The sequence below is a fragment of the Ceratotherium simum genome, chromosome 21 (assembly GCF_057802395.1).
Source record: "Ceratotherium simum simum isolate JZ-2026a chromosome 21, ASM5780239v1, whole genome shotgun sequence".
Lineage (NCBI taxonomy): Eukaryota > Metazoa > Chordata > Mammalia > Perissodactyla > Rhinocerotidae > Ceratotherium > Ceratotherium simum.
In genome coordinates this window covers 992,190-1,063,011 of record NC_141920.1, presented here as the reverse complement: position 1 = coordinate 1,063,011, position 70,822 = coordinate 992,190, and the positions used below count along the sequence as shown (strand labels likewise).

The 70,822-nt window shown below is 58.6% G+C and overlaps 1 pseudogene; it reads left to right on the top strand.

Annotated features, from left to right (window-relative positions):
* Nucleotides 1-63,169: 63,169 nt before the first annotated feature.
* Nucleotides 63,170-64,052, top strand: LOC147914169 (uncharacterized; annotated as a pseudogene).
* Nucleotides 64,053-70,822: the final 6,770 nt, after the last annotated feature.

The following is a 70,822-nucleotide window of genomic DNA, read 5'->3' as shown; positions in this document are numbered from 1 at the left end:
AGTCAGGGAGGGCTTCCTGGAGGAGGGCCCACCTAAGCTGAGACCTGAACAGCCCATGGATGATGGGGAGCCATGGAAAGTTCTGGTGATTCTTGTTTGGGAGCTCAGGCTGGTTGCTCGGGGGAGAAGGGCTCAGAGGGAGCAGAAGGGAAGCAGAGCATTGTGAGGGGTTGGGCACAGCCATTTCTGTGGGAGATGATGGGACTGGGAGACAGTAGGGTGGGGAGGCGGTTCAGAGCAGTTGGAGGGTCAGATGAATAGCAGGAGGGGGCTCCACTGACCGGTGGTTTGGCCTGGTCAGGTCCACACCTTCTCAGGGTCTCTACCTTATAGCCGAGAAGTTGCAGTCTGTGTCCACCTGATCCCTGGGACCTTGTTCTGCCAACCCCAGCACCATAATTGTGGCAGGCGATACACCTCTGTCACCTCCACCTCGGGGACATCTCACCTCACACTTGTTACACTGGGTGGGATGGACACCTGGGCACTCGGGGCGCTGGGCTAAGAAGGGGCCTCTAGGGGCCAAGCTGCGTCTGCCCTGCCCACACACGTGTACACACACGCACATACACTCAAACATGCACTCGCCTGCAAATTCGTACACGTACGCACATGCACACATGCATGCACACACACACATGCACATGCACAGCACACATGCATGCACACACATGCATGCCCTCCATGCCAGGCAGCCACCCGGTCTGAGGGCCCCGTCCTGCTGCCTTCGAGAGCAGTTGTGTGTGGTGGATGCCGGGACAGCAGGGACCCCAGAGAATGCCACGTCGAGGTGCCTGCCCACCTCCACCCACACACGCGCAGGCCTTGCCTCACCCGGCCCAGTGACAGGAGCTGCGGGGCGTCCCGGGACAGCCTAGCGGGCAGCACTAGTGTCTGCTCTCACCCCCACCTCGGCCCCGGCATTTGGAAACACTGAGGAGGCCCCGGACGACAGGGAGCCAGGTGCCCTCACAGACTCCTCCGCAGGCCGCTCCCACCTCTGCCTGGCTCCCACTTCAACATCTTCTCCATAAATCTCCCTCAGAAAAACACAATCGATAAGCCGCAGAGCCCAACATGTGACCGCAAAGCCACTCCGCTATTAAGTCTGTAATTGCCAAGAATTAATGTGCTAATTGCATGCAACTAATCTGCGTCCTTTATGTTTTATAACAATTAACAGAGTAATTAAAAAAAGCGATCTCTTTGATCGCTCCTCCCTGGCAGCCTCGGCTGCCAGAGCTCGTGAGGTCAGGCTGCCCTTTCGCCAGGCTCATTAGTGGCTCTGTTCTTTGGCGGCGCCTCCTGCAAACGCAGTCAATTTTGCGGAGGAGTCCTGGATGCAAGGAGGCCCCGATGCGGCCACACTGGGGGATGCAGCGCGCGGGCGCCGGGCGGGGGCTCGGGATCTCTTCGGAGGCTCCAGTGGGCGCCGCCCCACGACAGACTCCGCACGGGGATTTGACGGGTCAGGGGTGTCAGAGGCCCATGTCGGGGAGTTTTCACAGACCAGGTGGGACTCTCCAGCCCCCTGCCCGGTGGAGCCGAGGGGGCCTCACTTTCCCGCCGCTCATGGATGCAGGGAAGGGACAGATTCCTGAGGTCGATGCAGAGCTCGAGACACCTGCAGAGTCCAGCCTGCTGCCCAGAGGCCTGGCTACCCACCAACCCCAATGAGAGCGAGAAACGGACACTCACAGGACACTGAGCCTGGCTCTCTGCACCAGCATCTCCCTGCTGCCAGCCTGCAAAGCACCTTGTCCACAGCCAGCTGGGGGCTACAAGCACTGGGCAGCTGCTGGAGGATGGAGAGCCACGTGGGGAAGGTGTCAGCACAGCCCCTCTGTGCCTCCCCAGCCTCTGTGAGGGCTGGAGGTGGCTGCGATGAGCAGAGGCGGGCACCTCAGGCCAGCCTGGCTCTGTGGCTACGTGCCCACCTCGCGTTTCTCCTCCACCAGGTGGGTCTAGCACCAGCTCCAGCTTCCTCGACAGGATCAAAGCCAGACCTAGGCAAAATGCATTTTCATCCCAGCGGACACCTGTGCACTGGCTCGGTGCCCACCCACAAGGGGACGGTGGGCTGGCCAGAGAGATCCCCATGCAGGCCACCTCGTCTGGTGGGGGTGAGGTGCTGGTGCGACCATCGGGATGTCCCCAGAGCAAAGCTGCTGGGTGGCCGAGGTTGCATGCAGGAGGCCCTGAGTGACTCACTTGATCGCCCTGCCCGTCCACTAGCTGCCAAGCGACGCTGAGCGCCTGCACTTCACTGGGACTCTGCTCAGCGTTGTCTTGCCCATCTTTGCAATGAGATCAGAATGGTGGCTGGCCTGGTCCTGCTGAGAACCAGCTCAGAGAGGGTGAGTGACTGTCCCAAGGCTGCACAGGTGTGGTGGAGCTGGACTTTGGACCCAGCCATCCTCTGGTCTGTGTTCCTGACCACTTGGCCACTCTGCCCACTGCTCAGCTCTGCCCCGCCATCCACACGTTCCAGCCAACTCTGCACCGAATGACTCTGCAGCCCTGAGTGGGCGTGGGCTGCCCCCACCTCTCATACAAGGCCCGAACTGCCCTCCCTGACCCTCACTTCACTCCCTGCTTTGCCCCCCGTCACCCTGCCTTGTTCAACTGCCAGCCTCGTGGTCCCTCCCTCACCCCTCATCCCAGTGCCGTCTGATTCTTGGTTCTAAATATCCACCAGACAACCTTCCCACACTCTGACCCCTCTGGCCACATCCCAGACCTGTCCTCACCGAGCCCCACCCCTCCCTTGTTCTAATCCTGGCGTCCTCCTCCAGTTCCTCTCCCATCCCTCAGGCCCCGTGACCCATGCACCGGGGCCTCACTGGCCACTTGCCCTCACCAGCTCAGGGTCTGGGGTGCATCAACAGGTTGCTCCACACACACAGCCTCCTGTCCCTCTGACTTCTCTGTGTTCACCTGCAACCCCCCCTGGAGAAATTACACTTCCTGCCTCCTCGGTGCTTACAGCAGGGTGCAGCGGGGGTGCTGGAGGACCATGCTGCAAGGACGCTGCACTCTGTGCCGAGATCAGCAGCCCAGGGCAACCTGAGGACGCCTGGCACTGTGTCCGCCCTGAGTCCCACTCTGCCCCAGACAAAGCTGGGAGGTCAGGGGGAATGTCCCCGCCCAAACGAACCGTCGTCCTGGATGCTGGGAGTGGCTGTTCTCTTCCCTGAACCCCCAGGGCGCACCCCTCCTCACCTCCCGAGGATGCCCGTCCTAGGTCAATGCCCCTGTTCCAGCACCCCCCAGCAGAGCTGGGCAAGACCACTCTCAGGACACCATTGCAGCCGGCCCCTCCTGAAGCTTGTCTGTTGGAGTGTTGGGGGCTCGTGAGCCATTTTGTTTAGGGATCTCAGCTGTACATCTGCTGTATGAACTCCTTTAAGAGACCCCACAAACCTGCCCTCCGCCCTATCCTCGTGTCTCCACCTCTGGTGCCTGAAATGCACCCGTCTGGGGAAGAGGCATGAGTCCCAGCCCGTCTCTGCTGACACCGTGAGTGGGCGGACGGGCAGGGGGCCGTGGAAGGGGAGGTGGCACCATCATGGGCCTCCCGTGGCTCGGGCAGGTCCAGGCAGGGAAGGTGCAGCCACTTGGAGAAGAGATCCCTCCTTGCCTCCTGGCCGGGGCCCTGTGGGGTCCTCAGAGGGCAAGGGCGAGGGCCGCATCCAACCCTCACAGCTTCCCTTTGGGGCAGGTCGCCAGGGGCTACCCCTCGTCCCTGAGAAGAGTCCACGTGGTCGACCCCTGACCACAGCCCACCCGGACCTCCCTGGTGACTGGACCTTTGTGTCCAAGACAAAGGCTGAGCCTGCAGGTCAGCCGTGCCGCCGGGACATCAGGAGACCCCTGGGAGGCCACAGAGACTGGTGCCACAGCTCTTGTCCTTCCACGGGGTCCAGCGTGGCAGCTCCTCCAGATGGTCCAGGGGCAGATGGGAGAGCGTCCTTCTGCTTCTGCACCAACAAGACCTGGGAGCAGGACGGTCTGGGGCACCCGGGTGCTCGGGGGTGGCGGGCTGTGGTCGTGTGTGGCCTTCTCTCCTCAGGGACGCTGCAGTGCCGACTCCTGCTCTCGTTGAGTGGCTGTGTTTGCCTGCGTCGCGGGCTGTGGCACCTTTTTATCCCTTTCAGGAAGCCTTCTGATAGCAAAAAAGGTGAACTCACACGCACACACACGCACACATGTTCACACGTATGAGCATGCACGCACCAGGCATGTATGCACGTTTGCGCGTGTGTGGGTGTGCACCACGCACTATGTGCCCACACGCACGTACACAGGCATATATGCACACAGCGTGCACACGCACACACAAGTACACACAACACCTGAGAGAGAGGGCCTATGCCCCTCGGGCTCCGTGTGGCTGAGGGACTGCCGGGCCTGATGCTATGTGGGGGCAGCTGTGTCATACCTGCCGTTCCTAAAGACACGTGTGAAGGCTGGCAAGCCTGAAGCTGGACGTGTTGGGGCTTTTTTGCATAAGGGACGGGGTGGTCAGTGTGCCTCCATTATGTGAGATGGGATTTGGGGGCGGCTGGAGGAGGGACGTCCCTGGGCCCCCCTCTTTAGTGCTGATGAGAGCCGCACTCCTCAACATCTGTGCGCTGCACGAGACGACACGCATCAACACAGCTCCTGTGCCAACAGCAGACGACAAAGCAGCGACCTGAACAGCCTCAGCGCCCAGAACCCGGTGAAGGAACCCAGTCACATGGCTCACTTCAGCGCAGCCACCGCCTCTCAGCTCCTCCTGGCAGAGGCCGCGTGCACCCTCCGTGGAGCGGCCTCACACGCGGCATCAGCCCCGGGGAGTCGGATCTGTCGGGAGCAATTCAGGCTCAGTGTTTCCCGCTAACGGCTTTCCCCTCATGTCGCTCACGGGAAGCGGAGCTGCGGTCATCCTCCGCCTTTATCCAGGAACATCGCCCAGGGCCGGGCGTCACAGCATGATGTTTGTTTGACTTCATTTTGACCACAGCCCTCAGTCAGATACTAATTACACTTGGGATGGGGCTGCCCAGCTTTGCTCACCTCCGGGACACTCGAGGGCGTATACAGGGCACAGGTGTGCATGTGTACACGCGTGTATGTGTGCACACACTGCAGCATTGCTGTGTGCATCTCTGCTCACATGCACTGTGTGTGTGCTGTGCGTGTGAAGGTGCGTGCACGCAGGCAGGCACGTGCACCCGTGTTCACATGCCTGTATACGTGAGCACACATGTGTGCAGCCCCCTGTACCATGTGTGTTCACAGGCATGTTTAAAGGCACGTGGACAGGGAGGCCTCATTTCCATAACAGGGGAACCAGGGCTGTCTTGATGTTTATGCAACGAACGGGACATGAAACTGGCTGATTTGAAAGCAAATAAAAATCCGCCCAGATTTATGGTCCAACCATTTCCCTCCATAATCAGCTTGTGCCGTGGAGTTAAATTAACTGACAGAGACACATGCAGGTGGACGTTCCTGCCAGCCGAAACCTTTAATCATCCATCAGCCTGAACAGCCCGCCAAGCACCCTTGGGGAGCAGGGCCCACAGGCGGGGGCCCAGGGAGGTGGGGGTTCCGGAGAGGCAAGAGCCCAGAGAGGCAGGGGCCCAGGAGAGGCAGGGGGCCCAGGGAGGCGGGGCTCAGTGAGGCGGGGGCTCCAGGGAAGTGGGAGTGCCCAGCGAGATGGGGCCCAGGGAGGCGGGGGCCCAGGGTCTGTCTTGGTCTGGAAGAGGCAGGAGTGTCTGGCTGGGATGCAGCCCCCACCCCGGCCATCAGCCCTCCCCGCTGCGGGGCCGCCGCCGGGAGCCACTGAGTGGACTCACCCACTGCCAGACCCCATGTGTAGCTCGGGAACGCTTGCTGTCTGTGGAGATGCCTCCTCCAGGTGTCCAGTCAAGACACCTGGACCTTCACCCTGGGACAAAGGAGGGGCAGCCACAACCACAGCGGGTTCAGGGGGTATGGTCAGCCTGAAGGTGGGGAGGCTGTGCCCACTGGGACCCTGCGCCAGGCCTCAGAGGAGAGCTCACTGGTCCTGGGCAGGGGTATGGCTGGCCCCAAGGCAAGGGGGCCACGCCTGGGGCTGGGAAGCACCAGACTCAGGTGCCCTCACCCAGGAGGGTCAGAATGGGGAGGTCACACTGGCCAGGCCTTTGGATCGTCCTGGTTCTGCTGTTACCACCAGCGTCCACTGCCTCCCTCATTGTGCACACACACACGTGCACATGTGTACACACGCACAGCCTCCGCCCAGGTTGGGGGTGGGGACCCACTGACAGCTGGGGCCTTCCCTCTGTGTCCTGTGAGCTCTGGGGCCCTGGGCTGAGCTGAAAACCCTCCTCCAACATAAAGGTCCCAACCACAGCCCTCCATCCACACTGGGGTCCTTTCTGGCACTTCTGCAGCTGGAACGGTCACCGTCTTTTCAAAAAGTAATCAGGATACGTTTTCTGCTTTTGGAATCTGAGTTTCAGGGTGTAAGAGGAAGCCAAAGGTGGAACACTTCTGGAGCCTTCCAGGGTCCATGGGGACAGTGTCATCGCTCTGTTCTGAGTGGTCCCTGGCGTCTGTGCCGGGCGTAGCCACCCCACCCAGAAGCCCTTCAAGCCCGACCTTGAACTCCACTCTTGTCGCTGGCTTCTTGTTCCGGGGCCTCAGAGGAAGCTGAGGATGGAGGGACCCCTCCTGGGTCCTGGAGGCCCCCTAGCCTCGGTGACTCAAGGGGGCACCAGGAACCACAGGAGGGGCAGGCACGTAATGGTGGCCCCTCAGCCACATCTTGTTGTCCACGGGGCCACAGCTCCCAAGAATGCTTCCAATATGAGGCAAACCGGCCACAGAGCGTGCACATCCTGGGTATCCATTTCCTGTGGCTGCCAGGACAAGTCACCACAAACTCACAGGGTTAAAACCACGCAAGTGCATCATCTCATGGTCCTGGGGTCAGAAGTCCAGCCCAGTCCCCCTGGGCCAAAGTCCAGGTGAGGGCAGGGCTGGTTCCCTTCGGCTCCTGGGGGGGGAACCTGTGCCTGACCTTTTCCAGCTCCTGGAGGCCGCGTTCCTCGGCCCATCCCTCACTTCACTCTGACCTCTGCTCCGTCCTCCCATCTCTGACCTCTGCCTCCCTCTTATAAGGACCCTTGTGATCACACTGGGCCACCGGATAATCGAGGATCATCTCCCATCTCAAGGTCCTTAACCACACCTGCAGAGTCCCTTTAGCCCCGTGAGGTCACGGGTCATAGGTTCTGGGGGTTAGGGCGAGGACACCTCTGGGACCCATTATTCTGCCTTCCACGTTGTGTGACATCACATCTGTCCCTTTGCTATTAGGGCCGTCAGATAACACCCAGTTAAACTTAAATTTCAGAAAAACAACAAATACTTTTTAGCAGAGATACCCAATACTGCGTGGGACATCCTTACACTGCAAACCCGCCTTGTTCCTCTGAAATTCAGTTTAACCCGTGTCCCACATTCTATCCGCCGCCCTCGACTTGCTGGCGTCCTTCAGCAGAAGCAGCGTCTTGGCCCCGAAACATGGAGATGAAATCAGAACACTCTGTTCCGACGGCGCCCGCTGCCGCCTCCTTCAGCCCCGCCTCGTCCAGACTACTGGCTCCATGCCGAGTGATTCCACGCTCACATACAGCGGCGGCCGTCCCAGCCCCAGGGCACCTCAGGAACCCAGTGATTCGGGTGTGTGGAGCCCGGCACGGAGCCCTGGGTGGAGCTGAATCATGGACCCTCCCGGGGGGAATCAGGGCAGGCTGACCAACCTCTCCGGAGAGATTTAAATCCCTTGAGGCCAAAAGAGGACGAGGGAGCCCTCACTGCCTCACTGGACACTCTGCGAAGCCTCCGGGCCGCGGCGATGACAGCTCGTGTCCACAAACCAGCCACTAACGTGTCTCAGGGCAGGGCGGTGAGCACACAGTGGGGTGGATGCGGCCAGGACGTCCATGCTGTGGACAGACGGATGGACAGAACTCAGCCGCTGCCAGTCCCCTGCCAGTCAAACGCCCCCCTGCCTGGGCAGGCCAGGGGCTCTGCCTGCAGCCCCAGCTGGCCCCTAACCCAAGGGAAGCCCACCCCCAGCACAGGGGGTCCCCTCCAGCACCCCTTTCAGTCCTCTCTCCCCTGGGTGCTGTCCTCACCCACACGTGTCTCCTTGGATTTTGGGGTGCTCTCAGCAGGCATGCCTATCGGTCTTCGTCCTCTCCTGACACGCGGCAGGAGTCCTGGGGGCAGATGGCCTGGATCGGATGCTCCCTGGACGCCCCCCGACACCCCACATCCAAGGTAGCCATTTACTAAGGAAGGGAGTTGTGGGCCTCCACTTGGTCAGTCACCAGGTCTGCTGTGTCCAGGCAAACCTCCCCTCCCCCAGCTCAGGACTCTGCCTGGTGACACCTGTTGCTGGCCGCATGCTCCCTCCCCACCCGAGCACCATCCACTCCTGGTGGGCACCACCTGGCGTTGGAGGCAGGCAGCAGCAGAGAGGAGGACAGACATGATACACGTTGGGGAGCTAAGGGGCGGAGCCACATGGCCCCCTGTTGGCCCTGCCTTGAGGACCGTCCCCAGCAAGACAGGACAAGGCGAATCTGAGCTCCCAGGAGGAGGCAAGGCCATCAGGGGCTGACCTTACCCTGCACAGTCCTGGGGGCCAGGAGCCCCGAAGTAAGCCCCTCGAAGAGAGGGCATCTTGCTCCTTATGCAGCAGGTGGTCAGGAAGATGCCCCCTCTCAGGGGTCGGCCTGGACCTGAAGCCACAATCAGTGTGTGCCAATTGTTGAGAGAGGAAGTGGACATGTGGGGGACACTGCCTGGAAGGATTGTGGTGCACAGGCGGTGCCCCCCCACCTCTACCACTCCTGGACCCTGGGCAGGGCCAGCCCTCTTGTTTCTAAGAGGCAGAAAATGCAGTTTCCTCCCCGACAGAGAGGACGAGGGATGAATGCCCACATGCTCCAGCGACCTGGGGGAGGTGCTTAGCCACATGTCCTTATCTCCGTATTCACACGTCCGCATCTCCTACTCATGGTCTTCATATTCACGAGTCCCTGTCTCCACGTTCATGATCCTCATCTCCACATTCTCACTTCCTCATTTCCATATTCATTATCTTAATATTCATGAGTTCCTATCACCATATTCACGAATGCTCATCTCCACATTCACAATCCTAGTCTCCATGTTCACGATCCTTATCTTCATATTCGCACATCCTCATCTCCACATTCACACGTCCTCATCTCCATGTTCACGATCCTCATCTCCATGTTCACGAGTCCCCACCTCCATGTTCACGGACCCCCATCACCATACACACGCATCCTCATCTCCCAGCCCAGAGCCAGCCCAGCCCCACTCCCCTGCCCCCACCTGCCTGCCCCCAGTGGGTCCAGGGGGTTTGGCAGCACAGTCCAGACCTGCCTTCCCTCGGCTCCACTATCAGATCCTGACAGGATGAGTCTCCCCCAGGGGCTGGGCTGGCTCTGCGAGGGCTGGAGCTTCAGGGCTTTCTGCAGCAAACCTACCAGCAGGACTGTGACAGAGCCGTTTATGAGCATGAAACTCCCCTTTCGATTTACTCAACACCTGGGGACCCGCGGTGCCCAGAGACCCCCTCGCCTGCACGAAGCATCACAAGGGTGACCACATCCCCAGACACCTCGCGAAGGCAGGGCATGACTGTGGTGACAAGGGACAGTGGTGGCATCTGGGCTTTCAGGCAGAACAGAGCCTTGATGTGGTGGCCTGGGGTGGGGGGCGGCGTCGGGGGTCCAAGCATCTTGTTTTTCTGTGGGACCCTTCCCGGCATCCTGGGCTCTCTGAGAACCGCAAGTCACATGGCCCCACTCCCATCCCAGGGCCTTTGCACCTGCTGCTCCCTCCAGCTTTCTTTCCCCCTCTCCTGAGGGTGCCCCCTAGCCACCACGCATCCTTCAGCTCATGTGCCACTGCTTTTGGAGAGCCTTCCCTGATAACTGTCCTGTTGCACCTTCCTCTGTATCCACCTAAGTCAGGACCCCAAGATGGAAAAGAGGGGCATTTAATCAGGGACTGTTCCCAAAACAGCTCAGGGAAAACAAGGAGGGGTGAGCAGAACCCTGGGGCAACCGTGGGTGCCCTGACCACTCAGGGGAGGTACAGGGCAGCGAACAGAGCTGGCGCCTGGACAGGGCAGCCATAGACAGGGAGGCCGGGGGCAGGGGAGGACGTGGAGAGGGAGGCCTGGGATGGAGTATATGGAGAAGGAGGCCACGGAGAGGGAGGCCATGGAGAGGGAGGCCATAGAGAGGGAGGCCATGGAGAGGGAGGCCATGGAGAGGGAGGCCATAGAGAGGGAGGCCATGGAGAGGGAGGCCATGGAGAGGGAGGCCCTGGAGAAGGAGGCCATGGAGAGGGAGGCCCTGGAGAAGGAGGCCATGGAGAGGGAGGCCATAGAGAGGGAGGTCATGGAGAGGGAGACCCTGGAGAAGGAGGCCATGGAGAGGGAGGCCATAGAGAGGGAGGCCCTGGAGAAGGAGGTCATGGAGAGGGAGGCCATGGAGAGGGAGGCCATAGAGAGGGAGGCCATGGAGAGGGAGGCCATAGAGAGGGAGGCCATGGAGACGAAGGCTATGAAGAAGGAGGCCATGAACAGGGTGGCCTGAAGGACAGGGGCAGGGGATGCCCAGACCTCACTCCTCTCTGACCCTCAGACCTCCCACCAGAATTGGCCACACAACCAGATGCAGAGGCAGAGCAGGGTGGGAAGGGACGGAGTAGCTGCGATGGGGAGAGGCACGCTCTGGGTGTTTCCTCACCACGTGATATTATCAGCGAAAAGCCCTGGGAGATCAGGGAGGCCCTCCTGGAAGGGGTCACCCACAGAGCCCCATAGAATGGGGTTGGGGCTCAGACAGGCCAGAGGGATGCCAGATGATGTCGGTCTCACTGTTATTGAAATTACATGACTCAGTAAACAGCACAGGGACCGAGGAGAAATGTGAACCAGAGGAGAGTTGCTGTCAGCATGGAATCCACGTGGAAGGCTGTGGAATTCTGGAGGAGAGGCAACGCGGAGCATGCCGACGTCTCTAGGTTTGGGTGAGACGACCGGACCGTGAGCCTTTCCTGAACTGCAGCCCCCGCAGATGGGCTTGCACTCAGCTGCTCTGCCAGCTCCAGCTCCTCCCTGCACGGTCCACAAATGGGACCAGAGCTTCAGCGGACAGCTTCTGGGTGGTCCACGCAGGAGCAAGCAGGCAGTGAGCCTTGGGCACAGTGGCTTTGCCCAGCTGAGCGATAGGGCGTGGGATGCACGTGGCCCACAGGGCCCTGACCTTACGCAGTGGATCGGTCGCCATCACCTGTCTGATGGGTGTGAGCCTGGGCTTCCTGTTCAAAAGCTCAGCTGAGCTGGGAGAGGGAGGGGGTCCCTGAGGCCATGCGCCTAGTGGAGTTCCAGCCTGTTCCCATGGGTACCTCCAGCTGTCTCTTTACCCGAGCCCAGCCCCGGTCCCGCAGACAGGATGGCCCTGCACCCGGGTCGCTGTCCCCCAGCCTGGCCCTCTGACCCCACCCAGGCCTTGTCCCTGCTGGCCCCCTGGACAGTGGCTCCCTGCACCCAACAAATGAGTCACATGAATGGAGTCTCAAACTCCAGGGGTACTTTGTCTGCGTTCATAGATGCGTTGCCCCAGGATAAGAGATGCAATTCTCGGAAATGAAGAAAATTCAATCATTACCCTCTTCACTCAGGCCTCTTTGCTGGTAGAAAGTGAGTTTTGAATTTAATGAATATGGCTGTGCCTCTAATGAGAATGAGATGGGGTGCAATTGAAAATATTGCGGAGAAGAACCCACCACAAGTCTTGGGGGAGGAATTAACGTGTTTGCCTTTTTTAGTGTACATTAACAAAAGAGGTGGGGCAGGAAGACCACCAACTCTGCTAAGCCCTGGACCCAAATCCCCTCACCTGCCCTTCTTGCGGAAGAGGGATGGCTCTCTGGCTTGTGGGTAGTCCCTGGGAAATTAGTTAAGCATCCACAGCGCTTCAGAGTGGATTCTCGCTGCCTCCTCAGAGCCTGAGCATCGCAAGATAATTCCCGACACACCAAGGCCCCTGCCCCTCACAGACAGGCCGGGTAGACCCCTCATTTACATACAGGCCAGGTAGACCCCCCATCACAGATAGGTGAGGTTGACCCCCACCACAGACAGGTCAGGTAGACCCCCCATCACAGACAGGTCAGGTAGACCCCCTATCACAGACAGGTCAGGTAGACCCACCATCATAGGCAGGTCAGGTAGACCCCCTCATCACAGACAGGTCAGGTAGACCCCCCATCACAAACAGGTGATGTTGACCTGCGTCACAGACAGGTCAGGTAGACCCCTCACCCATCCGAGGACCCTTGGCCAGCGGTCATGGGGCTGGAGGACCCTCAGCCAGCAGAGACACAGAGACAAAACATTTCTGCCCAAATATCCCAAACGAAATGGGGGCTCACCAAGACAGAGCCTGCACTAGAGCTTCAAACCAAAGGAGCTGCAAGTCCTCGGGGTGGAGAGCGCTGTGAGCATGAGGTGAGGCCAACCCTGGGCATGGCTGGCCTGATGTGTGCTGACCAACTGTTTACCCAGCCTCGTTTTGCTGGGGAAAAGGTACAGGAACAATGGAATATTATTCAGCACTAAAAAGAAATGAGCTGTCAGGTCATGAAAAGTCACAGGAAACTTAAATGCATAAAACCCGAGTACACATTACGTTCACCAAGTGAAGGACTGATCTGAAAGCCCACACACTATGAGTCCAACTCCGTGACATTCTGGAAAAGGTAGAGCTATGGAGATCGCAGAAGGACCAGTGGTTGCCAGGGGTTTCGGGGAGACGAATAGATGGGGCACAGAGGATTGTTAGGGCAGTGAAACTACTCAGTGTGATACTGTAGCGGTAGATACACGACATTATAATTTGTCCAGCCCCACAGAATGTACAGCACCCAGAGGGACCTCTAAGGTAAACTTCAGACTTTAGTTAATAACAACATATCAATATTGGCTCATCGATTGTAGCAACGTCCCACACCGGGCCACCGGTGCTAATAACTGGGGAACTGGCGCAGGGGAGAGAGTGGCTGTGTGGGAAATCCCTGTACTCTCTGCTCAATTCTTCTGTAAACCTAAAACTGGTCTCAAGAATAAAGTCTACTGATTAAAAAAATAAAAAATCCTAGGAGACAACGCATAAATGAAGAAGGGCTGGCGGGCAGAATTACCGTGTCAGGCCAGCTCCCTCCAAGACAGAGCCGGTTGCCCAAGACAGAGCCCGAAGAACCGGCATGTTTACTGAACACCCTCCTCGTCTGCCTCTGAATTGCACTCATTTCTGAACACACCCAGAAAAATTGTATTCCCAGCAAACAGTGATGCTTGGGCCTCAGACACTGCCATTTCCTCGGAGAAATATTTTGTCAAGTGAAAAATTTGAGAAATTAGCACATTTTCCACTTCCAAGATTCCAAGCTCGCAGCAAAGTGCTGCTATTCCTGCCCGAAGAGCTCAGCTCGAGGCGGCTGCCTCCCGAGAGCACCCCTGCCAGGACCCCCGGCCCCTACCAGTGGCCGAGAGGGCGTTACCGCGCGGAGCCTGGACTCCAATAGGGAGGGAGCGCTGGGCTTTCGCTTGTTCTCCCCGAAGAATTCGTGGCAAACTAACGTCACCAAAGAGCAGCAGGTGGAGGACGACACCCTTGGCTGGCTTCAGATTCCCCTATGTTGTCCCGAGACGTCATATCACAGATGAGTGTGTGAAAGTACGTGCTTTTAAGTGATTACGAATCTAGCATCCAGACCAGAAACAGAACGTTGCCAGCCCTTGAGAGGCCCCAAGTGTCCCTCTCTCCGACAGAGCCTCGAGCCGTTCTTTAATCGTTGTTCCTCACTTCCTTTTTTTCCTCAATTTTTACAATTGTGGCAAAATACATGTAACATAAAATTTATCATTTTAGCCATTTTTCAGTGTACAGTTCAGTGCCATTAAATACATTCACACTGTTGTGCACCCATCACCACCATCCATCTCCAGAACTTTCTCATCTTCCCAAACTGAAACTCAGTCCCCATTAAACACCAGCTCCATCCCCTCCTCCAGCCCCAGTACCCACCGTCCTACTTTCTGTCTCTGAGAGTTTGACTCCTCTGGGTGCCTCCCATGGGTGCATTCACACAGTGTTTCTCCTTTTGTGTTTGGATGATTTCACTCATCCAGTGTCCTCAGGGTTCGTCCATGTTGTAGCAGGTGTCAGGATTTCCCTCCTTTTTATGGCCGCATGATATCCCTTTGTAAGTACGTATAGACCACATTTTCTTTATCCATTCATTTGTCAGTGGACACTTGGGTTGCTTCCATGATTCAGCTATTGTGAATAATGCTGCTGTGAACGTGGGTGTGCAAATATCTGTTCAAGTCCCTGCTTTCAATTCTTTTGGGGATATACTCAGAAGTGGAATGGCTGGATCCTCACTTTTTTTATAGTTTTACCACATTCATATGCCTCCTAAATAAAATATTTGAAAATTCTCCCTGTTTTTGAACTCTCTGAAAATGGAATCACTCTTGCAAATTATTCTGGGACTTGCTTCTTTCGCTGAGCATTGTCTGTCCACAGCTCATGCTCATATGGGCACACCTGCTGGTCACCCGTTTTGTGGCTGTGCCATATTCCAGGGTGTGGCTGTGCTGGTGTCCATGTGTCAGCGTCGGTGGGTGTCTGGATGGCCTCCAGGCCTGCGGGCATGAGCACAGCTGCCACGTCCACTCCGTTGCTCTCAACATGGATGTGCAGGGCTTCCCCATGCACGAGTCACGCTCTCACTGAGGCCGGATGCTCGTGTTGTCACCTGACAGGCAGTGATGGCATCCAGTGGTGGGTTCCATCTGGGTGCCCGGTGCCTGCAGTGCAGCATCGAGTCATGTCGGCCGGCTGCCTGGTTCTCCTCTTGGTAGGCGGCCTGTTCACAAGTTTTGCCCATTTTTTCTGTGGAGCTGTCTTTTTCTTACTGCTCTGCAGTTCTTATTCTGGTTTGGATCTTTGTTAGTTCTTTGTCAGTTTTACGAGTTTCAATATCTTCACTCTATGATGTCTTCTGATGAACAAAGTTGTTTGTTTTAATGTAGACGATTTTGTCAACATTTCCACTTACTGTTAATGCTTTGGGGATCTTGTTTAAGAACTCTTTCCCTGCCCCGAGGTCATTAAGATGGTTTTCTGCATCGTCCCTAAATGTTTTATAATTTTACTCTTACACAGGTTTATCATGCACCTAGAATTGATTTGTATAGGGGGTAGGGATGAATTGAACTTTTTTTCCATGCAGCAGCAGTTTTGAAGAACCCAACCTTCCCTGGACAACCTGCAGTGCCACCTCCCTGGTGACAATCGCAGTGTGGGGGCACGTGTGTGGGCCAACCCCCCACCCTGTGCTCTGTGTCCTCTCCACTGGTCACATGCCCGTCCCGGCACGCCTGTCCCACTCAGTCCCCAGGTCCTCCTAACGAGTCCTGTCATCTGCAGGACAAGACTTCCTGCCTGTTTCTCAGGAAGGTCCAGGCTGGTCTTGGCTTTTTTGTACCTCTATACACATTTTAGAATCAGCTTGTAAAATCAGTCTCTCTCCCCCTTACACACACACACGCACACACACACACACATGTAACCGTTCCACCACTGGGATCCTTATGGGCATTGATTTGAATCTACAGATAAATCCAGGGAAACCTGTCACATTTACTGATCCTTCCAGCCCACGTCTGTGGTTTCTCTGTGCACACATTTAGGTCTCCTTAATTCCGCAGTTAAGGTGGTGCAGTGTTTTTCATAGTGAATGACATTCCTTTGTTATATTTATTCTGGTGTGGTTTGTGTTTTGATGTTATTGTAAGTAATATTTCTTACATTTTTCTTCCTTTTTGCTGTCAGCATATAAAAATCCGATCAGTTTTGGTATATTGTCCTGAATTCAGAAATCTTGTAAATTCCTCCGTTAGTAACAAAGTCTATAGGCTACTTTGGATCTCCACACATGGTCACCATCTGCCAGGCAGTTTTACTTCCTCCTCCCACTGTGGCTGTCCGGACCACACCTCGGGCACTGGGAGACGGACATGGAGCGCAGGAGCCTGGTCCCCAGCAGGAGCTGCCACACCCAAGCTCCCAACTCTGGGTCTCGAATCCCAGAAGGGTGCCCGGCGACTCCTCTGCAGTCTTCTGGCTCATCTTTCAAATCAAAGCCTCAGTCAAGCCCAGACACTACCACCAGCCCCGCAAGGTCACGCCAACTCCCGTGTAACCCACCATGGTCAGCAGGGGCCTGGGATGCCACCCAGGAGAAGGTGTGTGCCCCCAACGCCGGCGCCCAGTCCAGAACGAGATACACTCTCACCCCGCCTTGGGAGTCCTGCTTCTTCTCTGTCCTTGGACCCCTCCTGACCGCCTGGCACACAAGACGCGCTTCTTTCATTGTCTGGTGAAGACTTCGGGTGGGGGTCGGTTATTACTGTCGCACTGTGTGACATCATAATAGGCTGCTGTCCCAGAAAACAAAAGGCTTTGGAGAGGGTGAGGAGACACGTCCTATTTATGTCGTCACTGACGAGACGGTGGAAATGGAGGAGGGGCAGAGGAGCACAAACATCTGTATACTGAGAATAACAATAACGTTTGTTCTCGCTTTTATTTCTGAAGCTGCTTAAATTATGCCCTGTGCAGCACAGAAAGGGATTTTTGTGTGTGTGCAGGTGGATTAATAAAAACCCCATTGAAATGCAAAATGAAGACTCCCCCCTCCCATCCCCACCCGGAGAGAGGGACCCTCATCCAACAACCCGAGCCTCAGGGCTGGCTCTTCTCCTGGATCCTCTCAGGCGGCTGCAGGTCGGGGGCCGAGGACCCACACAGATGAGACACAGGATCTGCAGAGAGAAGGTGTGAGCCCTGACCCTCAAGGACCAGAGAGGGGGCACACTGCGAGTCACAAGAACTTAGACGTGCAGAACCACACAGCCCAGCTGAAGCTCCCTCAGCGTCTTTACCGTCTCCACCCCTACTGTGGAAAAATAAATCCAGGGCCGTTTACTCCCTGTGTCACAGCCAGACATTCCGCTCGTCCCTCGAACTGCATTTCCCTCAACATCATGAGACCAACGATCGTGGAATAAACCAGGGCACTCACCCCCACACCCCTACACCTGGGACAGCCTTGGGGTGCACGGTGGGCCTCCTGAGCCTCCTGGGCCCATCCTGCCAACTCGGGGCCTCCTGCCCACATGGCGAGGGGCTGTGGCCACGTGTATCTTCAGATGGCTGTAGTGTCATTACGTGCGTTCTTCAAGCCACAGTCGGCCTTGGTGTGGCCCTGCCGTGGGGACAGCACCAGGAGGAGGGGTGTAACTCCTTCCCTTCCCGATGGTGGGGGCATCGCACGCAGGGATGGCGACCTCACCGGAGCCGCTGCTTCTGGCCCCCAGACGCAGCCGCCCAGGCAGGTGCAGTGCTGGGTGCTGGAGACACGGCCCAGCCTCAGGGAGTGGACGGGGCCCCTGACCGCTCGATGGGTGCTGGAGACACACCCTGGCATCACGGGAGTTCACTGGCTAATTCGTGTTATTTGGTGAGCGGTAACTAGCATTTAAAGATTCTCCTGGTAGTTGTCCAATTTATTCTCTTTATTAAAATGATATCAGACAATATTTCATTCTGCCCTTTGGTGAAGATTAACTGTTTATAACCCTGCCGTACGACCGTGGATGATAAATATTCACTCCCAGCTCAGGGCCAGGGCTTCTCTAGGCCATATATTAAAGCCCTGTCTGTTCTTCCCTGGAGGGGCCTGGCGTGCTCACTGACGTGTGAGCCTCGCACACATCGGTCCCCTGGGAAGACCTGGGGCCCAGCACCAGCACCCATGGGGCCTGTTATCCACAGGCACCGGCCCAACCCCTAAACAGAGGCTACTCTGAGGGCAGAGGCACCCAACAGAGCATGTGCACACACATGATTGTGCACACACACGCATGCATGCACAAATACACATGCACATACACGCACACATCCGAACACCCACCCATACACACACACGCACACAAGCCTTCAAGCACACACACGTACGTGCATTGCACACATATGCACATACACGTGCGTGCACATGCACAGATGTGCACACCAGCACATGTACATGCACCCACGCACACAGCCCAGGAGCATGACCCAGAGCCATCAGTGCCAGATGACCCCACTCCCCGAGGCAGGACACCGCCAAGTGTGTACGCCACAGTTGGTTTAGCACATGGCCTTCCTGGTTTATTCTGGCCTCAAGAGGACCCCAACCCCAGGACATAAGTCAGAAAGGGGGTCTTCATCCACTTTCCAGATTCGGAGACCACGGCTCAGAGAGGATTGAGTGACCACTTGAGGTCACACAGCAAGCAAGGCACAGAAGAAGGATTCACCCCCCCCCATTTCCTATGCTGAAGCAAAGGCGTATGGGGGGCCTGTCAGCAACAGGGCACCCCCGAAGGGCTCGTCTCCGAGTGACACAACCTCTGCGGTGCCCCCCTTATAGCCTGGCTTGTCCTCACCCCTGAGGGGCGAAGGGCATCCACTGTGACTCCCCATATCAGGGCCAGCCCCACCCTGGACTAGGCGTCCAAGTCTAGCCCAGTCACAAGGACAGGATGACCAAGGGCCTCAGAAATGCCCAGATCCGAGGAGAGGGCCAGCGCCAGCCCCACGGCACCAGCCATGACAACGCCTCCTCTACGGGACAGGATGTCTCGCTCTGCAGGGCTGCAGGTAACAGCAATGTTCCAGTATATTCCTCTTAGTGGGCAGGGCCTGGGTAACGGGTTGGCGCCTAGCGTCTGTTACTCTGGAAAGGTAGCCAGGCGCAGAGTGTCTGCCTCATCTGGAGACAGATGCCCGAGTGCTGACAAAACAGATGCAGAACTGCCCCACGCACAGGACTGTCGCCAGGTGGAACATGGTGTGCAGCAGAATTTGGCACGTGGGGCCGGCACTCCATGGGCCTTACCACCCCAGGCAATGTCCCCAGGAGGGACTGACTCCAGGGAGTGACCAGGGTCATGGGATTGACCAGACGCCCCTGGTGGTTCCCTGCCTCAATCCAATGAGAGGACTATCTCATCCAGGCCGGTGCAGCAGACCAGCGGGCACCTTTCCTGCCAGCCACGAGAGCGGCCCCTAAACACACGTCATCCTTTCAGCTTCCAGCCCCTCATTCCCAGGTCTGCGACCCCTCGCTCTGGGCTCCCAGCCAGGTCCACACCTGGCACCCGGCTCTCCAGCCGCTCCGAGCCGCCTCCCCTGCTGAGGATGCATGCGCCCCCGCTTCTCGCCCCTGATCGGGGTGCTGCCCACCTGCAGCAGAAGAGGCCAGAGGGTCACCAAGCTCCCAGAGCCCCGTGCTCAACCACACGCTGAGTGCCTTAGGATCGATCCAGAGCTGAGTGCAAACACCCTGAGGACCTGGCTCCTCTCATCCCCCATGGCCACCTCCCTGGGGACATCGTGGCTCCTGGGCTGGAGCCCCCTCATCCCAAGCCCACCAGGGCCATTGCCAAAAGCTGACGAGGACCCGGCCACCGAGGGGGCTGCACAGACACAAGGACGGTGACCCGGAGGGACAACTCAGGGTATGAGTTTTCCGCTCCAGGAAGGCGGTGGGCGAGGGGCCTTCTCCAGAGTGATCTGCACAGCTGGGCTGGGCCCCAGGGCACCCTCGGGACAGGGCCTCTGCTGCCGTCAGAACATGGCACATGCTCTGGCGTGTTTGTTTTGCTCCCCTGCCAAATGGGAGGCCCATGGCAGCCGCTTACCACACTGTGCCTCCCACGCCCCCGCCCTTTGTCTCCGGCACATGCCATCCGTGCCACATGGCAACGCTGCAGGGGACCCCACCGCCCGGCCCTGCCTGCAGGCCCTGGTCCCAGGCCAAGGGAACAGGGAGGGCGGGGGACTCCAGGGATGTGGCCCCATTCTCGGGGCTTTCAGAGGCCGCACCGTCATAGCTGACCCTGGTGTCACCAGGCCCCTCGTGCCCCCCTGCAGGACATTCCACAGACACTGGACGGCACGAGGCTGGAGTCTAAGCTTTGAGGTGGGCAGGCCTGGGTCAGGATCCTTGGTGTATTCTCACCAGCCGAGTGCCCAGACAGCTGGTGACCCCCTCTGAGCTTCACTCCCCTCCTCCGAGGAAGGACAGGCAACCCTGGTCGGCTGGGGGACGTTAAACGAGGTGACGAGCAGAAAGCTCACAGCCCTGGGAAAGGCCAGGCGGTCAGCCACCAGATTCTGACTCCACAGCCAGGAGGACCGGGGCCAGGCGAGGCTGCAGCACGGCCGCTGTCCAGCAGGCAGCTCGGATTCAGAGCCTGGGTGAGCACCCCGCCCCCCAGCCTGCAGCCCCGCTGTGCACCAATCCCCTGGGCTGTCCAGTCCCAGGCTCTCCACAGTCCAGTGAGGTTGGGGCAGGGGCACCATCTCCATCCCGGACACAAGGAGGCCAGGCTGACAGCCAGAGTCCGTGGGGCTAACCTTGGAGTCTCAGATCCTTGAAAAACTCGTCAAAAGCAACAGATCTTCCCGGAAAGGTCAGCCACGATCCTGCCTCCAGTTTCGAGGATTCACGGACCCCTGGGAGGTGACGACAGACACCCAGGACCCTGTGTGTGGATTAAATTCCCCTGGGCTGAGTGGGATGGGGGCTCTTGGGGCAGGAGCTGAGGTCTCCCTGGAGAGACCCCCCAGACAGCAGCCTTGCTGGGTCACGGGTGGGCCTGGACTCAGAGTGTGCGCTCTGGCCATCCGGCCACATGCTCCCTCTGCTGGACCAGTGAGAGGATGAGAACCAGGGCAGGGGGCTTTTTTGGTAAGAAACTCATGAAAATGCAGCCCCTCCGCTCACATCAGGGCTCTCCTTCGGATAGGCAGGCAATGGGCGAGCCAGACGCAGGGCCTCAGGTGGGGGACGGAATGTCCAGGATCCCCAGCCCACCCTTCTTCCCCACAGGCGGAGGTCACCACCACCCTCATGTGCCAGATGCTTGGCTGATGAAAAAGCCTGATCAAGACTTTCAAACATGAACCAAAAAGGCACACTTAAGTTAGGCTAATAGACAGTGAACTAAAATTCTGTGGAATCAATCTTCTGGAAAAATCATTTTGTCGGATCAAAGTAGGTGGTACTGGATCAGTCTAACTGATTGTGAACTTGCTGATTTGGGATTTGAGGGGAAGATTTGTTCCTTCTTAACTGATGGGTCACGCCCAGAGCAAGTGCCCTGAGGTGGGGGCCAGGAATCGCCCAACCGCCGACGGGTCCCGCGGCCTCTCCTGGGAGACAGGTGTCAGCCCTGGTTGCCAGCTCCACCAGAACTTATCGAAGGGCTGGATGCGTGGTCAGACCAGCACCCAGCCACGGAGCGGGGGTAAGGGGTCCTGGGGGGCCGGCACCCAGCGATGGAACGGGGGTAAGGGGACCCAGTGGGCCGGCACCCGGCCACGGAGCAGGGGTAAGGGGTCCTGGTGGGCTGGCACCCGGCCACGGAGCAGGGGTAAGGGGTCCTGGTGGGCCGGCACCCGGCCACAGAGCGGGGGTAAGGGGTCCTGGGGGGCCGGCACCCAGCGATGGAACGGGGGTAAGGGGACCCAGTGGGCCGGCACCCGGCCACGGAGCGGGGATAAGGGGACCTGGTGGGCCGGCACCCAGCGATGGAACGGGGGTAAGGGGTCCTGGTGGGCCGGCACCCAGCGATGGAATGGGGGTAAGGGGACCCAGTGGGCCGGCACCCGGCCACGGAGCGGGGGTAAGGGGTCCTGGTGGGCCGGCACCCAGCGACGGAACGGGGGTAAGGGGACCCAGTGGGCCAGCACCCGGCCACGGAGCGGGGATAAGGGGTCCTGGTGGGCCGGCACCCAGCGATGGAACGGGGGTAAGGGGACCCAGTGGGCCGGCACCCGGCCACGGAGCGGGGATAAGGGGACCTGGTGGGCCAGGCTGGAGACAGCACGAATAAAGAAGCCTCGGATGCTCAGCTGATGCTCACTTGACACCAGCCCCAGGGACACAAACACACCTTCTCAGGAGGCAGGCACGTGTCCCCCAAATTAACCATTTTTTGAGTCATTAAAAAGAACTCAAGACTCGAAAGAGATAAAGAATAGAAGTCTCAGTCTGATCAAAATTAATAAAACTGGAAAATAAAAATAGAAATAAAAATTTCCCAATTTAATTAATTTTTTTAAAGTCACGAGACTAAGTGCGCCTGCGAAGGAGAGTGGGTGGGTGTGGCCAGTCTGAGCTGGGGGATGCTCTGTGGCCTGAACTTCATGTTTCTGGACAGATAATACAAGGACTGGAAGGTGCAGTCCACAGAGTTCAGAAAAAGAGCCAGTGCTTGCCTGGCAGCCGCCTGGGAGAGTGCTCGGCAAATGTCCCCAGGGCCCAGTGGGACCGAGCACAGACAGAGCCAGCCCGGGGCAGAGACGGGCAGTGTGGAGGGCAGGCAGCGGGCAGCCTTGGAGACACCACTCCCAGAGGTCTCTCCCGGCCGTGGGGTCCGTCGACCTCAGCGACTGACCCACCTAGTCAGGCTCGGTGCTTCGAGGGACTCCCAGGCGATTCTAACCACAGTCTGGAAACCCCCGTCCTACAGTCGCAGGGAGGACCCTGGACGTCGGACAGTAACCACAGACCCCTTTTCCTTACACACAAGCTGGGAGAGAGGAGAGCCTCGCAGCACACCACACCCCACTCCTGGGCTCCCAGAAGCAGCATCTGCCCACCTGGGGTCAGAGAAAGGTTCTCCCCTGCGGCCAGTGGACTCACCCGGGCTGTAGAAACACAGACACTGATTCTCCACTGAGGCCTGGGCCAGCTTCTTTAAACCAGTTGCAGCACACGGGCTCCAGGTCACTGGATAAACCCTGGAGGAAGGTCCACCAGGTAGGAAGACAGTATTTACAACCCAAAGTGTCCACCGCTTCATCAGCTCCAGCGGAAGTAGCTAAAATCAAAGAAATTAGTCAAAATGAAAGAAAACTTAAGGGCATGAAAAGACAAGCTAGAGACTGGGAGAAAATATTTGCAAACCACTATATAGCCAACAAAGGACTTGTATCTAGAATATACAAAGAATGCCGAAAATTCGACAGTAAAAAAACACCCAGTTAGAAAATGGACAAAAGACCCGAGGAGACTTCTCACCAAAGAGGAGATGTGGATGGAAACGACCCACCCAAAGACGTCCGCATCCTTCGCCATTGGGGAAATGCAAATTAACCCTTGGTGAGGTGTCACCTTGCACCCATCAGAACCGCAGAAACAGAAAACAGCCACCTCACCAGATGCTGGCGAGGATGTGGAGAAACTGGATCCCTCGTCCATGGCTGGAAAACAGAGCAGCCCCTCTGGGAAACGGCCTGGCAGTCTTGTGAAAGTAAGCGTGCACTTGCCACACAACCCAGCAACTGCACTGCTGGGCATTTACCCCAGAGAAGTGAAGACACGTCCACACGAAATCCCGTGCACCATTATTCCTGGCAACCGTTCTTGTAACGGCTAAGCTAGAAACAACCAAGATGCCCTGCGATCGTGAACAGCTGCAGCCTTGCCGTGGAACACACTGAGCAATAAAAAGAACCGATTATCGATCCACGCAAGACCCCCGGTGGCTCTCTGGGGCGTTAAGCTGAGTGAAAGAAGCCAATCGCAAAAAGTCACATGCAGCAGGCTTCCAGTTACACGACATTCTTTAAACGGCAAAATCACAGAGCTGGGGAACAGATCAGCGGTGGCAGAGGTTGGGCCACTGTGGGAGGAGGCGGCTTGGAAGGTGTGACGGTAAAAGGCCGGTGGGAGGAAGGTCTCTGCGGCGACGGAACAGATCTGCTCTGGGTGGCGGCTGTGGTCTCGGGAATCGGCACGTGCGATACACTGAGGAGAACGAGGCACACGCCGGCTGTGGCGCTGGACTGTGGGAGACGCTATCACGCACGTTATAGACAAGGGATCTGCACGGCACGTCTCTGTGCCATCTGTCTTTGTGACATCCTGTGAATCTACAGTTATATCAAAATAAAAAGCGCTTTTTAAAAATGACGGCAGGAGCTGCTTTGTTCCCTGCAAGCAAGACCCCGAGCCCGTTTAAGTGTGTGTCATGAAACGGGCTTAGGCTGCCCCTCAGGCTTAGGCTGCCTGATCCGGGCACACTGTTGTTCTGGTAACTGCTATTCCAGCATCATTTTATCTCACCTTCTAAGTTATGAAAAAGCCCCATTGTCATAACAGCAATTTTTAAATCTGTTTGCACAGCAAGACAAAACCAACTGGAATAGCCTTGCAGAGAAAGGGAGGCTGGGAGACAATATGGTCTCTGCGCCAAGGTTTCTAGAAGTCCTCCTTACAACACAACACAATTAGTCCAAAATAGACCCCAAATATGGGCGGGACGCTCCGTTTGCAAAGACGGAATCTGACGCGTGGAGCCACACACCCGTCGGGGGATGCACTGGCGAGAGTCCCCTCAGTCTTCTTTCAAGCGAGTTAAATGAACACACGGACGCGCGCTCACTTTCATCTCCGTCTGTCAGGGAGTGTCCACTCCGTCAGGGCTTCACTGTGTGTGTGGAGGATAAACACTCTGGGAACTGTGTCGTTACCAATTTTTAAAATCTCTCTGCTCAGTGGTTTCTGCTGGAGCCATCATTATCTTGCTGGAGCAGCTGCTGGAATATTAACGAGACGCGGTGGTAACAAGTGGAATATAATTAGCACTCCTTGTTCCAGTGAATTTGCAGTTTTAACTGGGAACAATTTGCAGTGCATCTCCGCGTGGCTGTAATTACTTTAGCTAGCCCGCACACAGGAGAGGGTCAGCCAGGATGGCAGCCTTGACCCGGGGCTGAAGGTGGGGTCCCTCTGAGGTCCTGCTGGCTACTGCCCGGCCTGGGTGCCCCTGCTCTTGGCCCAGCTGTGCCCATCTCCTGGTCCTGGTCACTCTGATCCCCCCAGCAGCTCCTTCATTTACTCCATCATTCATTCCAATATTTTCTGAGCACCCACGATGTGCCAGGCTGGGACTCAGTGGGGAGCAATCACCTCACCTTCCAGGCCCCTATTAAGCCCTCGTGCCCCCCAGCCCTGCGCCAGGAAGCCTGCACACAGCAGAGCGGTACAAGACAGCTGGACTCACCTGGGGAAGGTGCCTGAGCCTGGGGCAGGTGAGGATGGAGGCGGGGCTGGGTGGCACTCAGCAGGCTCCCTGGGAGAGGCAGGTTTTGAACGGCTGCCTTCAGGCACCGGAACCTGCTAGAACCCACGTGGAATTCTGCTTTTGCAGAATTCCCACCCTGCTTTTGCCAAGGGTGTCGTGAAAGGAAAATGAGCCTGTTCTGGGGCTCAGAGGAGGGGCAAGCCCCTCACTCCCACCCTCCAACAGTCCTGCAGCCTCCCCGGCGCGGCAGCCCAGCTGTAGGTGTCTTCTGGGAGCGGAGGGTGCGGCGGCTTCACACCCCAACTGAAGTCACCATCCTTCTCTGTCCCTTGAAGCTCTGATGGCGCAGAATGACAATCAACGGTCCATGCACAAGCTTTTTTATGAAAAGTTGTTCATATGTGTGAAGCCCGGAGGCAGGCAGGGCCCTCGCTGTCCCTGTTTCCTTGATGAGAAACTGAGGCACAAGTATATTCCATGACTTGGTGTAAGTCACACAGCAAGTGGGTGACTGCCTGCCGTAGCCAGGGCATCAGCAGGACATGATCCACTTGGAGGGCTCCATACCCAGTCAGGCTAGGTTCTCTCCTGAGAGATTGACTGGGATCCATCTGTCTGTCTGTCTATCTATCTATCTATCTATCTATCTATCTATCTCTCTATCATCTATCCATCTAGAGATTATGACGGATCAGCTCATATGATTATGGAGGCTGACAATCCCACCATGTGCTATCTGAGAGCTAGAGGCCCAGGAGAGCTGGTGGTATAGTTCAGTCTGAGTCCAAAGGCCTGAGAACCAGAGGAGCTGATGGTGGAGTCCCTGTCCGAGGACAGGAGAGGCTGGCTATCCCAGCTCCTGGGCAGGAAGCAGGAAGAAAAAGGGTGAATTCCTCCTTCCTCCACTTTTGCTCTGTTGGGGCCTCAGCAGACTAGACAAGGCCGATCACACCGGGCAGCACCTACCCTACAGAGCCCACTGACCCAGGTGCCAGTCTCATCTGGAAGCACCTCCCAGCACACCCAGCACACGGTCAAGCTGGGCCCCCACAGTGCAGTCAGGCCAACACGTGTGCAGAGCCATCCCAGCCTCAGCCGCAGGTGCTCTGTAGGCGCCTTCTCTCAGATGGAGGAAGCTGCCTTCCTTTCCTCGTTTGTGGAGACATTTGATCATGAGTGGGTGTTGACTTTTGTGAATTTTTTGTCTGCATCTGTTGAGATGATCATATGGGTTTCTCCTCCATTCTGTTAAGGTGATAAAACAAATCGACTGATTTTGGAACACTGACCCAACCCTGCATTCCAGGGGTAAACATCCCTTGGTCGTAACACACTGTCCTTTTATTATATTGCTGGATGTAACGTGCTAATATTTTCAGGAATTTTGTGTCTCTGTTCACAACAAATATTTGGTCTGTAGTTTTGTTTACTTATAATGTCTTTGCCCGGCTTTGGTGTCAGGGCCACTCTGGCCTCGGTGGTGTGCTGGGGCCGACTCAACTGTGCACCTCTTCCCAGCTCCGCATACACCTGTCACCATGGTAACCGGAAACCAGCCCAGCGCAAGTATGGACATCACAGAAACCGGCAAACGTTACAAATCAGAGGGCTAGCTGTTAAATATTTACCAGCAAACCACTGGCTGGCCTCACAAAACAAATTGTTTTTCCTCATCGTCTATTTTCTGAAAGAGTTTATATAAGATTTACAATATCTCTTCCTTAAGTGTTTGGCGGAATTCACCAGAGAAACCAGCCGGGCCTGGAGTCTTCTTGGTGGGAAGGTGTTTTTATTATGAATTCATTAGTTTTCATAAGGGTTGCACTCTTCATATTTTTCTATTTCTTCATTCGTCAGTTTTGGGTTAGTTGTGTTTTTCAAGGGATTTTCCCATTTTATCTACATTATCTAATTTTTTGGTATAAAGTTGCTCCTAATAGCCCTTATTATGTTTTTAATGCCTATAATATTATTCCTGGTGTTGGAATGTAGGGGTTTTTCTTCAATCACCCTTGCTGGGGCTGTCAGATTTATTACTCTTTTTAAGAGCTGACTTCCGGCTGCTGATTCTCTCTGCTGTTTGTCTGTTTTCTGGTTCATCGATTCTACTCCTGTCACTACTATTCTCTTCCTTCAACTTGTTTGGATTTAATTTGTTCTTATTTTCCTATAGTCTTAGGTGGAGACTTAAAACAATTGATTTTAGACATTTAGATCTCTCTGCTTTTCCACAATCAGCATTTAAACTTCCCTCTGAGCACAACTACAGCTGTATCCCACAAATTCTGATATGCTGCGTTTTTATTTCCTTTCCCAGAAATACTTTCTGGTTTCCCTGATGATTTTTTTCTTGGCCCTGTGGGGGATTTAGAAATCTACTGCTTAATTCCCAAATATTGGGGGCCTTATATAGATCTCTAATTTAATTCCATTGTACTAATAGAACATTCTCTTAAAGCTGTCCGTCTTTTGGGATGTGCTGTGGCTCACTGTAAGGTCCAGCATATGGTCTCTCTCAGTAGATGTTCCTTGGAAAAAAGTACTTGGAAAAATTGTGAATTCAGCATTGTTTGGTGCATTGGTCTATTACTGCCAATTAGGTCAAGTTGGTTGGTGGTATTGTTCAGCTCTTACCAATCATTACTAACTTTTGTTCTCCTTATCCCGTCCAAGCTGAGAGAGGGGGACTGAAATCTCCCACTCTGACTGTGGATTTGTCTGTTTCTCCCTTTAGTTATGCTGACTTTGCTTCATGTATCTGAAGCTCCAGTATAGGTGCTTCGTGCCTGCAATTCATGACTTCCTGATGGAATGAGCCATTCTCGTTGTGAAATAGACCTCCTCCTCTCTGCGGCTGCTCCCTGCCTGACGCTCTGCGGCCACATCCACGCTCGCTGTTTGCACCGCACACCCTGCCCTTCCTTTCACTGCCGACCTCTCGGGGCTCCGTCTTCAAAGTGCGTCTCTCGCAGCCAGCACATAGTGGGGTCTTGCTTTTTGGGTCCAGTTTGACCATTTCTGCCTCTGAACTGGAGTGTTTGGTCCATTTCCACTGAATGTGGTACGGTGGGGTTAAGTCTGCCATCTTGCTGGGTGTGTTCCTTTTGTTCTGCTTATTGTTGATCCTACGTTCTACTTTTCCTGTCTGCTTTTGGGCAAATCAAATGTTTTTTAGTATTTCATTTTATCTCCTCTGTTGACTTATTATAAACAAAATAAAACTTTTTTCAGTGGTTGCTGTAGGAGCTACAACGTGAATTCCTAACTTGTATTAGGGCACTTACAGTTAATACTGTGTTGCTCTGCATAAAACACAGACGGGTCTGTGACTGTGCTGTTCCACACGTCCGCCTCTTGTCTTCTGTGCTGCTGTTGACATGGACTGTTAGCCCACATGTTACAAGTTTCACGATACTTATGGACTCAGATATTTACCTTTCCCAGCTTTTCTTTCCTTCCTGTAGGTATGCATTATATCTGGTTTCCTCTCCCTGCAGCCTGGAGAACTGCAACATTTCTTGTAGTTCTTGTCTCCTGGCAACAGACTTTCTCAGCTGAAAAAAAAAATCTCAAATGTCTTTGTTTCACCCTCGTGTTTGAAGGATAATTTTCACTGGATATAGAATTCTTGATTGACAGGCTTTTTTTCAACTGAGCACTTGAAGACATTGTTCCATTGTCTTCAGGATCCGTTGTTTAAAGTGAGAAGCAGTGATTGTTCCCCTGTGTCTCTGGGTCCTTTTTCTCTGACTGCTTTTAAGATTGTCTCTTGTTCTCCCATTTGTAGCAGTTTAACTATGCTGTGCCTAAGTCTGGTTTTCTTTGTATTTGTCCTATTTCTTGTATCAATGGGTTGATATTTTTCACCAAATTTGGGAAATATTTCACTGAAACTTTTTCAAATATTTTTCATCCCTCATTCTGTCTCCTCTTTCTGGGATTACGATTATGTATTTATTGGACCACTTGTATATTCATCTCGCTGTTAGCACATAACAGACACGAGTGCCACAGTCTCGATGTTCTTCCAACTGGATAACGTCAGTTGACCTGTCCTCAAGCTTATTGACCTTTTCTTCTGCAGTTTCCAGTCTACTGTTCAGCCCTTCCAGTGACGATCTGGCAGCTTCCATTTCTCTGCTGAGATCCCCATCAGTTTTCTCCGTATGTCCATGTTGTCAGTTACATCCTTGAAAATATTTATAACAACCATTTTAAAGTCCTTGTCGGCTAAGTCCAACATCTGGGTGATCTCAAGTTCTGTTTCTAGTGACTATGTTTTTTTTCTTTTTTTTGTACTTCAACATATTTATGTTTAATTTTTTAACAGCTTTATTGAGAAATGTCACAAACCATACAATTTGCTCATTTAAAGAGGATAATTAATGGTTTGTAGTATATTCATAGAGTTGTGCAACCATCATCACAATCAATTTAAGACTGTGTTTATCACCCCAAAAAGAAACCCCATACCCTATGGCAGTCCCCTGAATCCTCTCCCCGCCCTAGGCAACCACTGGTCTACTTTCTGTCTCTATGGATTTGCCTATTCTGGACATTTCATTTAAATGGAGTCACACAATATGTGATCACTTGTGTGTGGCTTTGCTCACTTAGCACGATGTGTTCAAGGTTCATCCACGTTGTGGCGCGTGCCAGTGCTCCATCTGTTTCTGTGGCTGGCTGATGTTCCTGCATGGATGGAGCACACATGTCTATCCATCACCAGGTGATGTGAGGGCTGGTCCTCTTCAGTTTTGACCTTCACCCTATGCCGGTGCCCTCAGTGTGAGGTGTGGCCGTCACTCCTGAGGCATGGCCTCTCCAGGGTTTCAGCTGAGCACTTCAGGTGTTCGGTGCTGTCACCGCACTCTGAGTGGCAGGAGCTCAGGGCATCCCCACCCCGTGTGTCTCTGGCACCTCCGTGCAGCCAGCAGCCCACAGCAGCCCCACTCTGCCAGACCTCGTGGTCTTGCCCCAGGCATGGGCAGCCCAGCCCTCAGCTTAGGACCATGGGGACCCCACACAGATGTGTCTGCCCCCTCCCTCACTGGTCCTTCCTGTCTGGTACCCCGTCCTGAGAGTGCTAAATGCCCCAGCAGCTCCAAACCCTGACCACTGCCTCCTCAGCTCCACATGACCTCTGAACTCTATTTGAGCTCCACTCTCCACGTCTCAACACAGGCAGGAGCCGGGGCGAACTCAGCACTAGCCTCCCGTGTCCCTCTCCCGTGGATTTCAGTCCTGTGCTGAGAGCATTGGTCTCCCGCGTGTTGCCCAGCTTTAGTGGGAGTGGTCGGACGGAAGCCCAGACCAGCGACTTCCTCGTGGCTGAATGCAGAAGGCCGCCCCAGGGATTGTGATGTTCCGTTTTTAGCCAGCTCCCCTGCACTGTGATTCTGATGTAAGTGGTCTTGAGACCGCTGCGAGAAATTCTGTCTGTTTGATGCAAGAGCAGACGACATTAGCTGGACCTGCTGTATTGCCAGCCCTGAACGAAACGCCACATATGCATGACCTCGTCCACCCGTCTCACAGCTCACAGACAGGCTGGGCCATCGCTGGCCCCACTGGTGAGATGAGAAGACCGAGGGTGACAAGATTGAACTATTGCTTCAAGGTCACATAGCTAGTAAGGTGTAAGAGGCAAGAGGCCCCCAAGTAGCCCCTCCTGGAGGGACCCCAGAGCCTCTCCTGAGCCACAGTGACAGCGCCACGACCCTCTAGCCTTCGGCCACATCTTTGATTTTCAGGTCCCAACCTGCTGCCACCCCTCAGGACGAGATTGCCCATTTCCGGGTGTTTCCAGGAACTCACAGCTCGGCCCCACAGCTCCCAGTTCCAGCCTCTCCTTTCCCAGCATCCCTGTGCTGGTATTTGCTGTAATTGCACTAATACTCTGCTTGGCGTGTGAGAAACCAGGTCTGCATGATCCCAAGCGACCAATGAGAATATTTAATTTGTATGTTTTCCTGGCAGCTCTCCAGAGACTTGGAAATTGCCAGAATGACTCACTTTTTATCTCAGCACATCAACATCATGTAGAGCCAGTACGGAATGGATGTGGGGCACCGTAATCGAGCCGCCCTCGGATTTCTGGTCCCACGATCAGGACCACGGCTAGGTCAAGCACTGTGGTCACCTCTGCTTTTATCCAATCTGATCTGTCTGTCCAGTCGGCTCAGCATTCACGAGGAAGCAACTGAGCCTGGTGCCTTGACTGAGAGAAAAGCTGCCTCAAGTCCGGCCATGGCCAGAACGTCCCCTCCAGACAGGCACGGAGCAAACTGAAAATGGGCAGAAGCGTGGGAGACACAGATGGCGGCTGTTCTTGGTGTGCTATGTTGTTGTAACAAAAAGACAAACAAGAAGAGGCTCCCTCGATGTTGGAGAAGGGAGAGCGAGAGAGGAGCGTGGACGAGAGAGGGAGAAGCAGTGGGATCCCTTTGTCGTGGGCTGAATCACGTCCCCCAAAAAGAGACATTAAAGTCCTAACCCCGCCGTGCCTGTGGTGTGACTGTGTTTGGAAATAGGGACTCTGCAGGTGTAATTAGGAAAGGTGAGGTCACACTGGAGCAGGGTGGCCCTAAATCCAGTGACAGGTGTCCCTAAAAGGAGGGGGAGATCTGGAGATACACACACACGGAGAAGTCCACGTGACTGTGGAGGCAGAGACGGGAGCAATGCGGCCACAGGCAAGGACACCTGGGGCCCCAGAAGCTGGGAGAGGCAGGACGGACCCTCCCCGGGAGCTTCTGCAGGGAGCACGGCCCTGCCCACACCTGACCTCAGACTTGTGGCCCCACCGAGAGAGGATGCACTTCTGCTATTCTCAGCCACCCAGCTTATGGCGCTTTCTTACTACAGCCTCGGGACACTCCTACCAGCCACTCCTAAAGCAAGCTTCTGTGCGTCTCTCTGCCTGTCCCTCTGCCTGTCCCTCTGTTCCCCTGTCTGTCCCTCTACCTGTCCCTCTGTCCCTCTGCCTGTCCCTGTCTGTCCCTCTGCCTGTCCCTATCCCTCTGTCCCTCTGTCTGTCCCTCTGTTCCCCTGTCTGTCCTTCTGTCCCTCTGCCTGTCCCTCTGTCCCTCTGCCTGTCCTTCTGTCTGTCCCTCTGTTCCCCTGCCTGTCCCTCTGTCTGTCCCTGTGCCTGTACCTCTGTCTGCCCCTCTGCCTGTCCCTGTCCCTCTGCCTGTCCCTCTACCTGTCCCTCTGTCCCTCTGTCTGTCCCTGTGCCTGTCCCTGTGCCTATACCTCTGTCTGCCCCTCTACCTGTCCCTCTGTCCCTCTGCCTGTCTCGCCCTTTCTCAGATCCTGGATGCTCAGGGTAGGGCGGTTTGGTGACCATGGAGCATGGAGACTGTCCTACGCCTCCTTCTGCCCAGCACTCACAGACTGGACACTGAGCGTGTCCAAGAAGCCAGATGTGTGCAGGCCCAGCTGGACACCTGGACTGTGGGACTGAAGGGGCGATGTGCTGGGCACCCAGCCACCCCCTCCGTGCCCGCACCCAGGCCTGAATAAACTCCTACATGGGGTGAGTGGGGAGGGCGTGCCAGGAGCCTGGGGTGGGCAGGAGGCAAAGCATTGCCAAGGCTGAGCCCAGAAAGCAGGGGGCTGCTGGGACCAGCTCCTCCGACACGTCGCCTATCAAGCCATGCTGTGGCGGCATCCCATATAAAGTGGAGGAAGATGGGCATGGATGTTAGCCCAGGGCCAGTCTTCCTCAGCAAAAGGAGGAGGATTAGCATCAGTTGTTAGCTCAGGGCTGATCTTCCTCTGAAAGAAAACATTCCAAGAGGGATGGAGGATGGCAGCAGGGAGGGGCTGTAAGCCATCTCCAAGGGCAGGGGCTGGGTCAGGGTCTCATTGGGTGACTCCAGGTCCCTCAGGTGCAAACCCGCTCAGTCCCCTCCCCCGTCACGGAAGCAAGCCCTGCCCGCCGCTCCGCGGGTCTGTCAGCGCCCAGTGCTCACGTCGCCATCACAGCAGCTTCGTCCTCATGTCTCACTGTGCAAAACTGCCCGGCAAACCTTGGGATGCAAAATATAAAAAGATAAAGGCTTCTACATTCACGTTCTTCTCTTTGCAAATGCACTGACACACAGCTCCACAGAGCTGCTCCTGCAGCCTGACTTCCTCTCACAACACTTTCCGCCAGACTGCATCCAGGCGCTTGTGCTGAGGAGGGCTCGCATGTCCAGTGTCTCCGGCGCCAGGTGTGTGCACGCACTGGGCCGCGCCGCGAGGGGAATCAGACCACTGTACCTGAGGTGTGCAGTCCCCACCTGCACAGCTGGCATGACCCGGCTTGGGGTGGTGACAGACCTGGTGAACCTGGCAGCACCATGGTGCACAGGGCTTCGCTTCTTCCCTCGTTAATCCGAGCTGAGTTCTTCGTGTCTGACACCCACCTGCACGCTCCTCCCTGTGCTCCCCTGGCCCTGGGCAAGGGCCACCCATGCTCCCAGGAGGCTCAGCGTTCCCGCTCCCAAGGTCCTGAGAGTGCCAGGTGCGCAGAGTCACTCCAGCTGCTGCTGAGGCGGGATCTGAACCAGAAAGATGCACCTGGTAATGGGCAGAAGGAAGGGAGGAGGAAGAGGAGGGAACGCAGAGGAGGCTCAGCAGGGTTGAGGGCCGACCTGCCTGGGCCCGGCCTGCGTCAGGGCAGCCACACTCACACCTGTCTGTGATCTGAGGGCCCTGGGTGGGTGTTCCTGGGGCTTCCTGCAGCATCTGGCTCTGGGCACCAGTGTCTGGGGGCAGGTGCCACCCGCCATCCTCCACTCGGCTCCCACAGCTTGCTCCATTCTGCCACGTTTGCTGAGTGCCAGCTCTGGGCACGAGGGCGAGGGAGCATCACGGCCGGGTAGTAAGGCCAGCCCATCTCGGGGACGCAAGGCCACGTCTAGGCTGGCTGGGACCTAAGCGGAAGTCTGCTCCCTCCTTCTGTCCCCACGTGGGGCTCCACCCAAGGCCAAGTGAGTGGCCTCTCACCCATCTCCAAGAGGGCAGGTTGCAGGCCCGCTGTGCCCGTCCGTGGACCCTGAGCAGGCTGCTTGGGGTGGGGGGAGGTGGGGGCTGCTGGTGGGAATAGCCCCCTCCTCAGAAAGCAGTGAGATCTGATCTGAACACCAACGAGCTGCTCCTCACGCCTCTCTTCCTCTCTGGGCTGGGGAGGCAGGAGTTGGGGGGCTGCAGGGCACCCCCAGGGCCCAAGACCTGCGGCGAGGTGGGCAGCAGCCAGATCAGCCTTCCCGAGGGCCACGGTCCAGGGCCCCTCCAGGATTCAGTGAACACGCCCGTGCAGGGATGAGCTGGCCTGACAGTTAAAAGCCAGGAGATTTCAAACACTGATGTGCACACACGCGAACACACTCTCATGTGCACATGCATCTCATACACATGCATGCACACACGCACACTCTTACATGTGCGCACACGTGCACACACACACTCTCACGCTCCCACGCATATCACACGCACACACTCTCATGTGCACACACATCTCACACATGCGCGTGCACTCACGTGCACACACACATCACATGCACACACGTACATGCATGCTCGCACACGTGCACACACTCTCACATGCACAAGCATCTCACACGCACACAAACGTACACACATGCATGCGCACACACACACACGTGCACACATGCACACACACTCTCATATGCACACACATCTCACACACACACGTATGCTCATGCATGCTCACACACGCGTGCACACACGTGCACACACTCTCATGTGCACATGCATCTCACACATGCGCACACACTTTCACATGCACACACATCTCACACGCACACACACGTGCACACACATACTCTCACATGCACATGCATCTCACACTCACACATGTGTACATGCTTTCACATGCACATGCATCTCACACGCACACACACGTGCACACATGCACACACACACCCTCACATTCACACACATATCACATGCACACACACGCATGCTCCACACACACATACATGTACCAGGTTTCTGACTTCATTTCATGGCATCTCCCAGCCCAGAGCCACACTCACTCCCCACATTACGTAGGCTCCGCCCACCTCACTGGCTGATCCCACCAAGGCTCCGACTGGTCAGCCTGCACCAGTGCTGACCTCCACCTGCCTCACCCCTGCAGCTGGCATTGGGCCTGAGGGGTGGGGCGGGGACATCCTGTCTGAGACTGGGCCTAGGGGCAGCTCTCTGGGCCCAACCTTGGGGCCTCAGGTCCACACCAAGGCTATGAGCCCACCAAGCTGGGTGGAGCTGGGTGCAGCACATCTGGGTAGGAGAGGGCCTGGGGGTGGAAAGGGGGTGAGGACTCTGTGCCCGCACAGACAGAGCAGCGCTAGAATCTTCCAGAGTTCCTCATGCAGACACAGGCTGAGCCTAAGGATTCGCAAACCCTGAGCAAACTCAGTTGCGGCCCCCAGGCAGGGAGAGGCAGCCCAGGATATGGGCCCACTGCGCCCAGCGTCCAGGCCCACTGCAGCCAGGGGGTCCAGTTCTATTCCACCAGCTGACCTGGCAGCTGCAAGGAATCCCGCCACGGACCTCTCAGGGTGCTGCCTCTCAGAGAGGCTTGCGGCCCAACTGACGTTTCCCCTGGCATGTCCCCTGACGTGTCCCCATCATCCTCCCAGCCTGGCCCCCTCCCCAGCCCAGCAACCAGCCAGCCGCCCAGCCTCAGTGCAAACACCCCCTCCTCAGACAGCCCCAGGCCACCCATACGCACACTTGTCATGTTTTGTCTTTGTTTGTTTGTGTCTTTGGCGATGGGGGGGTCTACAACCCGTCTACCCCCAACTCAGCCCCTGGAGGGACAGTGCCGGCTCCCGCGTACACACAATGGACCATGCCGGCAGACAGCAGGCGCTCAACAAAAAGTGAGCAGATGAGTGAGTGAGCGGCTGCACCAGCCTCCAGCGTCTGAGCTCCCTTCCCAACTGCAGAACAAGGTGTGGTGGAATGGGGTGTCATAGAACAGGGTGTCATGGAATGGGGTGTCATGGGGTGCCAGTGCTGATCCTGGACACGGGGCGTTATCCGCTAAAGGCAGAGCCACCTCAGTGGACGACTGAGACCCGTGTTTCCACGCTGTGCGTGCTCCATGGGGCTCGGCTCTTTGTGTGGGGACGTAGCCTAGAAAGTCTTTCCCCACTTGCTGGGGCCTTCGGTGCCCACGTCCTCGGGCTGGCAAGGACTCAGAGGCCCCACTTGGCTGAGGCCACAGACAAGCCCTCACATTGGGCTGTGGTCCCGGCCAGCTCTGTTCCCCAGGTCTCAGGGGCTGACGCCACCACAAGGCCAGACCTGCCTGGGGTGGGAGGCTGGGTGAGCGGGGGCACTTGGGGGCGTCCCACAGATGCATGTTGTGCTACCATCTGTGGCGTGGGCAGAGCTCACATGACATGAGTGGGTGCGGCACACCCTCCACCTGGCTGGGCTGGGATGTGCCCAGGAAATGACGTGCCCATGTCTGCCCCGTGGTCTGGATCAGTGAGCCGTGGTCACTGGGTCCCTGCAAACAGCTCACCCTGGCTGCGGCCGTGACCCCAACTTTGCCCTCAGCACCCCTCAGGCCTCTGGGCCCTTCTGGGGCCAGGCTGCTTGCAGGATGGAGAGGAGGCGAGGAGCATGAGCAGGGACGGAGCCCTCAGGTTGGGCATCTCAGGTGCTCCACTGCCTGGACGGGCTTTCAGGGTCAGCCTGTTCTTCACAGCAGGTCCCAAGGCGTCCAACGCCTCCACCTGGCTCCCGAGAGTCACGTGCCCAGAAGGAACTATAGATGGAAAACCCGTGTGCTTGGCCTCGATGGGCCCAGGAGAACACAACTCTGAGGAGGGTCTGGGATGTGCCCCGTCCACCCAATGACCTCTGTACCCACCTCGGGGTGGGGGCACTGGTGTCCCTGATCATGCCCGCCCACGGTCCTAGTGAACAGCACCGCACAAGAGCGGCTCACCTGAGGACAAGTTTTAAAAGGAGCATTTATTTTTAGAACATGCTTTTAACTGGGATCACAGGGTCGTCGGCAAATTGCAGTGAAAACAGTGCCATCCCGCCGGCAAGGAGCCCGCTCTGCAAACTGTCCTTTTGTTCAAAATAAAGTGCAAAATGGTTTTTTGCAACAACACTAGCCACGGACTTCAAAGGTCAATTAGATCGCCTGAGGGGCAGCCCTAATGGAATACGACTGACACACTCCCCGACTCTGTGAACGGCATGGGGCCTGCCCGGGTCTTGCCTCAGATTTCCTTTCCCGGGGCAGATGCTCGACTGGGGACGAGGACAGGGGCCTGCACACCTCTGGGCGGGAGATCCGGAGACTCGGGGGTGCGTGCTTTCTGGGCTTCTGACCTCTGCCGAGGCGCCAGATGGCTTCCTCTCGGAAGATCCAGCTGGGACCCCTCACGGATCCCTCACTGTCCCTCTGGTCTGCACTGGGGTTTCCAGTGTGATCACAGGTAATGGGGACTAACTAACAAGCAGAGCATTTCATGTGACCTCAACATGTCTGGGCTGCGGACTGTGGCACAACCAGGAAACAACCACAACCACAGAGGAAGCACACAGCTGAGAGGGGACTGAGGCACAGAGGGGCTGAGGGACTTGCCCCCGGTCACACAGCAAGTGTGGATCCAGAGTGTGTGCCTTACCCTTCCCCACCGCCCACAAAAGGACACATGAAGGTCCTTTCTCCAATGACCCCTAAAAGACAGCTGCACAGGGAACCGCGGGCCCGTCTCAGCCCACCTGAGCACCTGGAGCACCGAGAGGCTTGTGCGGTGAATTGTCTGGGCACCCTTGGTGGGGGGTGAGAGGGAGCAGAGCCTGCCGCAGGGTGGACCTCTCTGTGCCCACCTGTTCCCTCCCCCACCTGGGAGAAGACGTGCTGTGGGGGGCCTGGCACAGAGCAAGGCCAGGCGAGGCTGCCCATGGCCCTTTGCCCTCCAGACAGTGCCGCCCATGCCCAGTGTGGCCGAAGTGACCCACGGCCCGGGACCTTGTCCCCACTCGCTCCGCCAGCCACCTCCAGGGACAAGCCCCTCTTCAGAGGAGGCCTTTGTTTCAGTGTGTCCAGGGCTTTTCCAGGCGGCCACGGGAGGGGCCTGGGCTTGTGTCCCAGGAAAGTGGGTTTCCAAGCTCCACGGGTTTGAGGGGCTGAGGTGGGCCCCCAGTTCCCTGAGCTGCCCCATCTGGGAGCTGAACAAGGTCCGTCTTGGGGCAAGGATACTTGTGAGTCCTCTTGTGGATGGTGGTGAGGGGCAAGGCACATACCTGGAGCCACTCTTGCTGGGTGACAGCAGACAAGTCCCTTAACCTCTCTGTGCCTTAGTCTCCTCTCGAGAGCTGCCTGCAGGTGAGCTCACGTGGCATTCAGCATGGGAGTGCGGGCGCTGCCGCCCGCTGGAGTCGGGTCTGCTCCAGACGTCCCTGGCCCCCCCTGGGCCTGAGAGGCCATGCAGGGTGTTCCCGGGTCTAGGTGCTGGTGTTCTCAGGACTGAATTCAGTCAAGACGATAACCGCATTTTGCTAACGGATAACATTCTGTCTCGTTTCTATTAATAATGATTAGAAATGTGTTTATCATTCATTGTCCTCTGTCCCGCGGGCACTTGGGTCACGGAGCAATTTTTGTAGACAAGGAGCCAAGATGCCACGTGTGCCGGGATGGTCCACATTTTACCCCGCCCAGCAGAGGCAAGGCCACTGCGAGGCCACGAGACACAGCACACAGAGCTGGCAATGACTTAACTCTGAATATTTGGCCTTTAATTACAATAAACTAATAGAAATGTCAGAGATGCTCTCATTTCAATAGAAGGCAGAGTGATAATTGGTGGCCTATTTTAAGGAATTTAATTTCCTGTGACCTGTTTCCGGAATTAACCTGGTGATAAAGGCCGTGTGCTGGGAGGGGGCCAGACCCCCCAGGCGCCCCAGCCCACGACTCCCTTCAAATGGGTATCTCTCAGTAATGTGCCACATAAAGAGCCGTAGATCACCGATGGTAAGCTGTCTTCCTCTTGAAACTAATGAGCCCCAGACTTTAAATCAAAGACAATGAGCAGGACGTCATGAAGATCCATAAAATCACTAAAAAGCCACAACTCTCAACAAATCCGTTTGAAACCCTTCTCATGACTGGACCACCTGTCCCCTGGTGGTGGCAGGCGAATGGCCACACACCAGGAACTGGATCACTCTCACAGGCCCCTCTGGGACCTGCGGGACACGAACCCACAAACAGCATGGGGGTGGGGTGAGTGGGCCTGCACGTCCCTCCTCACGTGCTGTGCCCTTGGTGTTGGTGCTGCTGGGCCACCAAGGATGGGGCAGGAGGTGGGGGAGGGGAAGGAGGGGGAGGAGGGAGGAGTGTGCGGAGTGGGGAGGGCGCCACCCACCCCCTGTCTGCCCTCTGGCTGGTCAGCCTATACCTGTTAGTTGGGGTGTGGGTGGCCAGGGTGGCCAGGGGGAGGAGTGTGGCTGGGACTGAGGCTCCTGGGGTAGCTGGAAGATCTAGTGCTGGTGGGGGCGGGGGAGGGTCAGCGTCAGCTTCCCCACCTGTAGAATGGAGCCTGGAGGGCTGCTGGGAGGATGGAGGGAGCAGCAAGTTAAATGACCCACCCGCCGGAACCACAGTCCTTTCCACTCTGCAGTCCCGACACGGGGCTGGGCCCTCCAGGAAGTGCTTTTCCCAATTCCACTGGTCTCAGTTCAGCAACTCCCAGGTTCCCTCCCCTCCTTCCCTCCCCCTCCTCCTTCTCCCCCTTCCCCCTCCCCCGCCCCTTCTCTCTTTCCCCTCCCCTCTCTATCCCCTTCCCCTACCCCTCTGTTTGCTGGGTGCCCCACTCCAGCCCCCATCCAAGGGATCATTCCACAAAGATCTGCCCTCTGCTTTCAAATGACGACAGAAGGCAGTTTCCAAAACACACCTAAAGAACGAAAAAACACTACTGAAAAAGGCAGAAGAACAAAACACAACCCTCCTCCAAGTCCACCCAGGAGACTAAAGGCAACCCAACTCCAATGTTCCTGGAAATGGGAAACCAGCCTCTCTGCTGCAGGACCAAGGTTCCCGCAGATCCTTCATTCACTGGCACCTCACTCCCCTCCCCACCCAGGATGGCCAAGGCCCTAGGAAACTCCCCACCCAACTCCAATGTCCTTGGGTTGGACAGAAAGGGACCCAGACTGGGGGCCAGTCATGGAACAAAGGGCTGGGGGGAGGGTGCCTAAGTGCCTTACAGGTGAGGACCTGGTGGGCTGGCCTCTGCCTCCCCCAGGGTTTCCCTGGGTCCCAGGTGCATTTGCTAATGGGGGGGAGCACCTGGGGCTCCTTGAGGTGCAGTTCCACGCAGGCTCATCTGAGGCATCTGAAGGGAGAGCGAGGGGTTAGGGGGTCACCCCATTAACCAGCCCTGCCGAGCACCCTGCCCGAGGGTCTCTGTTCTGGGCAGGGAAAAAGTCAACCCCACGACCACTCTGGACAGGAGCACAGCTGTGCAATGCCTGATCTGGAGGCCAGTAGATTTGGGGGCCGGAGGAGTTCTGCCTGCTGGCTCCTGAGGGCTGAGACCCTCACCTGCCTCCCACCTGCAGCCACTGCCACCCACAGCCCCCACCTGTGGCCCCGCTGTAGCACCTCCACTGCTCCACCTGCACAGGGAGGAGTGGGGGCTGGGAAAGACGTTGGGGATCCCACCGTCCTTAGATGAGGATGATCTCCTCTGTTCTCCCTAACCCTCTACTGCCCCCCGAAGCCTTTTCCAGGCCAAACTCCACTCCCTCGTCAACGGCATCTCCCTCCTCACCACCAGCTCCCAGCCCCCCGAGCCCCCGGGGTAGCCGACAGCCCTGGGGCCCTACTTACAGGGAAACCAGGGCTCTGCGGCTCCCAGCAGGCCACTGCCCACCGCTCGTCTCCCCTGACCTTGGGCATCGCTGTCTGGAGCGATGTCCTGGTTAATCCCGCTCTGAGCTGGATTAATTTCCAAAGATAAAGCCTCTGGTCCGCGTGCAGTGCTATTTGCGGTGGCATCAGGCAAGTGCGGCCCCAGAGGAGCAGGAGGAATTAAGTGGGGACCAGTTCCCTGGGAACACAGGGATTATAACGAGTGGCCCCCTCCACCCTGCGGGCTGCCAGCCGCTGGCAGGAGCGGCACTGCACCAGGCTGGCCGGCGGCGCACAGGCCCCCTTGGAGCCCAAGCTGGAAGGTGCTGTAGCCACCAGAGCCGGCCTCCCTGGCAGGAAAGCCCAGTGGGCAGTGGCTGCAGCTCTTTCCTGGATCCTCCTCTGGGTGATGTGGAGCGTCTGGCCCCTTGGTAGCTCACAGGACCATGGGTGACTCCCATGCTGGGATTCGTCAAGGTTCTTCCACAGCCCCCCAGAGCTCCTCCTACTAGGCCTGTCAGCTGTTGTTCCCACGGTCCTGCAAGTGATTCCAGCATACATGTAAGGTTGAGAAGAGCTGCAGCCCTAGAAGGCTTCTGGGGGAGGCAGGCCTGGTTGGGGGGCCTTTCAGGATAGGTAGGGCCATGTAGGAGGCAGCAGATGGCCCCCGGACTAGAGCATTATCCAGAGCCGGAAATCTCACATCCTGTGTCGTGGTCTTGGTGCAGCAGTTGCCTCTGCACACTCCTCTTTTAAAAGCAAGGAAACCCCCAGGAAGGCTCCCACACCTCTGGATGTGGGTGCATGTGCCCACCACTGTGCTTCCCCGGTTTCAAGACCCTCATGGCACTTGGAAGGCAAGGAGCCGTGTGCCCACTGAATCCCACAGCTCACCTGCCCAGGCTTGGGATTTAGTAGGTGCTCAGGGAACTCATGGATGATAGAGGGATGGGTGGGTGGATGGGTGAGTGGATGGATGGATGAGTGAATGGATGGGTGGATGGATGGATGGGTGAGTTGATGGGTGGGTGGACAGATGGAGGGGTGAGTGGAAGGGTGGATGCATGGATGGATGAGTGGACGGGTGAGTGGATGGGTGGGTGGATGGGTGGGTGGGTGGATGGATGGATGGATGGGTGGATGGATGGGTGGATGGGTGGGTGGGTGGATGGGCGGATGGATGGACGAGTGGATGGATGGATGGACAAGTGGATTGGTGGATGGACAAGTGGATTGGTGGATGGATGGATAGATGAATGGGTGGGTGGGTAGATGGATGGATGGGTGGATAAATGGATGGATGGATGGATGCATGCATGCATGCATGCATGGATGCATGGATGGATGGATGGGTGGGTGGATGGGTGGGTGGGTGGATGGGTGGCTTTAGTCTCCAGAAAGGAAGAAAAAGATGGTATTAAAAGGCAAGAAGAACATTCCTACACTGTCAGTGGGGATGTAAAATGGTACAGCCACTTTGGAAAATGGTCTGGCAGTTCCTCAAAAAGCTAAACATGGACTTACCCTATGACCCAGCAATTCCACTCATAGGTATGTACCCAAGAGAAATGAAAACATGCATCCACACAAAAACTTGTACACAAGTGTCCATAGCAGCTTTATTCATAATGGCCAAAAAGTGGAAACAGCCCAAATGTCTATCACATGATGAGTGGATAAATAAAATGTAATCTATCCATAAAAAGGAATATTATTCAGCCATTAAAAGGAATGAAATACTGATCCCTGCTACAATAGGGATGAATCTGAAAAACATCACGCTAAGTGAAAGAAGCCAGACACAAAAGATTCCACACGTTGTATGATTCCATTTATACAAAATATCCAGAATAGACACATCTTAAGAGACACAAAGTAGATTAGTGGTTGTCTCAGGCTGAGGGACCGGGGGAATGGAGAGTGATAGTTGGGGTACAGGGTTTCTTTTGGGGTGATAAAAATGTTCCAAAATGGATTGCGGGTTATGGCTGCACAACTCTGTGACTATACTGAAATGGTTTAATTGTACACTTTGAGTGGGTGAATTGGGTATGTGAATCATATGCCAATAAAACTGTTATCAAAAAAAAAAGGAAAGTACAGTGGTCACCCCTTATCCATGGTTTCAGTTACCCATGGTCAACCACAGTCTGAAAATATTAAATGGAAAATTCCAGAAATAAACAATTCATAAGTTTTAAATTTCGAGTCATTTTGAGTAGTGTGAGGAAATCTCGCCCCGGCCTGCCCCGTCCCACCTGGGACGAGATTCACCCCTTTGTCCAGCGGACCCACGCTGTACATGCCACCCCCCGTCGTTAGTCGCTTATTAGCCATCTGGGTTATCAGATCGACTGTCGAGGTATCGCAGGGCTTGTGTGTTTACGTCACCCTTATTTTACTTAATAATGGCCCCAAAGCACAAGAGCAGTGATGCTGGCAACTAGGACATGCCAGAGAGAAGCCTTAAGGTGCTTCCTTTAAGTGAAAAGGTGAAAGTTCTTGACTTAATAAGAAAAGAAAAAAAATCATACGCTGAGGTTGCTAAGATCTACAGTAACTTCTATTACTGTATATTGTTATAATTGTTCTATTTTATTATTAGTTACTATTGTTAATCTCTTACTGTGCCTAATTCATAAATTAAACTTTATCATAGATATGCATGTAGAGGAAAAAACATAGTATATACAGGATTCGGTACTATCTGCGGTTTCAGGCATCCACTGGGAGTCTTGGAACATGTCCCCCAGGATGAGGGGGGACGAGTGAATTAAACCACAAAAACTGAGCGGATTAGGCTGCATCTCCCCTCCTCCCCAGGGGGTGGGGCTCGAATCAGGACTGGAAACCAGGGCCGAGCCTTGGATGGAGGCCGGTGTGTATGGCCACCTCTGTGGTCACTGTGCTGCTGGCTGGGCCCCGCCTCTTGGCTGCTTTGCCTCCAGTCAGGTGCTGTGCATGGCCCGGTTCACCTTTTGTCACAGGCCAGGCCGACAGGCACCATGCGCCCTGCCCCTGCAGGCCCTCCCCTCCCTCCGACACCAGCTTGTAGGGCCTGTGTGCTGCAGGTGGGCTCACTCAGGCCTGGGACGCAGCCACCTGGCATCTGTGACAGCGACATCATGGCCACGTGCTTCAGAAACATTCACTGGGAGCTGGGCTCCAGCCTCTGGTCAGAAGCTGGACAGCCGAGGCCACAGGGCTGGCCACTGGACAAATTTCCCCCAGGCTGAGCCCCAGGGTCCCCTTGGCTGTGGAGCAAGAGGGCTGGGTGTGAGCAGGCGTCCAGTCTGGTCCCTGCACCGCCTCCAGGGGACTCTGTGCGGGCTTCCACCCTCACCGTGGACATTCCAGGTCCCCGGGGGGTCCACCAAGGCTTCAGTCCCTGTAGGGACACTGCCCCCTCCCTGAAAGTGGGTGAGAGCAGTGCTGGGCAGAGAGGCTGCTGGACTCGTCCCTAGGGGGGCTGCTCTGCCCTCCGCCCCTCCCGGGGGTAGGCTTGCTGCAGGCAGGCACCTGCTGGGGCCGGCAGGGCCAGATGGGAGAGGGTGCAGGGTGGAGCTGTGGGAGGCCGCAGGGGCCCATCTAGATGCTCTCAGGTCCTAGGCTTCGCTACACATGTGGAACTCCCCACTCTGCACGGGGCGGCCAGAGGAGGTGCCTCTCTCTGGAGGTACTGGTGGGCAGGAGGAGACCAAGTGTCAGGTGTCCCGCCTAGGTGCACTCAGGGCCTGACATTGCAGGGCCCATCGGGGCGGGCTCTCTCCAACCCAGCCACCCCCAGGGTGCTTTCCCCGGCACTCAGGACTGCAGCCCGAAAAGCAGGCCCCTCTCAGCCATGTGCACAGACCCTCCCATACCTGCCAGGGCAGAACACAATGGCTGTTACAGAGCCTGGAAAAGCCAGCACCCCCGCCCGCCTGCCCCTGGGCGGATCTGCTCCCACCGCATGCAGTCAGGAAGCTACAGCCAGAGGAGGCTTGTCGGAGATGCCTGGCAAGTGGCTGTTGGGGTCCAGATCAGGACAGGGTCCTGGCTGCCACACCCCAGGACAGGGTAGGGACTCTATAGGCCCTTCTGGTGGTGGACAGATGAGCCCACCCGTGGGGCCATCAACAGTGCCAGCTCCCCCAGCCCAGGGCACCTCCCTCAATGCCCACACCTCCACCTGGTGGCCTGGCTGGGCCTCCAGGAGGGCAGACCCTGGCACCAGCCACCCGCCCGCTGCCCAGCCGTCCCGCAGAGCACCCTGCGTTGCTGCTGCTTCTCTTGCAAACACACTTTGTTTCCATGGTGATGCTTCTGAGGCTGGCGGGGTCTCCTCTGCCTCTTTCCCTCAGTTTCCCCACATCACACCAGTGTGCCTGGCCGGGCATATCCCTGGAGACCGTGTGAAGAGACCACCGGCTGGGCCTCCCTGAGGCTGAACTAGGGTCCCTCCCAGGCCCCACAATAAGCCCACCCTGGTCCTGGGGGCTGCCCCTCCCTCCCTCGAGGTCCTTGCAGAGCTAGACAGGCCCGGTGCCCCAGTTGGCCCTGCACAGCCTGTCTGTCCCCCACTGAGGGGTCAGCCAGCTGCTGGCCACCTCCACACTCTGGTGGGGCTTCATGCCTCTGAACGAGGGAAGGGTGGACCACTCTCTCCTTAACCTCCAGACACGACAGAGGGCCCAGCTCTGGAGGTGCATCTGGCCCCTGCCTGGGCCTCTGCATCCCCTCGTGTCCTCCTGCCAGACGCCGAGATCACCCCAACCCGCGAATGCCTCGCTTCCCGCTGGTGATGCCACCAAACACACCCACATCACACACACACCCATACTGCACACACACAAACACCAGTGACCCTTCAGCTCTGAGGACACCCAGGGCCTCAACTGCAAAACCAGAACTTGTAGCCCCGCAGGTGTGAGCGTGGCCAGAGAGGGGGATGTTCCAGGCTGGACTGATGCCTGGGGGCCTTGTCAGGAGTCCCAGTGAAACCTCAAGCATGGCCTGTCCCGCCGTCCCCTGCCATCCCCTGCCCTGGCGGAGCCTCTCCGGCCTTCCCGAGGAGGAAGACAGGCAGCTGAGGCACTCACCCTGCAGTCTGCTGCAGTGGCACGTCCCAACCCAGGACATCCACCTCCTCACTGGCCGGCTAGCAGGTGGGAGCTCCCTGCAGGGGCCTGCCTGGCTCCACACACAGGGGAGCCCCACCACCATCGTCCACCATAGCCCCACGTGGAACTCCACTCCCCCAAATCTCCGGACACCAGACTCAGCCCTGGAGCACCAGCCTGGGGTGCCTGCTCCTGCGAGGGGGCTCAGGTGGGGGCTCCGGGCCACCTCTGGGACCTGCCGACCCACGGACTGCCCAGGAGTGAACCCCACAATGCTGCAGGGCTCCAGGTACACCTCTCTTCCTGACGGTTCGCTGGGGTGGGAGGTGGGGCTGCTGTGAGCATTGGGATGCCACCATGATCTCCCCCATGGGGCACACCAGTCTCCGTCCCCACTGCAGGGGGAATGGGTCCCTGCGTGGCCCCTCCATCCTGGTGCCCTGGGGGTGGCCTCTGGCCAGGTTGTCAGCACCTGGGGGCTTATTCCCGGGCTCCCCCTGTCCTCCTGGACCCCAGGGAGATTTGCATTTCACATCTGCCCCACCAACACGATGAGGTCCTCAGGGTCCTCCCATCGACTCCACCCGTCCGGGGTCCTTCCTCCTGCCTTCCCTTCTCTGGGACACTTGTCTCTGGCTTCTCCAAATCTCCCAGGCTACCGGGGCCCCTGCCCACCCTCAAGCCCACCGCTGGTGCCGAAACCAGCTCTACGCACAAGTGTGGGGCCCTGGGCAGGGTCCGGGCTACTCCCACTGCTCACCCAGCCCCTCCCAGGTCTGGACACAGATCAGGGCTATGTGAGTGAACCCCAATCCCTGAGGTTCCGGGGAAGCCTCTGGGGCTGTCATGTGGGGCTCCCCACCCTGAGCGTCCCCGTGGAGCCTGCCCCTCCTTCCTGCCCGGGGTAAGCACCTCATTAATGTGAACCTTGGCGAGCACAGTCCCCGCTGGTTGGAAAGCCCACTCATCACACTCCTCCCAGGACCTGCTCAAATGCCGCCTCCCCGCCTGCCTGGGCCACCGCCTGGACAGAGAGCAAAGCCCCTGCCCACCGAGGGTGGGGCTCAGGGACACACGGGGAGGGGGCAGAAGGGGAGGACTCCCAGTGGCTGAGTGCCCAGCAGGAACTGATTGGGGGCCTCCCTCCTGCCCCAAGAGAGTCTGCACGTTAATCAGACCTCGAAGTGGTGCTCAGCCGGGGTGGAGGAGGGGGCTCCATCCTCCTCTGCACCTCTGTCCGCACTTCCCACCTCTGTAGCCCGCGCCTCGTCCAGAAGGACTGCAGTCAGGCGGCCTAGGCCCAGGGAGCGGTGAGCTCCCCCCACCACCCTCAGAGAGTAAGTCACGCTTCATTGCAGATGCGTCTGCGTGTTGAGCACAGAAGCCGGAGGGGCTCCATGTGGGGCACAAACGAGTTTGCTTCCATTGGTCAAAAACAAAGTGCGTCCGTGTCAGCTGTTGTCGCATGCTGAGGGCACTCACACGGGCACACACGTGTGCACACACGTTATCCGAGAGGAGACAGACTGTCCAGACACTCCCCTCTGGGTAAGGCAGGAAGATCTGCCTCCGCAGAGAGGTAGTTTTCTCTGTTTTTCTGTCTCGTGATGCTGATTAAATGTTAGTGGTTGACTTTGGGCCCAATTCCCTTGATTTCTTGACTCTGACATGCCATTGACATCACAAAGTTAAGTTCTTTGCTGTCCCAAAGTAAAGGAAATTTAACAAATCTCCAGGTGTTTGCTGTGATTTCTCACCCTCCTCCTCCATGAGGAAAACAGTGACCCTCTCGCAGGTCTTTTTGGAAATTAGAACTGGCCTCCCACCCAGCATCCCCTGTGGCCAGTGGGCCCTTCGAGTTTCCGCAGGCTGCCCACTCTGGCCAAGCTCTTCTGGCCTGTGCCGGGGGGCAAATAGGACCTCGCGTCCCTGATAACCCCTGCCCGGCGCCCACACTGTCCTCTCCCCAGACCTTCCCATCCAGGGGCAGGGAGATGGTACTGCCGGCCAGAAACCACCATGGCCAACTTCAGGGAATGGCAGGGTGGGTCCGGTTCCCCTCTCCCATCTCAGGTCTGGACTCCAAACCTTATCTGGGTGGCACGGCGGACTTCCCTGGCTTGAAATTCTTAAATCTTTTCTAAGCAAAAAATAAACAGACACACAGATCAGAGAGGCTCTCCTGCCACTTTCTTCCCCAGGGTCTGGTCCCTCAGTGTCTACTAGAAACCTGCCCCAGGAGGACAGGTCCAGGACAGAGCAGGGCGCCGCCTCTGCTAAGGAAGGGACTGGCCGAGCCAAGCGGGGTGCTCCTGGCATGGCCCTCAGCTCCCCACGGCCTCCTGGTGCCGCCCAGGCAGTGGACACACACACCACAGGTCAAATCCCACCCACACCAGTGCCGTGAACCTACGCCAGTCCGTGAAGCAGCAGAAGCCCAGCAGCACTGCTGGACAGGCCTCGGTGTTGACCGACGAGTCACCTGATCTTCACTTCACCAACGGGGAACTGAAGACATGCCCCGTTCCCATGGTGCCTGCAGCTCCCCAAGGACATGGTTTGGGGACCCTGGCTGGTGGGTGATGCAATGGGCAACCGAGGACGTCCCCCCCAGGCCAGCAGCCCGTGCCCCAACCCTTGAGTGCCCCGGAGCAAGGGAGTGTGGAGCAGGTGAGCAGGGATGTTACAGGGCACAGGTGCACCCCAGGCTCTGGAGTCTGCTGGTGGAAGGGGCAGCTTCCTCCTTGCACACACCTCCACAGATATATGTACACCTGTGTGTGAACACATGTCCACACATACACCACACACAGACATGTCCACCCTCGGCCTATGGATCGCTGGCTGGGGCTTTAGGGAAAAAAGGGAGAAAGGGAAGAGTTGCTAGGCAACCAGCCAGGTTGCTATGGCATTTCCAAGAGGAGTTGGGCCAATTGGAGCTGAGTGCGGGCTGGTGGCTGTCAGTGCAGACGGAAGGGGTGTGTGGCAGGCCCCGGCCCCACTAGCAAGCACAGGGTGGCTGAATGCAGACCACGGGCCTGAGGAGGACAGCGCCCTCATGAATATTCATCAGGCTGATTGAGGCGAAGCCAACTAACCACTTGGCAGCTCGAGTTTTCCTGGACCCATTCTTCTCTTTTAACCATTGGGTGGCCAGGGGTGGGCTCCGCTGACTTCCCGCCAGGCCCTGGGAGTGGTCTGTGTGGTTAGACCCTTTGATCTGGCCAGTCCCGGCCCTGACCCAGGACGTCCGAGCTGCCCTGCCGTCGGCCCCCTGGTCCCACTTTGGGATTCGAATTCCCATCCCGGAGCCAAACACAGTGCAGTGGGGTTCCCACAGGACACGCCCACCATCCCTCCCTCACTCCTCGCTCCCTGATTGGGGCAGTGACTATGCCTTCGCCAGCCTCTCCAATGTTACCCTAGCCACCTCCTGGAGCCCCAGCTCTGGTCTCAGCCCAGGTCCCCAGAAAGCAGAGCCTGAGTCAAGAGTGAGGTGACCCAAGGGCAGGGACCAGAAACTGCAAAGGAACTCTGTGTGGGGGGAGAAGTGCGACTGCAGGGCCACCGCCCGAGGCTGCACTGCCAGGAGTCCCCGCGGGTGGCCCACAGGGCAGGACTCCTCTGGAAAGTTTGGGAAGAGAAGCTGCCCCTCAGCATGGCCCACAGAGGAGGGTGGGTTTCTCTGCCTGGTTCCCTCCTGCCTCCCTTTCCCTCTGGTCCAGGTTCACCCCTTGGGAACCCACCCCATGCACTTCCATTTGTGCCCTCAGAGGCCGCTCAGGAAGCCAGGTCCCTTCCTGTGGTGTGGCGTTCCGTCCAAGTCTAGAGGTGGCCAGGCGAGCTGCTGACCAAGAGAGAAAGGACGGTCCAGGGTGCCCGGCTGAGCCTGTCCCAGCAGCAGATGCACTGAGATCTCTTCCTCATAATCAGTCTCCAGGAGCCTCCTCGGGGGCACCTGTACACCCCTCCCCACCCCCACCCCTCCTGGCCACGTGGAGCTCATCCTGGCCACCTCCTCAGAGAAGCACCTCGCCAATAGCACCCACCACCACGTCCGTCCACCTCACAGCCTCTGCATGTGTCCAACGATAGACGTGTCCATGCGACTAGTCCATCCATGCCTGACCCCCACCCCAGGCTCTAATCTCGAGGGGAGGGTGCTGATGCTTCCATCACCACAGTGCTGGGGCCCAGGGAAGAGGGCCCAGTGACTATCTTGTTGGTGAGTGAGGACAGGAACCCCAGCACCTTCCCACCTATCCTTGGAGCAAACTCTTGACTTATAATTTACTCTGAGAGCAGCTACCCAATGGGACACCCCAAATGACTTCCCTCTCTGTCCAGCTGGGACCGTCCCTCATGGTGACGGCCAGTCTGAGGGTCCTGGATGGCAGGACTCAGCAGAACAAGCCCCTGCTCTGCTACACCAGCTGCTGCTGGAGGTGAAGGCTCAGAGCTCAGGGCTGTGGGGAGATGGGGTCCAGGGAGGCTCTGCCACTCAGGGTGTGACTCACCCCACCTGGGCCTCAGGTTCCTTAACTCAAATGGGAAATACCAGGAATCCCATCAGAAGACTGACACCCCTAGCCCGGCTGAGTGTGGTCCAGTGAAAGGTCACTGTCATCACGGCTGCTGCCATTCCACCATCCACCCGAACAGGAGTGGGCACCAGTCAGGGAAAGTCACCTGCCCTGCCTGCCCTCGGCACATTCAACATCTCCTTGATCCTGCTCCAATGCCTTCTGGAATCTGAATCCTGCACACCGGCCCACAGCCAACCTTTGTGATACTCTCCGCTGCAAACACAGCTCCCCAGCAGAGCAACATGCCCATCCCATAAAGCCTGCTCCATCCCACAGGCACCGGGGAGCCAGTGACGGCTGTTCCTTCCTCGGACAGTGGCTCAACCGTCCTCTGCCCAAGTATGGGCGAGCTGCATCCCAGAGCCCTACCTGAGCCTCCCTACTTGTGTCCAATCTGAGCCCTACCTGAGACCTCTTACCTGAGCCCCTATCTGTGTCCAATCTGAGCCCCTACCTGAACCCTACCTGTGTCCAATCTGAGCCCCACCTGAGTCCCCCTACCTGAGTCACCCTACTTGAGCACTACCTGAGCCCTACCTGAGCCCTATTTGAGCCCTACTGAGCTGGGCACACTGCTTGCCCCTCCCCCAGCCGTTGTCCTGCTCTAGTCATAAGGCTGCTCCTACAGACCACTTCTCTTGCTCCCTCACCCTTGAGCCTCCAGCTGTGATGGCTCTATGCCCTCCCTGCCCACCTGCTTCCTCCACCTCAGCCCCTCCCCTGGCCACGCTCCCTCAGGTGCTGCCAACTGCCTGCCCTCCCCTGACCTGAGGGTCTGAGGACGAGGGGTGGTCGCAGCTCGTGCAGCTCGGAGTCCCCTGGAAATTGGCCCTTCACATCTGGAACCACAAGGCCAGAACCCAGCAGGTGTCAGGCTCCAGAGTGATGAGGTCCACCTGGCCCACCTTTGAGAAGTTCCAGAGCAGAGGATGAGGAAGGTACCAACAGTAAACACTCCACGAATGTCACCTCATACTTTGGGATCAAGACGGGGCCCGAGGGAAAGCGGAGGGGCTACTCAGGTTGGGGGCCAGTCCTGCGGGGCCTGGGGGCTGACTGGGTACTCAGGTCTCCTCCTGAGCGCATCGGGAAGCTGTTGGAGGTAAGCATCGAGAGCGGGGCATGTTTCTGTATGGAAGGTGGATTGCTGGCAGGTAGGGGGCTCCAGTGTCCATGCGAGAGGGGGGTTCCCAGCCCAGGGGTGGCAGGGGGCGAGGCCACCTGGCGGACTGCACTGCAGAGGGGAGCAGAGAGGCTCAGACGGGCTGGGGTGGGTGGAGGGGAGGGAGACATTGAAACGACGTCCATCCTGGCCAGTGCTGTGGGGACGGAAGTCCCAGGCCAGTGGGGAGGAGAGGGCAGGAGGCCTGGGATCTAGCCGGGCCTTGCGGGGGGTGCCGGAGATCAGCAGAGAGGCTTGTAGAGCCCCACATCCCCTCCTTGTCCTGCAGACAGGGCCTGGTGGCCCAGAACAGAGCAGGGGCCTGCCTGAGGCACAAACCAAGAGCAGGGCAGGCACCGGCCAGAATTATCTGGAAGCCTGAAACACGAACACTGTTGTACAGAGGTGGGGGCGAGGTTTTACAGTCCTGGGGGGGACTTCCCAGGGGTTTGGGAACCTGTCCCTCACCAGGGTCTCCTGAGTTCTCATCCCTCAGATTACGGGGCATGAGGCCAGCGTTTTGGACAAGCCAGACAGGCACGCCTCATGAGCCCTGGGCTGGGGTCTGGAGACCCTGGTGTGTGTCCCCCACACTCGACAGCTGGCTGTGGGTGTGCTCTGCCCCCATCAAGTGAAGGCTCAAGTGAAGCGTGGGCCAGTGTCTGCGAGGGTCCCTTTCACAAGAGACTGGGCGTTGCCAGGCGCATGGGCAGCACCTCGGACAGCTCCTCGCTGGCCAAGGCCCCTCCAGTCCATCAGCCCCGTCAGCAGAATGCCCCGCCCACCACAGAGTGGGGAGTGTGTGTGTGAGGAGGTGAGGGGGTAGCGGGGTGCGGGGTGTGCCATCTGGGGGGCCTGGCTCCCCCTTCTGCCCCTTGGGGTCCATCAGGATCTGTCCCCTGGGAGGATTCAGGTTCAGCCAGCGTCCTCAGGTGTGGCTTGACCGGGGGAAGAAAGCCACCAGCAGCTTCCACTATGGAGGCCCTGCCCTGGTCCTCCCCAAATTTGAGGACCACCCTGTTGGTCCATTTTGGACACGTCCTTTCTCCTTGCCCTTCGCCGAGTCCTGGTGGAAACCAGGTACTCGTAGATGAGGTAGTACCCTTCAAAATGGGAGAATGTGGAGTTCTGAACAAACAGAGCTTCGCAGGATTGTCTTACTTCAAAAGTGTGCATTTTCGTTAAAATGTTACTTTTACAAATGAAACAGCTGCCGTATTCTGGTCCTCCCTAAATTCTCTCACAGGCCCTGGGAGGCAGGGCTGTTAGTGTCCCCATTTCTCAGATGAGGACACTGAGGCTTGAGCAGCTCAGGCGCCCTTGGCAAGAAAGGGCAAAGCGGAACTCACCCAGGCCGGTCTCCTTCTGAAACCCACTCTCGGGCCATGAGGCTGGCCCTGCCTGTGTTGGGACCCAGCAAAGATGCCCGAGACTGTCCCAAGGAGAAACTCAGCCACGTACTGGCCCATTCATGGAGGCCACGCCCCTCTGAGGCAGCCAAATTTCAGTGGGGTGGGGAGAGGAGCATCTGGTGGGGACGGGGGCAAGGCCAGCCCTGCAGAAAGGAGCCTGAAGGAGCAAAAGGTATCAGGAGGGTAAGAAGAGAGACAATGCAGGGCCAAGGGGGAGGGAGGGGGAGGGAGGGGCAGGAAGGGGGGAGGAAGAAGAGAGGGGCAGGTAAGGGCGAGGCCCAGCTACTCCTGTCAGAGGGGCTTAGGAAGGACCAGAAGCGTTCAGGGCGCTGTCCTCACCCCAGCCCCCACCACACCCTTGTCTGGTGCTCCTCACTTTGCCCTCAGGTCTCCCACTGGGACTGCCCTCCCCTTCCTGCCCTTCGATCTATCAGACTTGTATCTCCCTCCTCGGTCATTGAAGGGAGGCTGGGAGGCCTTTTGGGGCCCCAGAGTCTCTTGCTCTGGTCTAGGGGACAGGAAAGCTTGCCATTAACTCTGTCCTTCCCAGCAAGGCCAACTGGCAAGAGACAGGCGGCACCCTTGAGTTGAGTAACGTAGGAGAGCTTCCTAAGGGGCACATTCCAACAGCACAGGCGGGGGCAAGACACCTAGGGACAGAACTGTCCTGGGGCTCGTGGAATCGAGTTTACCCCTCCAGGCCACAGGAACAGGACCTAAGGAGTGGCCGCCTGGAAAGAGCAGCAGCCGTCAAGAATGAGCACCCTGCGAGGAAGGTGTGGGGTGAACCCCACCTCACCCTCCCCTCCTCCCACAGCCAGAGCCAGCTGGGAGCCAGAGGCATGGAGCCCACAGATGCAGCACACGGGCAGCCGCCCAGAGCACAGAGTAGAGAGGAGGAGTCAGCTGGAGAGGAAATAGCAGATCTTAGCAGTTGTTCACACCTCAGTGAGAATCAGTGTCTAGGACCCTTGCCTAAGGAAGATTCAGGGAGAAAGAAGGCTTGGAGAGTCAGCGGAAAACAGAGCTGCACAAAGTGGTCCCAGTGACGGCCAAGGGTGACAGTGACCACAGGGCATGTCCAAGTGGACGTGTCCATCCTTTGCCTCTGCTCCTGCCCAGCACGTACATTCAGCTCCATCTCCCTCCTTGCAGGCCCCCAGGTGGGCTCTTGGGCTGCACAGAATGACAGCACACCCCCCTTGTCCAGCCTGAGATGCCTCCAATAACAGGGACAAGGGCCCGGAGAACCCAGGGTCAGCCCGTGCCACTCTACCCCCGTCACCACCACGGCTGACGCCAGGCAACCTCCCCCCAAGCAAGCTCTGGGTGGGAAACAGCAGATTTTCAAAAGTCACAAATAGGAAGTGAAACCCAATGCTTGGTACAAGCCTTTTGCACAGAAACCACGACACCCCCAGGGGCATGGAGGCCCCTGTGGCCAACTGGTTCCGAGCCTCAGTGTCCCCACACCCCTGGGCCACAGAGACCCACCTGCTGCTGTCCCTGACCTCAGATCTCTTCCATCCACTCTTCTTACTTACATAGCTGTATTTTAAAGAGGTCTTTATCTGGGAAGTCACCGTCGCTGGCTCTAAATACACATTGACGCTGCGGTGAACACGACTAAAGCCAAGCAGCCTGACTCAACTTCCCACATGCCCATGGCCCGCCGAAGGCTCTGACATGAAGACAAACCCACACCAACCAGCCCCTTCTCCTCACACCCACCATGAGCGGACAGTTCCCCCAGGTCCCCGGGGCCCCTCATCAAGTCAAGCCCAGACCCCTCAGTGTGCACCCCCCGGCACTCCAGGCTGGGCCCCCGGTCCGGCCCAGCCCCACGTTCCTGCCTGCACCCTCCTGCTCTCCTCCCAGAGCCACTGGGCACACAGCACAGGCACAGCGTTGTCCCCTGCCAGCGGCAACTGCACCACCCACAGTGTAAACCCCAGGCTCTCGTGCCCCTCCCTGGGGTCTGCAATGGTCTGATAGGAGGGGTCAGTTTTCCTGGGGCCCACAGTCCCACTCAGCCCCTGGGACACGGGGCTTGTCCTCCCCCCCGCTCCCTAGGCCTGGGCCCCCCGGAAGGTACAGGGGGTGTCTCCTGCAGGCCTGCGGCAGAGGTGCCAGACGTCTCTCCCAGCATGAGACACCTCTGCAACATTTGACGTACGGGGTGGGGGCACCGCCGGAGAGGAAGGCGAGAAAGTGCTCTTGCCCCCGAGAGCAGACAAGTTAAGAAGCCCTGGGGCCTCCTGGGGCCCCCCCGAGGACCCCCCTCTCCTGCTGAATCCCTCATGAGAAGCAGATGGCGGAGGCCCTGGAGGAAGGTGTGGGTCAGGAGGGAAAGGGAGCCAGAGACTCTCAGAGGTGGAGGGAGGTGGAGGGGACAGAGACGGGGCAGGAGGATGGAGGCAGAGAGGAAGGAGAAACGGGCGGGTGGGAGAGAGAGGAGGAATGAGAGGGAGCGAGGGCGGTACAGAGACAAGCGAGAACGGAGAAGGGAAGAGTCGGCAACACACAGACCCGTGGGAGAGAGATCTGGAGATGGAAACGGGGAAAGAATAGTCTAGAGGGAGAGGGACAGATGCACCAGGACGGGGGGTGGGGACGGGGAGGCAGGGACCTGGACTCCGGGAAGGGCCGGGCCCAGCGGGAGGCCACTTTGGTCCCTCACTCCGGTCTTGGTCACTGTGACCAAGGCTGCCAAAGGCAGGGATGTGGCCCCGTCAGCCCAGCAGGAAGGTCCTAACACTCCCCACTCCAAGCCAAGCCATTTCTCCAGATCCTCCATCTTCCAGGATGCAATCTGGGCTGGCTCAGGCCCCTCTGCCACTGTGGTGGGACTCCCTCGTGAGGGTCCTGAGTGCTGGGGCCTCTGAGAACTGAGGGAGAAGGGGGCAGCACTGGGTCCCCTGGAGCAGGCGAGAGACAGGGCCACCACCCCTCCACCCCCAGGTGCAGAGCCCATCCTGCTTCTAACTGGGGTTGGAGGGGGGTCGGGGGGGGCTTGATGGGGGGGCACTGCCAAAGGGGTTGAGGAAGTGGGGGGGGGCTGCCTGAGAGCTGGGCACCCTGCTCCGCAATCAGAGGTCAGGCTGGCCAACAGGGGAATGCCATCCCTCCTCACCCACCTGCTGGCCCTCCTGGGTGGGTGGACACAGGGCTGCTTCTCCCCCAGGCTATAAGCTGAGGAGGCAGGGCACACACAGAGCCCCCACCCTATGTAGACTTGGGGACAAGGTGCCCTTCGACCCGGGGCCAGGCTGGCCTCATCCAGCCTACACCCTGCCTGGCTCAGGAGCCCAACAGCCAGCGGGGCCGGGGGCCCACGGAGGGAATCCCAGGGCCAAGGGGCTCCCTGCCCGCAGCTTCACAAGGCCTGGATTCCAGAAGGGCATCCTTGCCCACAGGGTCCAGCACGCCTGGGTGGGCACGCTGTCCAGGGAGCTGGGCCCCCGTCGCTGTGCAGGAGGGGCTCTCATTGCTCAGGGCTGGTGAGTGGGGGTTAAAGAGATGGGAGACCAGCCCCCAGAGCCTGCGCCTGCTCCAGCCCCTCAGAGCTTTCTGGAGAGCAATAGTCAGGGCAGGACCTCACCCCCTTCTTCTAAGGGGTAATTTGCTGACCCTCCCTAGGTGGGGCCAGAGGGGGCCAGCCTGGGTCCCCTCCCCACAACATACCCTCTGGGACCCCAGCAGGGCCTGGAGGCAAGGGGGGTGCTGCTCCAAAGCCAGGACCCAGTCCTGTGGAGCGGGGAGGCGAGCCCTGGGGCAGGGGCTGGGAGGCTGGTGGGGAGGGCAGCCAGCCCTGGTTCTGCTTTCCGGCCAGTGGTGAAGGAGCCGCCTGGAACCTCGGGAGGCCTGGCGCCTGGAAACAAAAGGTCTGTTCCCGCCACTGGCCAGGCGTCCAGCAGACGCCCCTCACTCCGGTCCTGCCTGGGCCGCCCTCACTCCCTGCCCACCCTACCCAACGTGTCACTCACCTGGCCTCCTGTAGCAACCACCCCGAGGCGTCCGCAGACCAGCATCACCCCCGCCCTCAGGCCGGATGACCAGGATGGAGAGGAGTTACACCTTTGGGGCTCTTGGCCCTTGGTCCGTCTGTCCCTCCCAGGGGCTGGGCCAGGGCGAGGGACGAGGGAGCAGGGGGCGGGGGTGGCAGGAAAGGGGCGGCGGCCTCATTTCCATGCGAAGGCCCTTGGCCCCTGAGCAGCTCCTGCCCCATTGTGCGCCTGGCCAGGCTCACAATCGCTGCCTTTGTGGTGGCCGCGCTCTGGCCCTCAGTACTCAGGCGTGGTGGGGGTCCCGGCCCCCCACCCACTTCAAAGGGCGAGGGGAGGGACTCCCTCTCCATATTGGGCCCCATCCAGACCTAAGCCAGAGGGACAGGCAGAAAGGGCCTCTCTGGGTGGAGACCTGGGCCTCTGAGCTCGGGGGGAGGTTTTCTTGTGCACTCCTACCCCCCAGTCATGCAGGGGGAGGCAGCCAGGCACAGCGTGCCCAGGAGGAGGGGCTGCAGAGGGTCCCAACTGGGTGGGGGGGCCCTTCCCTCCTGGCATCAGGTACCTGCTCTGCCTCTGGGAGCCGTAGTCCGGATGTGGGAGGAACGGGGACGTCCACCCTGCACGGAGGGGCAAGACCTGGGTGCTTCCCTCAGGAGAAATGTTTGGAGTCACTGGTTCCTGGTGGGAGGAACCTGCGCCTGGGGCAGCAAACTGCCCCCTCCTCCCTGAGGCTAGAAGCCCGAAGCCTCCCCCTCCCCAGGCGGTATCTGTGCTGCAGGCCCCTGCCCCTGGCCTCCAGCCTCTCCCCCACCTTCTGCAGGTTGGAAGACCCCGTCCCCCATTCCTTCCCCACCTTGGAAGGAGGGCGGGATCAAGGGTCGAGTGGCAGTGAGCCAGCTGTTCCCAGATGTCGCCACGGCCCCGCCCCTTTCTGGAGGAATGACAGACCTGGTGCCCAGGACGGGCGGGCGGTGTGACGAGGAGGCAGGAGCAGGCAGGGAAGGGATTCTCCACCATTTCTGCGGGTTTGTTTAATCCCACGCTATTCGCAGGCTTTCACAGTGGCGGAGGGGAGAGAAGGGGGAGGGGGTCTCAAACTGCGTCCTTCCCTTCCTTCCTCCTCTTGCCCCCGCCCTGCGAAGCCACCTGACCCGTCTCCAAGTTGCAGGGCCGTGGTGCGAAGGGCCTTTGTGTGCACAGAGGCAGGCGCCTGGAACCCGGAGCCCTGAGCCGGCCTGGCTGCCACCTCCCCTCGCCCTTCACTCCAAGCAGGGAGCCCCCTGCCCCCATCTGCAGAGCTGGCAAAGAAATAAATTCTCAAACATAAATTCTCTGTGTGCTGGGGAGACACAGCGGCAGCGTGCGCAGTGGTGGAGAAGGCTCGGAGTGCAGCGAAGCTGGGCCCACGCCTGCAGAGCCGACAGGAGCACAGACCTGAGCCAGGGCCTGGCAGCAGTAAGTCAACTTTTATGAAACCTTTAGAGGCTCCCAGGCCACCAAGAAGGTCCCCACCGGGCTGGTGCAGATGGGCGGGCAAGGCGGAAGCTGGAGGCCGGCTCTCTTTCCCACCCGGCACCCACTGGTCGACTCCACCCCCATGCCTGGGGCGGCTCTTCCTCTGTCGGGTGAGGGTGGGGGCTGCCAGTCGCTGGGAATGGGAGGAACGAGCCTGGACCCCATCGGTGCTCCGGACTCCAGAGGTAAAAATGGCAAGAGGAAATGCCCTCGGGCTGACCTGGGGATGTGCAAAAAGCAAAGGGGTGCGACCCAGGCCGCCTGCCCTGCCTGTGCAGAGACCTCCGGTGGTGATGCCAGGCAGAGTGGAAATGTTCTGCAAGGGAGAGGACGGTTCTGAGGGGGCTGTGACCCTCCCCTGGCCCTGGTGGAGCTAGCCCTGTAGGAAAGGGGACCCAAAAAACGATTTAGGATCCATAAACCTGAGGAACTGTCCCCCTTAGAATACAAACAAGCTCCTGGGAGCTGGAAGCTGGAGCCGGCAAGAACGCATCCTAGAAGCCAAGGGTGGGGGCAGGCATCTTCCCTACTGGACCAGCCAGGGCCTGGAGAGGACGGGGAGAAAAGTCTGGAGGCAAGGCAGGAGAAGACGAGACTGGGGTTCAAGGTTCGGTTTCAACACCATGGACAGCAGACCCCACTGCCAGGGGAGCAGCCTCAGGGTGAGGGAGGAGTCCCCCATCCGTTGCCGGCAGAGGCGGAGGGAGACACAGTCCATGATGAAGCTGAAACTGCCGGCTGCCTGGCATCCTTCCCCCTCCATGTCCTCCGGCCTGGGCCAGGCAGTGGCTGTGAGCCCCGAGGGTTGGCCTGGGGGTAGCCGAAGGTTCCACTTCAGCATGGAGGAGTGGGGGGGTTGCGCATCTCTTAGGAGAGAGAAGGGCCGGCCAGGGCAAAGGAACTGCGGCTGGGAAGGGTCAGGCTGAAGCCACACCAAGAGGGAGGAGCGACCTGGCCGGTAGAGGACGGGTGGTGGTTGGGGGCAGAGCCGCTGAGTCCCAACCTCCTTCCCAGTTGGCTCTCCCGGCTCCCTCAGTGCTGGAGAGGCCGAGAAGGATGGACGCCGGATGGTGCCCCCAAGGTGGAAGGGTCAGTGGGCTGTGCTCCAAGGGCAGAGGGCGCAAGAGCCGGGTGGCCTGGAGGGAAGGAGAAGGGGGCAGCGGCCTGCCAGCCCGGCCTAGGTCTGCAGCTCCCTCACCGTCCGCACCGGAACAAAGGCCCGTGGGGGAGGCATGAGGCGGTGGCTTAGGAGGGACAGATCAGGGTCAGCCCGGGAAAGGACTCCAAGGGGAGGACACCGGCCCAGCAGTCAGGCCGTGAGGTGTCGCCTGTGCTTCCGTGGTCTCTGGGGGCAGGAACTCCCCACCCAGTCAGGACACAGTGAGAAAAGGGGGCCGTCTTTGGTGGAGGTCGCTGTTCCCCTCCTCCATAGAAACACCCAGCAAGGCCTACAGCGCCAGGTCCGCGGTCCGTGCCCGCTCTCTCCGCAAGTCCCTTCCCTTCTTCCGGGGGCTGGAGGGGCCGCGGGGAACGACGGCGTGTGCGCTTAGCGGAGTGTGTACAGGAGACTCACACCCGCGAAGCAGGCCTGAGTGCGGAGGTGCGTCTGCGGGCGCAGCTAGGCTGTGTGCGGGCGAGGTGTGGCCAGCGGGCTACAGTGTGCGCCCGGAGCGACTAAGGTCCGGGAGCTGCAGGAGGAGCGCTCGCGTGGGTGCGGGCGGGGTTTGAGAGTGTGAGCGAGAGGTGTTTCAGTGGTCATTCGTGTGGCCGCAGGGCGCCCGGCACGGTCCAGGGGGCTCGAGGGCGGGTCCGTGTGAGCGGAGGAGCGCGCGGGGCGGGACGCGGCGAGTGTGCGCGGGAGGCACCGGGCGCGCAGTGCGTGTGTGCGCGTGTGCGCGGCGCGCGTGCCCCGCAGTTCTCAAGGACACCTCGGGGAGGCGGCGGCGGAGCCGGGCCCGGGTGACGTCACCGCGCGCCCCAGTGATAATCGCCGGGTGCCCGAGCCGAGCGCGGATACGCGCGGAGGCAGCTGCGGCGGGCGCGGGGACAGTCGTGTCCGGGTCGGTCCGGGCGAGCAGGAGCTGGGCGCCCGCAGCTGACCCCGCGGACACTCGGCTCCCAGCCGGCCCTCGGCGCTCCGGGACTTGCCCGGCACCTTTGGCGGCGTCCCTGCGCCCTCCTCCGCCCCGGGCAGCGGCTTGTGGGGGCCGCGAGCGCCGAGGAGAAGGCGGGAACGGGCAACGCTCCTGGGAACGGAGGCGGAGACGGCGGCAGCCGAGGAGCGGCAGGCGGCGGCGGCAGCTCCGCCCGGGACGGGTAACTGCGCTCGGGGCCGGGCCGGGGCGAACCCAGCGAGCGGCCTCTCCGGGTCTCGCCGTCTGTCTTTCCTCCAACAGCTCGAGCACCTTCTCACCGGGCCCCGGCGCGCGGGGAGGGTGAGCTCACTGGGCTGTAAAAAGAGACTGGTTTTCATCTCTGAGCATCGAGATTCTTTCTTTTAACCACATTCGGAGCGCGCTCGTGGGTCATGCCAGGGAGGAGAGCAGAGCAGGGAGAGGGCAGCTGCAGAGGAGCTCGCGCTGCTTGGAGGAGTGGGCTCTGCACCTCTCGGCGGCCCGCGGGAGGCAGCGGGGCGCGCACACGCTCGCTCGCCTCTTCGCCGTGGTTCCGCGGGGCGCCAGTCACCCAGGACGCCCCTAGGGGTTTGCTTGGGGCCCCCTCCCTGCTGCGGGAGGGGGAGAAGAGTGGGCTCCTCAGAGTTGGGGGCGGATCCGGGCTGGAGTCCGAGGAAGCACCGTCGACGTGGCGCAGCGCCCCCGCCCGCCCGCCCGCCCCGCGGCGAAGACGCCGGAGCGTTCGCGCCCTTCGTCGGGCGAGGCCCCCCACGCGAGCCGGAGCGGCGGCCCAGACCCCGGCCCGGCCGCTCGCCACCCGCCGCAGCCCTGAGGGCCCCTCTCCGTGTTCACAGCGGACCTTGATTTAATGTCTATACAATTAAGGCACGCGGTGAATGCCAAGAGAGGCGCCTCCGCCGCTCCTTTCTCATGGAAATGGCCCGCGAACCCGGCCCGCGCGGCGCCCCTCCCGCGGGAGGAAGGCGAGCCCGGCCCCTGGCGGCCCCTCGCGCTGAGGACAAATCCGACGAACAATGCGCCCGCCCAGAGGGTGGCTCAGCTGCCGGGCCGGGGACCTGGCCGCGGGACACAAAGGGGCCCGCATGCTTCGGGCGTCGCGGGGCGGGTGGGGGCGACCGAGGGGGAAGCCTGTGGCCCAGACGAGGCTGCGGCCACCCGGCCTCGGCCCTGGGCCATGTGTGCCCGCAGCACGGAGCGCCAAGAGCCCAGAGGGCGGTGGCGACCGGGAGGGTGTCCGAGGAAGCGAGGGGCCCCGGAGACAAAGGGGGTGGGGGTCCGCGGGGAGAGGCGGAGTGGGAGGTGGGAGCCGGCGGGGGCCAGGGGGTGCTCCACGCGCCGGGAATCGGCGGCCGCTGGGGCTCGGTTTGGGGAGGTCCGACCACCCACCAGGCGGGTCGGGGCGCTGTCCGCGGTGCTGGCTGTGGGACGGCCCCGCGGGACAGGAGCCGCGGGCGCAGGGCCAACTGTGTCCCAAGGGCCACTCGCCTCAACCGCAGGCGTGCTGGGCAGTTGCCATGGCAACGAGGAAGGGGATGGAGTAGGGTCTGAGGTCACTGCAAAGTCTGTCCTTCCTCAGTCCCCTCGGCGGCGGCGTGGGGGTGGCCCTCACTGAGCTCCTGGAACTGCCCCCGCGCCTCAAGGAGGAGGAGGCTCAAAATGGGGGTGGGGGAGGGGACACGTCTACACCTGCGCCTGGGGTCCAAACAAGGACAGGTGGATGCGCCGGACTGCATCCCGCCCCAAACCTCACTCTAGACTATGTGGGACCCAGGCACGGGAGGCTCCGCAGCCAAGGGGGAAGATGGCAGTCCTTCCCCCACCGTCTGCAGCCGCAGTGACACCCACTCAGGTTTGCTGCAGGCATTTTTTTTCTGTCCTCGGGAGCCAGCGCCACCTGCTGGTACCCTGGCCCACGGGCTCCTCCTGCCTCCCTTCACTGGCCAGGCTCCCCATCCCCAGGCTTCCCTAGCCCCCACAGCACCTTGGGTCACTCAGCTGCAGGGCTGTGCTGCCCACGCTGCCCCAGCGATGGTCAGTGGAGGAGGTGACCACACGCGCCCCTCCTCCCAGCAAGTGCTGGACCCTGGCTTTGCAGCTGCCCAGGCTTTCCTCTTAACTAGGGCAAGGATGAGCCCCTCTGGCCAGGCTCCAAGCCTGGGCAAGGGCCTTGGTCCCCCTCAAATTCTCCCAGCCCCCAGGCCCTAGGAGGCAGCAGAAAACCAAGACAGAAGGAGCTACTTGGGTTTCAGGCCGTGGTCCCTCAACCTCCACGCCCTCCTGCAGCCGCAGGGCAGGGAACCTGCCTGACCGCTCCTTCTCTCAGCTTGGACCTCCAGCCCCTCTCTGTGATGCACACTGCAGGCTCAAGCAGAAGCCAGGGGCTTCCGTCTTCCCACCCCACCCCCTGAGTCGGGGTCACTGCAGAGCCCGAGGACAGAGTCCTCCAATCTCCTACCCCCTGGAGGATGGGGAAGTGCAGAGGTGGCCCCAGTGATCCCCAGTCTGACCACGGTGCAGCAGAGCTGGCCCCAGAGCACTGACCTTGGGCTTTGGGTGGCCCCTTCTCCTTCCCTCCCCTGGGAGGGGGTGCAGACAGCACCCTCAGGGGCACCTCTGGTCCTGGGGGGAGAGGTGCCCCAGGGTCACTCCAGGATAGCACTGAAGGGACTGGGGAGACAGCATGGGTCTGGGTGACCATGCTGGGCGTGGAAGGAGTGTGGCCCTTGTCAGGTCTAAGCTTTCTCTTGGGGCTGCTCAGAACCTCCCTGAACTGGCAGCATGGACCTTCCCTTCGAGGAAAGGTGGTCCCTGCTCCCCTGCTCTCTGGACCAGGCTTCGTGCCTGCCCACCTCCCTTCCTGGCGACTTGGCTCCTGACCAGAATGGACCTTCCAAGCGGTTAGCCAGGCAGGGGAGGGGGAGGACACCTAGAGCTGAGGCTTGGCCCTCGGAACTTTCCCTGGGCTAGTTGGTGTGTGGTGGGGGTCCCCGGGGAGGAAGTTGGGGAGCTCCGTCCTCCTAAAACCTCCCCCAAATGAGGTCAGTGCGCCTGCGCTTCAGGCCCCTGGGTGGGTCCACTGTTCCACAGAGTTCTCGGGGCCTCCACTGGGCAGGCCTCAGACGGGCAGGCCTCGGACGATGCCGCAGTGCGGGGAGAGCCACGTGCCACAGGACAGAGCCCAGATCCTGCACTCAGCACCCAACATGGCCGCGCATGTCCATGCTCAGCCCCCTCCTCCTCACACGCTGTCACACGCTCTCACACATCCATGCTCACACACCCACACACAGTCCACTGACCCCACCCCAGGGGAAGAGCTGGGCCCTCTGCCTAGTGCTAACCGCCCCCAAGCTCCTGGCGGCCCACAGGACACTGCCTGCGGAGGTGCTGGGGCGTCATCCTGGGGGACAGCAAGCTGGGTCCTCGGAACATCCTCCGAGACAGGGCTGGGCACCAGCCCCAGGGTGGGGCCAGTGAGGGGCCAGGCACAGACTCGAGGAGCCCCTGCTTGGCCTGCCCACAGATCCAGCCCTGCAGAGAAGACTTCTCTGCTCTGAATAAGACCTAAACCACCAAGGCTGGCGCCGCCTGCCTGCGGCCGTCTGCACGACTCCCTCAGGTGTGCCTTCCAGACCTTCCAGCACTGGCCACTCCGCTGCGGCAGCAAAAGCGGGAGGCGCTGCATGGCCGGGCAGTGGTCAGCCCGGGCCGGCGCGGCCACTCCCCCCACATTCCTCGTGCCCTCAGCCCTGATGTGACCTCACCTCCCAGTCAAGGCCCCCCCAAGTCCAGGCCCTGGGCAGGCCTCTGGCCAGTGTGCAGATTGGAGCTGGGCTCTCTGGGCTGCCTGCCCCTGGCCACCTCCTGGCCTGGCCCATAAGCCTGGACACTAGGAGTGGGTGACCCCAGAGAGCACAGACCCCCAGGCCCTGGCACACACCGTGGAGCCTCTACCAAGGCCTCCTGGGCAGGCCACAAAGAAAGGGCTACCTTCAGGAAAGCAGGATCCCTCTTGCACTTGGGCCAAGACGCTGCAGGTCTGCACCCCACCTTGGACTCTGCCCACCTCCCTTCTCACCATCGTGTTCCCAGTGGACCTTGTCTTCTCCTCTGCACAAAGGGAAGAACAAAACCCACGTGTCTCCCAGGGGCGAATGAGAGAGGCTGCCCAGGGGAAGCCGAGGCCAGGGCTGAGCCCCAGCCCCACTCTGGGGGCATGTTTCAGGAGGAGCACGGAAAGGACGCATTTGCGTGGCCAGGCACCTCCCCACTACATTCCCACAGCCATCTGGTCCCGGGACATGCAGAGACCATCCTGCCTCCCTGGGGAGAGTCAGCAGCAGCACAGACAAGAATGGCCACAGAGATGGCACATGCCTGCCCTTCCCAGGTCTACATTCCACCCCAGCTGGCCCGGCTGATCCCAAACCCTCACCACCCAGGGAGTTCGCAGCAGGCAGGCAGGTGCTGGGGAACAGGAGCCAGAAATGACTCAGAAGAGGCCCCTCACAAGCCATTTCTGCAGATGCTCTGACGCGGGAGTGGGGCCTGCTAAAAGCCAAGGGTAGCCGAGCTCCCTCCTCTGGCCAGGGGCTGGAGATGGAACGAGCTGGAAACTCACAGTCCCTCCAGAAGGTAACAAGGCTCTGCTCACGGAGTGCCAGGCCCAGTCTCAGGTCTTCAGCTACATTCAGCAGGTCATTTCAGGCTGCCCCAGGTGCCTGTGGGCCCCCGCAGCACCCCTTCCCCAACTCCCCACGTCAAGGTACACACGACTCCTGGCAGGGCCTGACCTCAAGGTCACCCCTCGGCAGAGGACACCACTCTGGCCCCAGAGTCCAGTGGACTCAGCATTACAGCCTAGCCCTGGGGCCGCGCCTACACACGAGTTTATGCCAGGAGCTCTAGACCTCAGGGAGGGCACCTGGGCTGTCCTGGGTTGTGACTGCTCTGGACCCTCCTACTGAGAGCCCCAAGCCAGGACCAGGACCCGTGACCAGCCCCGGGGAGGCCCGGCTCTCTGCGCCCCATAGGAATGGATGACCAACAAGACCAGGCTCAGGACACTCTCAGCCCCAGGCTGTGCCCTGTTATGGCTCAAAAAGCGCAGTCAACACTGCACGGCAGGCAGTGTGTCTGCAGGGTCAGGACGGGGCTGCTCCAGGAAGCACACACCAAGCTCAGGTAGGGTCTCAAAGTGCAGCCAGGCAGCACAGAACCCCCTTCAGGCGCACGGAGAATGCAGCACACCTCACAGCGTGGAGACCTGGACCTGCAGGCCTGGCCTCCTGCAGGTGCCTGCACCCACCACACAAGGTGTCTTGGTGTCTCTGCAGGACTCTGCACCTGGACAGGCCGGGCAGCAGAGGCCAGCTCTGAAGGCCATCTGCGTGCGCATGACAGCAGAGGCAGCCCCTTCCCCGCTGGGAGACTGCCCCCTGCCCCAGTACCTCAGACCTGGGCGGGGAGATACCCTCAGGCCCACACAGGATGAGGTCCCAGCACACCTGGATTCTCTTCGTTCATTCATTCAACAAATATTTCTGAGCCCCTCATAGGGGCCAGGCCACAAGTGCTGCCGAAATCTGGGCAAGCCTGCAGGGCATGGAACCCTGACAGGCAGGGAGAGTAACACGGGTTCCTGTAGTCCTCCCAGGAACCCAGCTGGATCCGAGTCTGGGACACAGCAGGAGCCTCTTGACAGCAGGCAGGAAGGTGGGCCTCCCTTAGCCATCGGGCACGAGCAGTCTCAGGCCTTACCCTATTCGTTCACCTTTCTGTGCCTCAGTTTCTTCCTCTGTGGCTGGAGACTGAGCTCAGACATGTTCACTCAGCAAATGTGAACAGTTATCATCAGCATCACCACCATCATCATCTCCACCATCATCACCATCATCATCTCCACCACCATCATCACCACCATCACCATCATCATTACCATCTCCATCATCATCATCATCATCATCATCATCTCCACCATCAACACCATCACCATCATCATCTCCACCATCATCACCATCATTGTCATCTCCACCATCATCATCTCCACCATCATCACCATCACCATCATCATTTCCACCATCACCATCACCATCGCCATCATCATCACCATCACCATCATCATCTCCACCATCATCACCATCATCATCACCATCACCATCACCATCATCATCTCCACCATCATCACCATCTCCACCATCATCACCATCACCACCACATCATCATCTCCACCATTACCATCATCATCTCCACCATTACCAACATCATCTCCACTATCATCATCATCATCAATATCAGGTGCAGCAGCACCATCATTGGCATCATCAACCTCACAGGTGGGACCACTTGAACTCCCTCTGGCTGGTCCTGTTTTCAGTTCTTTGAAGCAGTGAGGGTTGGCGAGCAGCATGAAGAGGATGCAGACCCATTGGAACTATGGCCACCCAAAGGTCACTCAAAAGACCCATATGCTCCTGGATGACTGCATGCTGAGAACACAGGGGAGGCAGTGACAGGGTGAGGCAAAGAGCTGAGGGTTGAGTGGTGAAGTGTGGGGCACTCAGTGACAGACAGCTGGGTATGTGACACTCAGGTCCCTGACCCCATGTGAGGACAGCTCTCCCTATGCACGGAGGCCCCCAGCCATCACTGCCCAAGCAGCTCCAGCTGATCCTTAGGCAGTCTCCAATGTCCTTTACCCACAATCCTCCAAAATGTCTACTCTGCCTTAGCACTCAAATTGCATCTCCCCAACCACGTCACATCCAGAGGAGTGCAGAACCCTCTAGGGCAAGCAGTCCTGCTTCCTGGTTTAGAAAGCATGGCAGCCATCCCTCTCAGAGCCCACTTGCCCAAAGATTGGAGACAGTGTCCCAAGAGCCCACAGAAAGGCCTGTTTCCAGCTGACCCCCACTTTCCTCACACCCACAGCACCCAAGGAGGTGCTCTTCCTCTGCACCCAGGAGGAGGAGAAGGCAGGATGGCCCCCAGGGGGTCCCTGTTTCTCTCGGACCATTATTATCTTTACAGTTAACTGTCAGTGTTACGGGACCCGTGTGTGTGTGTGCGTGCGCCTAGGTGTATATGTGTAAGTGTGCGAATGTGCATGCATGTTTGTGCATGTGTGTGTACATGGGTTGCATGTGTGCACACAATCAGGCATGTGTGTATGCTCGTGTGTGTGTATGTGTTTGCTCATACGTGCACCTGTGCATTTATATGTACGCCACTGTGCGTGTGTGTGTGCACGCACAGAGTGCAGAGGGCAGCTTGAGGGCAGGGAAGAACCAGCGACCCCCAGCCCTCTGGACTCCCAGCGGCTCCATGCTCCAACTGGAAGGCTATTATCTACCTCACCCTGCCCCCTCCCCAAATAGCCTTTCAGGCCTCAGCTTGATATCCATCTTCTGGAGGCTTCCCTGATCACCCCAAGGGAGGTGTTCCCAGAGCACAGGCGCTCCTTACGGTCATTTCCTTATACCACTCACCCCCTGAAGCTGCCCCGCCCTGGGGTCCCTCACTAGCTGCCAGGGCTGGTGACTGGCCAGGAGCGGCCAGACCAGAACTCATCGCATCATCTGGGGCTGCTCGAGGCCTACCTTCCTCTCCAACCAGGTTCTGCCCTGCAGGCTGGGCAGGGCCTCCTCCACCAGCCCCACCCCACCCCATCCTGGTGTCCAGCAGGCGGCACCCCTCCACAGCCAGTGGGCAGAAAAGCTGTGGACAGAGGCAAGAGCAGAGACGCCTGCACACCATGCCCACCTGGGACCCCAGGCCACAGGGTGCCACATCCCTCTCAGACCACGACCCTGCGCCCTCACCCACGCCTGAGCTCCAGATACAGATGCCCAGCTGCCCACTGCTCTTCTGCCACTTGTACCCCAGAGCCCCCTCACCGCCCCCCTACCCCCGGCTGCCTCTGCCCCACCGACTCTGGCCCCACCCCAGCCTCTCAGCAGCCCTGCAGCCCAGCCCCTCCTGCGTCCTCCCCCTTCTCAGGAAGGCTTGCTGGCCGAGTACCCATCTACACAGGCCTCTTCCTTCCTCTTCCGAGTTCCCGCAGGAGCAGGCTGCCGTCTGCTCACCCTCAGAATGTGCTCTGTGACCCTTGGGGGGCCTCATCCCCCGGCTGGCCCAGGGGCTCTCAGTGGCAGGGAATGTGTTATCAAGCCCTGTCCCCCTGAGGGCAGTCAGGGAGCAGAACCTCAGAGGCTGACGGAGTTCCTGGTTCTGGTGACTTAAGGGCTTGAGGGCCATGAGAGGCCCTGTGCAACCTGCGTGAAGGAACAGATCTGCTCGAGCAGTGATGGGACGCAGGTGCCTGCACCAGGAGCAAACCTGGGCAAGAAGGAACCGGGACAACAGCCCTGGGGAGGGGAGAAGGGCACAGGATGCCATCCAGCCAACCAAGAAGGGTAGGGCCACGGGCACTGGCCCCTCACTGGCGGCCCGTGAGTTGTGGTTGGAAATTGGCCTCTGGTGGGATTGTCCCAGGGTGCAGGCATGCAGCACGGAGACCCGACCCACCAGGGCCACACCAGAACCTTCGCCTGCAGCTGTTTTCACACCTGGGTACAGGGCGGGGAGAAGCCCTCAGTACACGCTAGATCACTAACACCACCGTGTGGGTGCAGACGGCAGCCGGCACTCAGCACACCACTCACACGACGGGGCTCCGGCAGAGCTGGTGGTCAGTCTCACAGCAAGCAAGGCGACCACCTCAGTTAAGCCCCCAGTGGGAAGGGCCTTGTGGTGCCCGGGTCACCCAGGGAGCGTCCAGGACAGACAAAGGGGGCATACTCCTGGTGTCACCACCCCTGCCTCCAAGCCCAGCCCTGGGACCCCTGCCCCCTACCTCTGCTGGCGGGCATGCCCTCCCTCTATGCACAGCCAGGGACTAAGCCCACTTCCAGGGGCCTATTGCGCAGGGCTTCCCCAGCCACAAAGATGTGCTTACAGTGCTGCACTTGCCCTGGACAGCAGTCGCCATCTGTCCTTGACATCCTCCATCTCCAGCGGAGGCCGCCGAGAGATTAGCTACCCAGGGGACCCTGCAGGAAGGGGCAGGAAGGGGTGGAATTGACGCTGGGGCCTCCCCAACAGGCCTGGGAGGAGATGGGGGAGGGGAGGTCAGTGGAGCATCGACCTTCAGGTTTCCTCCAGACACAGGGCACGAGGCTGGGCCAAGAAGCCTCCTCCCCTCCCCGCCCCCAAAACGATGTGAAGGACATTTTGTTAATGACCAAACTGGAATCAGATGGCTCATCAGGTGAGTGTCACAGCCTGTCACAGTCACTTTATAGTCTGATGCGCTGTGGTCAATACACGCCAGAGTGTCTGGGTGAAAGACCCACGGCGGACCTCAAACAGTGCAGAACATGTACACACACACATAACGCACACATACACACGTGTAACACAATATGCACACACATGTAATGCACACACACGAGTGCACACACTCATGTACACATAGCAAGCAAATGATTGAGGAAATGGGGCAAAATGTTAACAAAAGCAAATCTAGGTAAAAGGTATACTCCATACTATTTTTCCAGCTTTTCTGTAAATTTCACATTATTTCCAAATTAAAAGTTTGAAAACAAGGAATGCGCCCTCCTCACCAGCCCTGTCCTACCTGCCTCGAACGTGCCTCTGTAGACTTCTCCTGACCCCAGGACG